Below are 63,778 nucleotides of genomic sequence, written 5' to 3'. Positions count from 1 at the left end.
CGGCCCCCCCGGCCCCCCCCGCCGCCCGCCACCCCTGCCGCCCGGCTTCCTTCCTCCTACCCCAGACCCAGCACCCCGGAGCCGTCGCCGTCCCCGCCCCCGGGCCGCGGTGGCCCACACCTGGCGCCCGCGCGCCCGCCTACCTTGCTCCTTCAGACTAGTGATGAGCTGCAGCTGCTTCTCCTCGTCCGAGCTGTTCATTTTGGCGGGTGGGGCCGGGAATAAAAGGAAAGGAGGGAGAGGCGAGGGGTCCACGGGGGGAGGGGAAGAAGCAGCAAGATGCCGGTGGCGTGCGGCTCCACTACCCGGAAGTTGGATCTGCTCCCGCTCCTCCTCCTCCTGGCGCTGATCGCGCGAGTGAGATCATCCCCACGCACCTTCCCGCCCGCTGCGGCCGCTGCACCTGCAGGCTGCTGCACCTTTTCTCTGCCTCCGCCCCCCGGACTCAAGGACGCGCATTCACAGAAAATCCGCCTTGGGTCCGCAGCGTCTGTGGGAACCCCACTTTGGACGCTGCCCGAGGGCCAGTCCCCACGAACCGCCCATATGGAGCTGGACAGAATAGGCAATAAACCCACCCAATCGTCCCCAGTTCTCACGCAGAATCCTCTGCGGGCGGCAGTGGAAAGCTGGCTCCGGGTTGTACACTTTGCACCTGGAAAGGCAGACAAGCACGGAAACAGACCCGCCCAGCAAGAGCATTTCGCGGGCCGCCAGCGGGTTAAGTGACCACGCCAGGGAAGGAGGGCGTGGTAGTCCGTGGCGGTTCCCCGGAGGCTTCCTCCCTGTGCTGCAGGTTTGAGAGACGCCCACGTGGATTGCGCGCCTGGAAGGGCCTTTGGATCATGTAGTTCGCGGTAGGAGAACCTTCCTGCTAGGAAGGTTGCCCCTGCAGTCTGAACGCCCAAGGTCATACCCTGACCTCGTGAAGGCCACCATCTGTCCCACGTTAAGCGCCCTCCGCACTGATCAAGTGCAGCTCTGGCTTAGACCTCACCGGGAGGGAGGTGGCAGGCCTGCCGCTTTCAAAGATGGCTCTCCTCAACCCTATTTATTGGCTAATCTTTGGTCAAGTCTCCTGCCCTCTTGAACTTCATCGAAAGAATGAGAATAAATGGGTCAGCATGGTGTTAAGATGGCCGGATTCCCCATGGGCAGTTCAAGTCCTGGACCTCATGGCTTGAAAAACATGCCCGGAGCACGTGCTTTCTGCCTAAATTCCCCAAAGGAGGTAGAGACAGTGGAGAAGAGATTGCAGTGTGACCATTTCCCATGGGGGCGGGAGTGTTTTCTTTCTCTCAAGGGAGTACACGCACCCTCTGGCCAAAAAAAAAAAAAAAAAAAAAGTAATCATACCTGTTCTCCAGGAAGAGCTAGAAAGATCCAACCGGAAGCTTAACAAAGCACCAAATGTAATGTTTGTTTTTAAAGCTACAGGTATATGAGGAAGGGCTAGTGGTTGGTAATTATGAACTGAAACAGGCACGGTTCTTTTACACTTGTCATTAAGCATCCACAGTTAATCCAGACTGGACATACTGCACATCTTGTTCTCACTGCCTGCTCGGTGCCTGCAAGGTCGGTAAGACACCAGCTCAGTGGTTCCTCCCAGGTGACCGGATGCGGACGCCCGCCTCAAATTGCTGTCTCAGTCCCTGTGATAGAGAGCAAAGGAGGCTGCATACTGGTAAATCGTGAAACTGCTATCTCTCTGATACTTATTACTAAATACTAGCTCAACTTTGTTTAAGGTAGCAGTGTCATCTCTGTTCCTATATTCTCTTTCCCGCTGTTTCTAAGGCAATATTTTAGCAGGGGTAATTAGTGGTAGCGGCATCTAGAAGGGCACATCATATTCTTCAAAGACTTAAAATTTTGACACTTGACAACAAATTTGGGGGACCAGCAGTTGGTGTAATGGCTATGTCGCTGGACTCCCATGTAGTCTACCGTGGTTCGAGTCCCGGACCTGGTGGCTTAAACTCATGCTGGGCGCGTGTGCGTGCGTGCCCAAGATCCCAAGAGGAGAATGGAGGAGAAGGGATTGCAGAGTGGCCCCCCACCCCCCCATGATTTCTTGCTTTCTGTCTCTGTCTTTCTGGCTAGCGCATGCGCCCTGTATCAAAAACCTGTCCAAAAAAAAATTTTTTTTTTTTACTTCTGGGGACAAACAAGTGGCCTGGTGGTTAAGGCCACTGGACTCCCACATGGCTGACCACGGTTCCAGTCCCGGACTTGGCAGCTTGCTTTCTCTCTCTCTCTCTCTCTCATCTCGCTCTCTCTCTCTCTCTCTCTCTCTCTCTCTCTCTCTCTGTGTGTGTCCCTCTTTGGTCAAAATTAAAACAAGAAAATAAATAAAGTTAAATCAAATAAATAATTTTTTTTTCTACCGTGAGAGCCTCAGCCAGCCCAGTCACAGGCATGGACAAGGAGGCCTCGAGACTCAAAACCCATGACTTTCCTTGGGGTCCAGCATCACAGTTTTGTGTTCCTGCTGCACCACCACGCCACTGGCCCGTCCCTAGTTTTTCATAAGGTAGTTCAGGAGAGTTATAGTCAGCTGTGGTGAAGATCCTCTGGGGACAACCACATAGTTTGTGTCCTGAAATGATGTCTTAGTTCTCAGGGTTAAGAAAAGATCCAGGGGACCACTGTTAGTGTAATGGCTATGTCACTAAACTCCCATGTAGCCGACCACGGTTCGAGTCCCGGACCCGGTGGCTTAAACTTACACTGGGTGCATGTGTGCGTGCCCAGGATTCCAAGAGGAGAATGGAGGAGAAGGCATTGCGGCATGGCCATCCCCCCTGAGGGGTGATTTCTCGCTTTCTGCCTCTCTGTCTCTGTCTTCCTGGTGAGTGCACGCGCCCTATGGGAAAAACCTCTCCAAAAAGAAAAAAGAAAAGCCCCAGGAAATGTGAAACAATTCAGACTCAACTACATGAAAACATGAATAGGTTCTGCTACCGGTTATATGAGAAGAGAAATAACTTCTCTTTTCAGAAAGAGAGAAAAATCAATAAATAAAAAGGCCAGGAGAGGTGTGTGCCCAATTAAGACCAACTAGCTTTTTTTAGAGCAGCCGGGAAACCTGCAATGCAGAGGAACCCCCTCTGCACCTAAAATAACAAGAGCATTTTCTCACCCTCGACCTAAGCAGAGTACCATGCAATATTTGGATTAGTTCACGAAGTCCTTTCTTTTAAGTGGCTGATTTAATTATCTACTCCAATTAGACATACTTAGGTGATATTTTAGGAGTTTAAGAATGAGTTAGTTATAGAATCTATAATCCAACTAAGTTTTTTGGTCCCATACTGAGTCTACAACCCTTGAAATTAATCCCATTTGACCTCCTTGAGATTAAAATAGCCTCCTGATATTCGATATGGTTTTATCTTCAGGGCATGGTATGAATTATTAGGGTGGCTATTAGAGTCACTTATTGGGATTCAGATCTCCCATTACACTATGGTTTATTTATATGATATGAATATTGATGAGAAGGATAGAAGTGGTATAATTAGTTTTTGTTCTGTTTAATAAAACACAAAGGGATTTATGTTGCAGGCATCATGTTGCAATTATTGTTAAACTCCACAGGACGTAATTAAAACCTCCTAAAATGTGTGCATGTACATATGCATGTACACAAATGTACACACATGTATGTAGAGACAGAGGAACGGCTTTTGAAAAATGAACTGGAAGGCTGTGTACCAATCTCAAAATAATGGCTGCCTCCAGGCACAAAAGTAGAAAAATGTCCCAGGGGCAGTGGGGGTGGGGGGAAAGAGTACAGTCGTCAAAAGGATCTTTCTCTTTAATCTGTTTGATTTTCTTTGAACTAATTAAAGTCCAACCTCATTATACGTAATCTCTTGAGGTGTAGGAATTGTGATAGTATGATATATTGACATACTCGTTTTTCATTCACAGCTCTGGCTTGTAACTATTTGGCCTTTTGTTCTTGGGAAGCTCCTCAAGGCAGGCCAGAGAGCTGGTCATAAAGAAATGAAGACTCTCATTCCAGAGGGGTCCTACTCCTTCCCTGGGAGGAAAGAATGCTGCACAGGAAGCCCAAGATCTGAGAAGATGGGATTTGCCACATTTCTCCGCTCAGTCTGTTATCATTTTTGTCCAACCGCATTTCCATATGATTATCTGTGCTTCAATCATGTCTGTACAATGAAGTGTCCATAAAAAGCCCCACACCACAGGGCTCGGCAAGTTTTCAACAGCTGAAAATGTGGAGGCTTGCAGGAGGTTGAAGAACTTATCCACATAGCCTCTGTATCTCTTCATCAAACTGTAAGATAGAGAGAGAGAGAAAAGGTGTGAGACATACTTTTAACAGGGTCTTGGTGTTATGGTCCTCCTGCCCCAGTTTCCCAAATAGCAAGGGTTACAAGCTTGTGCAATAGCACTGTGTGTTCAGGTTGACCCAGGAACCAAACGTGGGTCTCTCATGTGGCTTCTAGCCTGCCAAGCCATATGTGTGTCACAGCAGCTGGGCCTATTTGTACTCCTTATCGTTCTTTATAATGAACGAGTAAATGTGTTTCCCTGATTTCTGTGAGACACTGTAGCAAATTAATTGAGTCTGAAGTGGAGGTCATAGGAACCCCAACTTAATAGCCAGTCTATAGAAAGCTGTGGAGGCCTGGAATGAAATGGAGGCAGTCTTGTGAGAGTGAGTCTTCAGCCTGGGGTATGTGATGCCATCTCCATGTAGATAGCATCAGAATGTAATTAGGTTAAGATATTCAGCTGGTGGCCACTACTGAAGGACTCCTTGCTTGGTGTTTGGGAAACACCCCTCATCTGAGGTCACTGAAATTTTCTGTGTTGATTGGTCAGTGAGAATATAGGAGAAACTGAGTTTATACCCCCCACACATACTCAGATAAATAAGATTGAAATACAATAGAAAATAGAAAAAAATAATAGTGTTAATGAGACCAAAGTTATTTCTTTGAAAATACCAAGAAAATTAAAAAAAAATATTTTACTAAATTAGCAAAGAAATTAAGAGAGATGATGCAAATAACTAAAATGAGAATGAAAGTAGGGGCATTACCAACAATAGAGAAATTTTAAAAATCAGAAAAAAACAATATGAACAATTGTATGCCAACAAATTGTATAACCTGTTATAGATGAAATGGACAAATTCCTACAAATACACAAGTGTCCCAGACTAAAGAAAAAATAGAACATTTTAACAGAACTATTAATATAACAACCAAAGAATAAGTCAGTAATCGTAAACCTTCCAATATAGAAAAGTTCAGGAACAGATGTCTTTACTAGTGAATCAACCAACTCAGATCTATTTTTAGTGATTGAAAAATATGTGAATGGGTAAATAAAAGGTAGTACATTCATATGATGAAATATTATTCACCCATCAAAAGGAATACAATTTTGGTATATGTTACCTTCAAAATGGGTCGACCTTGAAACCATTATGCTGAATGAAATAAGTCAGATGCAGAAGGACAAATAATTGCATGATTCTATTTTTACAAAGTACCTAGACGAGTCAAATTTATAGACAGTAGATTACCTGGGAGTGGGGGAGAATAGCCAAGTAATTCTGAAAAATATAGCCTCATAAAAAGGCTAAACTATAGGGATGAGAAACCTCAGTAGATGCCAGGAGTAGAGGGTGGAGGGAACAGCTGACTACGAAAAGTGCCTCAAGGGAATTTTTAGGGTGACAGAATTTTTCTGTTTGGTACCCAAGTTGTGGATACATAACTCTACATTTGTCAAAATCCAAAGTATATGCCACAAAAAAAAAAAAAAAAAAAAAGAGAGAGAGAAAATGAGAAAATAAAGTAATCATCTCACTAATGTATGAGACTACCTCCCTAAAGGGAAATGGGAAATAAGGACCCAGTTTAATGGTATTTTGACTGGATACTGCTAAGGCTAGAGACAAGAAAAACTATACATAAACACCCTGGCTGACCAGTTTGCCTCTCACAAGATATGGGTTAGTAATTCTAAAGTTACATGGATAGTGAATGAATAAATAAACTGTAGATGATGGAAGGCAGATTTCTCACCGTTAGAAGAAGTTACAGTTAGTTCTGCTACAACAGGCCCCGTGTCCTTAAAATCATCATGCTGGCGTTTTGGCTCTGAGTAGCACCATGGCGGTCGGCAAGAAGAAGCTCCTGACGAAAGGCTGCAAAAAGGGAGCCAAGAAGAAAGTGGTTGATCCATTTTCTAAAAAAGGTTGGTATGATGTGAAAGCACCTGCAATGTGCAACAGAAGAAATATTGGGAGAACACCAGTCACCAGGACTCGAGGAATCAGGATTGCATGGGCCGTGTGTTTGAAGTGAGCCTTGCAGATCAGCAGCATGACGAAGTCACTTTTAGGACATTCAAGCTAATTACTGAGGACGTTCAGGGTAAAAACTGCCTGACTAACTTCCATGGCATGGATCTCACCCGTGACAAAATGTGTTCCATGGTCAAAAAATGACAGTCCATAACTGAAGCTCATGTCGGTGTCAAGACTAAGGATGGTTATTTGCTTCGTCTCTTCTGTGTTGGGTTTACTAACAAACGCAGCAATCACACCGAAGACCTCTTATGCCCAGCACCAGCAGGTCTGCCAAATCCGGAAGATGATGGAAATCATGACCCGGGAGGTGCAGACGAATGACTTGAAACAAGTGGTCAATAACTGATTCCAGACAGCATCGGAAAAGACACAGAAAAGGCCTGCCAGCCCATCTACCCTCTCCACGGTGTCTTCGTCAGAAAAGTCACAACGCTGAAGAAGCCCAGGTTTGAACTGGGAAAACTCATGGAGCTTCATGGTGAAGGTAGTAGCTCTGGAAAAGCGACTGGGGGTGAGACGGGCGCCAAAGTTGAACGAGCTGATGGATATGAACCACCAGTCCAAGAATCTGTTTAAAGTTCAGACTTTTAATAGTGACAAATAAAAAGTCCTATTTGTGAAAAAAAAAATCATGCTGTGCAAAATTGCATAATAAAAAGCATAGGTCTCTTGGGAAAATAAAGTTGGGAGCACAGCACTCAAAAATGTTTTCAGTGATACATTTAAAACATTGTTTTTAAAGATAGAAACCTAATTTTAAAAAGCATAATCTTTTTTTCTTTTACATTTTGACCATAGGGTACATGTGCTCACCAGAAAGAGACAGAGAGAGGAAAAGTGAGAAATCACCCCTTGCCTGGGGAGGATGGCCATGCTTAATCCCTTCTTCTCCACTCTCCTCTTGGGATTCTGGGCAGGCACCAGCTTGCACGTGTACCCGACATGTCTCCCAGGCCACCACGTCCAGGACTCAAACCAAAGATTATCCCTATGGAATCCACCATGCCATCTACTGGCCCCAGCATCATAATTTTACATTCGTTAAATGATTAAGAAACACATAGTGCTATAATAATCTAATATGTTAGCTTTCAAAACACTTCAAATTTGCCTGTGAACACGGGCATCATGAAGGCTGCAGATTTTGAGTCACCGTGAAGCGTTGGAGGGGTGTGACTCCTTGCTCCTGGTTTGGTGTTGAACTCAAACATCATAATTCTTTCATAGCCTTATATCCTTCCCCCCCCCCGACTTCGATTTATAGGTTTTTCAATAAAAGCATTTATAACAAATACTGGTTTCATCAAAATTAGAATTTCAACAGAATATATACCCTGGTTCAATGAACTTTTATGTCGCCGTTGGAAATTCCTTTGCTACTTTCTAAGGCTATACTGAGCTTCCCTGACTAGACCGTCTTTGCAGACAGGTGAAGGCTTTGGAAATTGTAGTCATGTTTGAAACCACTAACCTAACCACTATCAGCACTAAAAGGAACTACTTCTGCCCTCTATAGCAATTTTGTTTAAGGTCTTCACATACAAGGCTTTCTGTCTGATTGTGAAAAAAAGATGTTCTTTGGTCTTCAATTTATCCACTCAGCAGTCTTTCGTTTCTTCTCATTCTTTAGGCCTTGGACTTATTGGCTTCAATACTTGAACTTATACTATCATAAATGCTTCTTTTCTTTTCATAGCATTGTCTCTGATTGTCCTCACTGTGGATTCTTTTATGCCTGTTGCTTGAGAGACATCACTTTTTTTGTTTCTTGTCAAAACACCTTATCAGTTCAATACTTTATTATTTATTTCAAGCTTGTCCTCCATCCCTAAAGCTTTCTTTTTGCATTCATTGCTTGGTGTTTTTCAACTGGGACACTTTGACATGTTCGGGATGTTATAAAAGTGACATAGTTCACTTCTTCACAAAATGCAAGAGAATAGCAAAGTATACTCTTGTTGAAATATATGTGATGAGCTAAGGTAGCTGTAGACGTTTGAGGTGTGTGTGTGTGTGTGTGTGTGTGTGCGTGTGCGCATGTGCACTCATACACGTTTCATGTATTCCATATAGCTTGATTCCTCATAGTACAATTTTCTCTGTTCATCCAGTATTCTTCAGGGATGAAAATACTACACAAAGGAAAATGTGAAATTTGCATCATGTTCAAATTATTTCTAAATATAGCAATTACATTAGAACAAATTCTGGTTTCCAAAGTGAGCACTGTATCACAATGAACTATGCCGATAAGGAAGAAAAGAAGATGAGCGTGAATCTTCTGGGGCTAGAATAGAGTCAGAAAAATCAGAAGTGATGGGCCAGCCCCATAGCACAGAGGTTAAGTGCTGTGCATAGGAAGCTGGATCCCACATGGCCACCACCATTGAGTCTTAGCCCTGGCAGTGCGAAAACATGCTGGGCGTGTGCACATGTGTGCCCCAAATCCTACCGAATGGAGAAATGGAGAAAAAAGATTGTGGCATGATCATGCCTCACTGAGGGGTTCTCTCTTTCTCTCTCTCTCTCTCTATTTCGTTTTCTGGCCAGCACACATGTCCTCTGTCAAAAAAGAGAGAAAAAAAAAGTATCACTAGGAACTCACATTTATTTTAATATATGTACAAATATATGATAAATACATAAAGGTATGTGTGTATACATGGGTTAATGTGCATCATTTATTCTTAGCTTTGCTCATTGAAAAGGCCTAGAAACAGAGATATCTCAGTAGTCTTGAACATGGTCAACACCCAGGAATTGATTTCTAAGTATCCTTCTTTAAGAAAGGGAATCAGGGCTCCTCGGAGAAATGGCTGATTCTAATGCAGGGACAGGAAGAATACAAGATGAAGCTGGCGTATCTTAGAGAGCTGGAAAAAGAAAAGAAAAGAGGGCACATCTGAAGGACTCTGGACCCAACCTGAAAGAGTCTCAGTGGCCACAGTTGGAACAATGTGCAACGAAACAAATGATTTTTGATCCTAACCCAGAGATTACATAAACATCCGTGAGGCCTTTCTGATATAAACAGATAACATAAATTAACAATGGAGAAGAAAAAGTAAATACATGAATGAGGGAGAAGAAAAAAAGAAAAGCTTTCTTTTAAAATTCCAGCTAATATATGTAAATATTATTTCCCACCCATGAGGTAGAGTTTAAATCTCCTTCCCTGGAGTGTAGGCTGGACTCACATGATTGCTTCCAAAGAAAGGAGATGGGGAAGTAAAAACTAGTGCCATGACAGTGGGGAAACTTAGTAGAAAGCACTTCACCCCAATGATCGAGGCTTAGTGACAAGCCATGTTGACATCTTGTACCCACTGACATGATACAAGGACAAAGGCATTTACCTCTGTGGAATTTTTTTCAGGGAAAAATATAACCACAGCCTAACAATGAGAAAAAGCATGAGACAAACACAGAGTGAGGGACTTTCTGCCACACACCTATTCTACTCTTCTGAACTGCTGAACGCATAGAAACGTGGGAAGACTAAGAAACTGCCACAGACCAGAGGGAATTAAGGAGACATGACGACTACAAGTGACATACAAGTGATGGGGTCCTAGAATAGATTACAAAGCAGTAGTAGAAAGACTGGTAAAATCTCAATAAAGTATATAGTTAAGAGTACTGCACCGATGCTAATTTCTTTATTTTGACAAGTGTACTTAAATACTGACTGGGCTGCTGAAGATGATACAGGAATTCTAGGTATACTCTATACTACCTTTGCAATATTTTGTAAATTGAAAATTATTCTAGAATAAGAGTTTAAAAATAGACATCCATCATATTAAACATAAAATTCAATAAACTAAATTTAAATACCTACATACTCATCTCAAATATTTAGCATCAATTTATGATTTTAAAAACATTCTGCAAGGAGGAGGAAAGAAGGAATATTCCTAACCTTCAGTTAGAGTGTGTGTGGGGGGTGAATTTCCTCAATCTATTAAAGGATATCAATAAAAAATTTAAAAAAACAACTCTATCTAGGGCCAGCCAAGTGACATATTGGTTAGGGCAGCTGGCTCCCACATGACTGACTGCACAGTTCAAGTCTCAGACCCAGAGACTTGAAAAACATGTTGGGTGCGTATGCATGCTTACCCAAAATCCTGGGAGGAGAATGGAGAAGGGACTTGACCTGGTCATCTCCCCTCCCCGGTGGGGGGCTGCTTTCACTTTCTCCTTGTTTATCCCTTTCTGTCTCTTTCCAACAAACTCAAGTACCCAATAGTAAACTAAGAAAAGAAGAAAAAGAAATGCAAACAAAAACCTGTATCTAAAAACACATTTAATGGTGAAAGGCAAAATGTTTCGCCCTTAAGACTGAGTATCTGCTCTCCTCACTTTTATCAGACATTTTACTAGACATCCTAGCCAGTGCACTAGGAAGAAAAATAAATAAAATGCATGCAAACTAAAGAGAAAATTAAATAGTTTTCATTCACTGATAGCATGATAATATATGTGAAAAAATTGAAGAAATTTTCTAGAAAGTTGCTAAATTAACAAGGACACCTACTGAAGTTACAAGATACAGAGCAATATAAAAAACGTCAATTGTATGTCTATATAATGGCAGCTAACAACTAGAAACTAAAACTTTAAATTCTATTTTCAATAATATTTTTTAAAAAGAAAATAATTTATAACAACAACAACAAAAAGAAATAGCTTTATCAAAAATTTGGGGGGGTTGGGACCAGCAGTTAGCATAATGGCTATGTCGCTGGACTCCCACATAGTCTACCGTGGTTCAAGTCCCAGACCTGGTGGCTTATAACTCACGCCGGGCGTGTGTGTGTGCGTGCCCAAGATCCCGAGAGGAGAATGGAGGAGAAGGGATTGCGGCGTGGCCATCCCCCCTGGGGGGTGATTTCTCGCTTTCTGTCTCTCTGTCTCTGTCTGTCTGGCGAGCACACACACCCTAAAAAAGCAAAAACCTCTCCCCCCCAAAAAATCCTGGGGGGCTGGCAGATGGCATGGTGATTAAGGTGCCAGATTCCCACATGGCTGACTTTGGTTTGAGTCAGGGACCTGGCAGCTTGCTTTCTCAATTTCCCTCTCTCTCCTTTTCTCTGTCTGTCTCTCTCTGGTGAATGTATGTGTCCTATAGCAAATTTTCAAAAAATAATAATAATTTTTTTTTTTTAATTTTGTATAAGGGGACCAGTGGATGACATGGTGGCTAAGGTGCTGGACACTCACACATGGCTGACCACGGTTCAAGTCCTGGACCTGGTAGCTTGCTTTCTCACTTTCTTTCTCTCTCTCTGTGGTCAAATTAAAATAAATCAATAAATAAACAAAAATAAAGAAATCAATCTTTTTAAAAAAAAATTTGTTTAAGATCTACATAATGGAAGTGAAGCATAGATTGCTGAGAAGTTAAAGATATAAAGAGACATAACATGCTCATGGATTGGAAGACTTAATATGATTAAAATGCCAAATTCATCCAAAGACTTAATGTGATTCTAACACAAAATTCCAGTAGGCTTTTTTGTCATTGCTTTGTAGAAAATCAAAAATTATTCTAAACTTTATGGTAAGAGAAAGGACCTAGAATAACCAAAGAAACCTTGAAACAAGAAAATGAACTTAGCTCACATATAGTAAAGGAATCCAATATTTAAACTGCAGTAATCAAAACAGTGGGAAACAGGCATAAGGATAGATATACAGAGCAATCCAATGAAACAGTCTAAAAACATACCCTCACTTAGAAGAGTACAGTGGTATTATTCTCCGCAAAGGTACTAAAATAATTGGATTGGTATATTGCAGCAAATAGATATCCATAAAGAAAAGAATGGGGGCTGGATGTTGGCATGATAGTAAAATGTTATGCTCTGTGAGGCTGATCCACATGTGACGGTCCAGGTCATATGTCCAGAGACCTCCCGGAGTACATGGACACATGTGTGCCCATGATCTGGAGATGGATGAGGCTGATTGTGGCATTAAAACCTGATTGGAGGGACCAGCAGATGGCATGATGGTTCTATTGCTGGACTCTCATATAGTTGACTGCAGTTTGAGTCCCAGACCTGGTGGCTTAAAACTCACATCAGGTGCATGTGTATGCATGCCCAAGATCCCAAGAGGAGAATGGAGGAGAAGGGATTGCAGCATGGCCATCCCCCCTGGAGGGGGATTTCTCACTTTCTGTCTCTCTCTGTCTCCGGCGAGTACACATACACTGTAGCAAAAATCTCTCTGAAAATTAAATTAAATTAAAAGACTCTACTAGGGGTGCTGTTCCTCTTTCTAAGGAGAAATCAGTTTAAAGCGAAAAGAATGAACTTCAACTCCTACCTCCACTATTAAAAAAAAACAAACACAATTCAAGAACAATTATAGATCCTAAATGTAAAGGCAAAAACTATACATCTTCCAGAAGAAAACATAGAACAGCACCTTTTCAGCTTGGTGGAAGGCAAAGATATCTTAAGATACAAAAGTAATAAAACAAAAGAATAAATATGATAAATTAGACCTCATAAAAATGTAAAACTTTTGCTTATCAAAAGGCATCATTAGTAAAATACACTATCCACAGATTGAGAAAATATTTTCCAGATATCTAAAAATGGAACCAGTGTCTATGATATATAAAGAGCTTTTACTCAATAATCATACAACAGTGGGAGCAGCGGATGGCATAATGATTACGTTGCTGGACTCCCACATGGCTGACTGCAGTTCGAGTCCTGGACCAGGAGGTTTGAAACTCACTCTAGGCACGTGTGCATGCATGCCTGCCCAAAATCCTCAGAAGAGACCGGAGAAGGGATTGTGGTGGGTCATCCCCCCGAGGGGTGATTTCTCACTTTCTATCTCTCTGTCTCTTCAGTGAGTGCACACACCCTACACCAAAAATCTCTCTTAAAAAAAATAATAATAGGGGCCAGCGGGTGGCATAGTGGTTAAAGGGTGCTGGACTCCCACATGGCTGACTATGGTTCAAGTCCTGGACCGAGCAGCTTGCTTTCTCACTTTCCTCCTCTCTCTCACTCACTCACTCTCTCTCTCTCTCTGGTCAAATTAAAATAAATAAATAAATAAATAAAGTTAAATAAAACAATAATAAAAAAATAATACAACAGCAATGAAAAGATAAACAACTTATAGCAAGCAGGTTTGTGTAATGGTTAAGGTGCTGGACTCCCGTATGTTTGACTGTAATTCAAGTCCCGGACCTGCTGACTTGAAACTAACACCAGGCGTGTGTGCATGTCAGCCCAAAATCCCAAGAGAAGACTGGAGGAGAAGGGATTGAAGCATGACCATCCTCCCCTTGGAGGGGAGGTGATTTCCCACTTTCTGCTGCTCTGTCCCTCAGTCTCTCTGGCAAGCACATGTGCTCTATAGCAAATGCTCACAAAAGGAGATATATAAATGGTCAATATATATGTTGGGATGATAAGCATCATCAGTCATCAAGGAAATACAAATTAAAATCACAATGACGTATCACAACATACAAGCAAAATAGATGAATTTAATACACTGATAAGGCCAAATGGGGACAAAGGTATGGAAAAAATCAGAACCCTGATACATTTTTCATGTAAATGTTAAATGGTACATACATGTGGAAAATGTGCATGCCATGAAATTCACTCATTGTAAGTGTACAATTAGTTTTAGCACATTCATAGAATTGGGCAGCTATCACAACAATCTAATTTTAGTTTCAGTTTGTTGTCAAATTTTACCATCTACCTACTTTATGACAGAACAGCTTCACTTCTGAGCATTTACCACAGAAAAATGAAAACATTTCATTTACACAAGAACTTATAGACAAATATTCACTGTAATTTTATTTTATTTTTATTTTTATTTTTTTTATTTTTATTTTTTGGAGAGGTTTTTCACTATAGGGCGCGTGCGCTCGCCAGACAGACAGAGAGAGAGACATAGAGACAGAAAGTGAGAAATCACCCCCCAGGGGGGATGGTCACGCCGCAATCCCTTCTCCTCCATTCTCCTCTCGGGATCTTGGGCACGCACGCACACACGCCCGGCGTGAGATTTAAGCCACCGGGTCCGAGACGCGAACCGCGGTCGACTACGTGGGAGTCCAGCGACATAGCCATTACGCTAACTGCTGGTTCCCTGTAATTTTATTTATAATAATCAGAAATTTTAAAAGCATGTGTTAACAAATAAATGAATAAAAAGATTATACAGTATCTGCATTTTTTAACTTTTAGGTCTCAATTAGGCCAGAGTATAGGGTCCTACACTAACCTATCGATAGGTGTTGCTGTAAAGGTATTTTGAAGGTATCTTGTGGATAACATCTACAATCAGTTGACTTTCAGTAAAGGAGACTACCCTCCTTAATGCGGGTAGGAGCTCACACAGCTTGCTGAAATCCTTACGAGCAAAAACTGAGATTTACATGAGAAGAATTTTATCTCACAAGACTACTTGAGTTCCAACCAGCTAGCCTGACTGCCAGACTTTAGGTGAAGTCTGTAATATCAACCTCCACTTGAATTTACAATCTGATATACTATCCAATGAAATCCTAATCAAAAATAAAGGGGACAGATTACTGACACATATAACACTTTGAAAGGATTTCAAAAGTATAATGCTGTATACTTTTACGCAAAAGATGTATAAGAGAGGCCTTACACAAAAGAGTAGAATTTGCATTATTTCATGCTATGAAGTTCAACTACAGGCAAATTGATCTATGATGAAAACATTGCAGAACAGTGGTGCCTTTCAGGAGCTGGGTCAAGGATAGACTAAGAAAAGGCAAAGGGTGTGAGGCAACTTTCTGGAGTGGTTCACGAGCAACACCTTAACAGAGGTTTAGGTTGCACAGATGTGTCCACTCGTCAAAACTTATCAAAGTACTTAAGATCTGTGCATTTCATTACATGTAAATCTTCCCTTAAAGAAGAGCAAAGGAGACCAGATGGTGGTGCAGCAATAAAACATAATGCTCTGTAAGGCAATCCCATGTGGGAAGGTTCTGGTTCAAGCCCAGAGACCTCCTAGAGTAGCCAGCACACACTTGCCCATGATCTGGCATTGGCAAAGGCTGGAAGTAGATTGCACATCGAGATCCTTTTGGGGTCTTCTCTCTCACTTATGAAAGAAGTAAATTTTAAAACAAACAAACAAAAAGAGAGAAACAAAGGCCCACCAGCAGATCTTGACCGTAGATGACCTATGCATACTGAAGTGTTTTGGTTTGGAATATACTGAAGTCTTCAACTTGCTTTAAATGCATCCAGGAAAATAGATCGTTTGATGGATAAATGCAGGGATAAATGAATGCATATGTAAAACAGGAGGCATAGAAAAATGTGAGTTTTTAAGCCTAACCACTGCAAGAGATCACTGCTCAATACTGGAGCCATATTCCAATGATCCCTGTGAGAATGGATTGAAAAAAGACACATTGGTTTGAGCTCATGTTTACTTTAATATAAATACAGACGGTTCCACTGACATAGTTATAGATGTGTGTACATGCACAGGTCAGTATAAACAAATGTTGAGTCATCAGAAAAGTCATGGTCATGATGTATTTTTGTGTTTTTTCTATGCACAAATGCATCATGACTGTTCTATGACCCAATATGTTCTGAGTCTATTGTTTGAGAGAGCCTAGAAGCTACTTTACCTCTGCAGTTGTTCTCCCAAAACCCCACTTCATAACCTCCTGTCTAATTATGAGGAGATCATCAGACAAATTCCAGTTAAGGGACAATCTACAAAACACCTGGTCAATAAAATTGTCAGAGTCATCCAGAAAAAGGAAAGTCTGAAAACTGTCATAATCTAAGAGCAGCCGTGACAGTTAAATGTCATGCAATACACTAGATAAAGTCCTGGAACAGAAAAGAGCTATTAGGTTAAAAACTAAAGAATTATGAATACAATACAGCTTTCCCTTCACAGCATGTGTTTGTATCAGTTCAGTAGTTGTAACAAATGTTCCATACTAATGTAAGATGTGAATAGGGGAAACTGACTGTGGGGTATATGAGAAGTCTTATGAATTTTAAACTGCTCTTAAACTCTTAAAAATTAAGTTTATTTTTAAAGTATTTAATACACTTAGAACACTAAGACTATGAGTAAGAAACTGTATTTTTTTAAAATAGATTACATACTCTTCAGGGCAAGGGCTGCCCAATGCTGCTTTATACTGCTCAGTTTCCTCTTCCTTGCTTTCTGGTGTTTACCATGGTCTGAAGGGTTTACTTCATCTGAAAACTACCTGTGACTGTGCTTTAAATGTTTTGTTATTTCTTTTTTCTATATGAAGGTCATAAGCCCCTTGAGGACAAGGACTGTTTTTCTAGGTGATTTCTTTCATGCTTTTCAGTATTCAGTGTAGCATTATACCTAAGTGTGTCATCATGGATATATTTTCTCAGCTTCAGTATTGTATTGAAGAACTAGGGGAAAGTCACCAGAAATTTGTTAATTTATGTGACTCAAGTTCAGCAGTACCCATTTTTACTAAAATAAATCTTCAGTATTGGAGAAAAACTAGAAGAGTTGGGAGCAGCAGGTGGCGTGGTGGTTAAGGTGCTGGATACTCCCACATGGCCGACCAGGGTTCAAGTCCTGAATCTGGTGGCTTGCTTTCTCACTTCCTCTCTCTCTCATTCTCATCCTCTGTCTCTCTATGCTCAAAATAAAAAATAAATGAATGAATAAATAAAATAAATAATTATTAAAAAAAGAAAGAAAAAAGTAATGAAAATTTAAAAAAAAACTAGAAGAGTAAATAAATGACACTTTTGAAGAATCAATATGTAACAACAGCAAGTCCAGTACTTTATTTTTGGAACTGTTTTCAATTCTTCAACATGTGTTTTCTGTATTCCAATTGTTTTGGTGGCAAACATTGCTTCAAATGATAGCATACATAGGCATGGGATTCAAGAGAGAAAAAGAGGCTTGCTGATTTAAAATTTTCACAGTTTGGCCAGCAGATGGCATGGTGCTTAAGGCGTTGGACTCCCACATGGCTGACCACAGTTCAAGTCCCAGACCTGGTGGCTTGTTTTCTCACTTTTCCATTCTCTCTCTCTCTCTGGTCTAATTTAAAAGAATAATAATAATAAATAAATAAAATGAAATTAAATAATTTTTAAAAAGTCTCTCACAATTGATCTTGAAAAAGTCAGGTTAGTTCACTCCATTTACGTGAACACTTAACTTCCCAAAGAACTTGTGATTTTTGTCACTTTCTAGAGAGACACTAGAGTGGCTCTGGCTGTCACAAAAATGTGTCACTAGCCCATCACATGAGCAGACATTTCTAATCAACAGGATTATTGTACAGACTGTACAGATGGATCACTACTTTAGTCTTTTCCAAGATTCATAAACATCAAGTTATTTCTTCTTTAGAATAAGCAATATGACAAATCATCCAATCTCCACATTCCCTTTCCTTATAGAAGCAACAAATTATAATACTGGGTGGGGGGAAGCCCTAAAATATCATTTGGCCCAATATTCTGATTTTACAGAAGAGGAAAATAAGATCCATAGAGATTAAATAACACTTTGCAACTTAAAAACAGAACCCAAACTAGTCCCCCAGTTTCCGGTCCTGTGCTATCTGGTGAACCTGAGATCTGAATGTACACTAAAGGGGGAAATGGAAGACATGAAGAAACAAGAAGTGAATCAGGATGGAGGGAAGGGAAATAAAATTACAGTTCAAGTTTTTGCAGCGTATTTTTGCCATTTTCCTTTGATATTTACAAGCCATTTCTCTCCATAAATAGTAGCACATTAGCTACAAAACCAGAGCCCTTTGTTTGTGAAGCTCACTTCTAAAGTAGCGACTCCAACGTGTGTGTCTTGGAAAGTATCCAGTCTAGTAAAAAAACATACCCATATAGAACTTCCATGGGGATGGATTCCTGTTATGTCCTTGATCTACAGCCCTATGGAACTCTTCTTTTGTATTCCATTCATCAATATGACATTAATAAACACAAACATTTCACTGTATGGAGTCTAAAACACTCCCAATAATAAGAACAGAAAGTATTTTTAAATGAAGGACTTCATAAGCCTATTCCTGTTTTTCCACATATTCTTTTTTTTTAAGAGGTTTTTGCTATAGGGCACATGCGCTCTCCAGAAAGACAGAGAGAGACAGAGAGATAGAAAGCAAGAAATCACCCCCTGGGGGGATGGCCACACCACAATCCCTTCTCCTCCATTCTCCTCTCGGGATGTTGGGCATGCACGCTCACGCGCCCAGCGTGAGTTCTAAGCCACCGGGTCCGGGACTCAAACCATGGGCGACTACATGGGAGTCCAGCGACATAGCCATTACGCCAACTGCTGGTCCCCCGCATATTATTTTCTGATATGTATTATATTATTTTCAAGTAAATTCCCATCTCCTAAAATGGACCCTTATTGTTTAATGAGTTTGGAGTTTCAGTTCAGGAAGATGGAAAGTTCTGGAGATCAATGGTTATTGTCATTGTGCTGTAATGTGAATATACTTAAAAACACTAACCCATATGTTGAAACATCATTCACTGGCCCAGCTGCTGTGGTGCTGTGGAAGCTCAGCGCTTTCACTGGAGGCCCCGTGAAAGACTAGGGTTTGGTTCTCAGGTCAAAATGTACATACCAGGCACAAGTACATGCCAATGGTCCTAGCTGGCTGGAAAAACTAGGGGAAGGGAGAGCAGCAGTTGGCATAATGGCTATGTCGCTGAACTCCCATGTGGTTGACCATGGTTCGAGTCCCGGACCCAGTGGTTTAAACTCACGCCCAGCGCATTCGCATACGTGCCCAAGATCCTGAGAGGAGAATGGTGGATGCAGTGAGGCATCCCCTGGGGGGTGATTTCTCGCTTTCTATCTCAGTGTTTCTCTGTCTTTCTGGTGAGCGCACACGCCCTACCGCAAGAAACTTCTCCAAAAAGGAAAAAAAAAAAAAAGCTGGGGGAAGGATGATGGCATGAGACCTTGTTGAGGGTACTTCTCCCTCTCTTCCCCCGTCATTAAATAAATAAATAAACAAACTTTTAAAAAATGGTTAAAATGGGAAACTGTGTTGTTAGATGTCACTATGATTTAAAAAAAAAATTAGTGGGTTATGACTTGATAAAAAAAGGAAGGAGTTTTTTTTTTTTTTTTTTTTGGGGGGGGGGGGCTTTTTTCTCTTAGGGGGAGTGCAAGAGACAGAGAGACAGAAAGTGAGAAATCACTCCCCACGGGGGAAGGCCGTGCCACAATCCCTTCTCCTCCAGTCTCCCCTTGGGAATTTGGGGGTGCACACACATGCACTCAGTGTGTTTTAAGTTGCTGGGACTCGAACCACAATCAACTATGTGGGATTCCAGCAATGTAACCATTATGCCAAATGCTGGTCCCTGCTTAATGACTTTTCATCACTTATTCTTGATCCTGTGTTGAGAAAGTTGTTTAACTCTTGTTTATACATATGGAGAAGAATGTGAAACGAAGGGGAAATCTGAATGTTTAAATGTTTTAAAAATTAAATGATTTTCCAAAGCACTGCTTAGATCTAGAATTATTTCATTAGTCTATTATTCACATGCCAGGTTAAAATAGATTTATAAAATTATTTTTTAATTATGAAAGCAATACTTGCTCTTTAAAATTTAAGTATAGTAAGAAAGTAAGACTTTCCCTGTCTCCTAACCTCCTCTTTCTACTCAAGGGCAACTCTTCTACCAGAATAGTTATATGTCACATATGAGTATCTATGTTTTATAGACATTCTTTTAAAATTGTTAATTCATGTTTCTATACATGTATTTGTATAAATATGTTTCTGTTATACTCTAATACAATCTACTTTTTCTTTTTTATTTAGAATTATTTTATTTAACTTTATTTATTTATTTGCTTATTTATTTATTTTAATTTAAACACAGAGGGACAGAGTGAGAGAAAGAAAGAGAAAGTGAGAAAGCAAGGTGCCAAGTCCAGGACTTGAACTGTGGTCAGCCACGTGGGAGTCCAGCACCCTCGACCACCACGCTACCTGCTGGCCCCCAATCTGCTTTTTCAATTAATGATCTATCCTGATGATCTTTCGATAGTACTACACTGATTTGCCTTATTTTTTAAAGTGACATGGTGTTCAACTACATGTAAAAATTGATATACTTATCTACTCGCACAAAAATCTTACAGATATTGGAGGAAAAGGACCTGACACTGAGTAATCTATGCCATAAATTACTTTGATTGCAATGATATAACTTGAGTTTGAATATGATATTCTCTGTCAGATTACTTTCTCGAAGGGGCAATAGAGTTGGCTCTGTGGAACAGAAGAAATGCGCTGCTCAAGGGAGGCTGTATCCCACATGGCGACCATGGTTGGAGTTCCCAGACCAGTCAACTGGTAACCTGCTGGGCACGCACATCAGTGCTCAAGATCTGAGGGGCTGGAGGACTAGAGGAAGGGGCCGTCAGTTTGATCAGACCCTGTGAAGGGTGCTCATCTCTCTGTTTCTCAGACACATTTTTTGTGCTTGGACTCTTTCATGAATAAAGGGGGGAAACTACAACAAATATATGATATAGAACATCTATTATTGGTATCTGTATTGAGTATTTTCTAGATCAATTTGAAGTCATAAAAGTAATTTAATGCAGTCTATAAGTACCCAAAACACAGGCCCCAAAGCTTTATAGCTTATAATATTTTTCCAACTTAGTAGAAATGTCAGAATTGAAAAATATGTACATCTAGAAACCTCCTTGAAGAGCTGGGGTCATGGTACCAAAACAGCCACACAGAAATAAAAACTATGGTCAAAATATTTTATAGTAATACTTGACAATGAAAAACAATGAGATTGCATTGTTACTTCATAACTTCTTAATGAAAGTCCCAATTTTGCCATATCAAAGTGCTAAGAAAGGATGTTTCTAAGCAACTAAAGTAATTTAAAAATTCTGCTATTATTATTATTATTTTTTAGATAGAGATTTTTGCTATAGGGTACATGTGCTCACCAGAGAGACAGAGACAGACAGACAGAAAGCAAGTTGAGAATCACACCACAATCCCTTCTCCTCCATTCTCCTCTTGGGGTCTTAGGCATACACGAATACACGTCCAGCGTAAGTTTGAAGCCACCGGGTCTGGGACTCAAACTGCAGTCAACTATGTTTGATTCCAGTGATGTAACCCTTGTACCATCTGCTGGTCCCAAACGATTATTTTTTTAAAGGTTAACACACGTATGTATATATACACGTATATGTATATGTATACTTATACAGAGTGAGTGTTTAGATCATCATCCAGCAATAAAGCTTTTAATTAAGATTAGCAGGAAAACTGACAACTTTCAAAACTTATTAAATGGAGAAGGGATTGCAGCATGACCATGCCCCATGAGGAGAGCTTGCTTTATCACTTTCTGTCTCACTCGCTCTCTTGTGAGCACATGCATCTTCTGACAAACTTTTAAAAAGTGGTGTAGCCATTTTGGAGAATAGGTTGGCAGCAACTCAAAAGTTAAACATAGAGTTGCCGTGTGACCCAGAAATCCCACGGCTACATGTATATTCACAAGAACTAAAAACATACATTCACCCCCCCCCAAATTTGTATTTGAATGCTTACAGTAGTAGTATTCAAAGTAATCAAAAAGAAAAAGCAACCTAACTGTTCATCCGTTGGTAAATGGACAAACAAAATTGTATATATACATGTCATGGAATGGTGTTTGGTCAGGAATGAAGTGCTCATACATACTACAACATGGAGAACTGAAAATACCACCCCAAGAGAAAGAAGTCACATATTTATGATTCTATTTACACTAAATGTCCAGATTAGAAAAATCCATAGAGACAGAAATTAGATGATTAGTTTCCAGGAGCTGGATGAAAGAGGGGTGAAGAATGGCTGCTACTGGCTCTGGGGTTTCTTTCGAGGATGATGGAAATATTCTGAAATTTGTGATGACATTTGCGCAACTTTGTGAATATGTTAGGAACCACTTCGTTGTACAAATTCCTTTGAAAAAGAGAATTTGTGGTATGTAAGTTACGTCAAAAATCATTTTTAAAAGAGTAATCCGTGTCATTGAACGTCAAGAAGTTATTTAGTGCTTATCATGTACCAGGCTCGGTTAGACTTGAGTGATAAGAGGAATGAATACAATACGGCCTTCACACTCCACCAAGTCTGTCTGTTCACGAGAGCAAACATATGAAAAGATCATTGCGATACAGTTTGCCGTGTCTGTGTGATGTTAGTGTTCAGATTCAGGAAGATAAAGAAGACATTCATTGAGGAATGAAATTTCAGGCCTCTTGAAGAATGAATAGTTGTTTGCAGAGGGTACGCAGGGAAAGGAAACTCCGGATGCTGGAAAAGCATCTGCAAATATACAGAGGCAACAACCACCAGCTATTAAAAGGCGGCTCTGCCTAGCCACTGTGGCGTAGCAGTAGCACGCGTGCCCTGCAAGGCTGGAAGCCACGTGGCCAAGTGCAGATTGGAGTCAGGGTCAGACCCGTGAGTGCCCAAAATCCTAAGGAGCTGAGGGATGAAGGGAGGGAATTGAGGTGTGTCAAGAACCTGTCAAATTTGCTTTCTCTCTCAATCTTTCTTTCTCTCTCTCTCTCTCTCTGCCTTGAGTGTGTACAATGTCCTCTATCGTAAGACTAAACTTTAAAAAAATAACAAATCAGCTCAATTATGTAGTCTTAACCAACTCTCTGAAACCAAACTGAGTTCCTTCCGTGACTTAGATGTGATCAGAATCATCGTGAAGAGACTGCTGACGCTCAGGTGGCTGTGAGTGAAGACATGGCCTGTAACTATAAAAAGGCGTGGTCCAGTGAGAGAAGGGGAGCCACACAATCACCACATGCGTAAACAAATCCTAATAGTAAACACCATAAATAAGAGCGTGGCAGTAACTCTCGGAGGATGTAATTAACATTATGAATAAGACTAAGTGGGTCTGTGTGCTGAGGTAATGTAAATATCCCCATCAACTCAATCAGACCCAATAATGGCTCCAGCATAACTTATCTGGGTAAATAAAAGCTCTCATTGTTTCCCTATTCTGAAAACTAACTAATCAACATTTATTCATAAAGAGAACATAACTATGATTAAATACAAATCCCAGATAGGAAAGATTCATTTTACAACTTTCCTGGCTGATTAGACACATAGGCACAATCTTGTGACCTACCCCCTTCTCTGAGGCCGACTTCATCAATCTGGAAAATGAAGGCAGACCACTGATTGGAGGGCAAACCTGAAAAGGATTAAACACTTAGCATGGCATTCTGAAATACTGTAATTACAGTGCAATTAGCCATACTGCATATTAAACGTGCAACTCTGAAATGTGTTCAGACTCCCCAATTATAACTAGTTATTCTTCAAAGAATTTTGCCGCCCACATTGAATTTCTCTAGTGCTTCTTTGTTATAATTCAGGTGTGACAGTCACTAATATATCTAAAAGGACAGTTAATAAAAAGTAGACATTCTTTACTGTAAACCTAACACATGCATGCCAGGTAATACCCAGCCATTACCGCTAATCATCATGTTTCAGACAGGCAGATCTATTATGCAATTGGACTTTGCCCTCTTTAAAATGTATTTAATGGTCAGCTACGGAGAGACAGTGAGATGAGACAAGGGTAAAGCCCTAGGTGGGAGTCTAGACACCTCTTGGTTTTTCCCAAGTAGGTAAATCATTTAGCCTCTCTTAATCTCAATCTCTCATCTGTCAATTGGGGTTGATATCTGTTCACGATTTTAATGATAATCTAAAGTTTTAACTGACAGACAAACTCTAGAAAAGTTGGTCATTCTACTTATATCTAAGGTGTTACTCAATTATGGGCTCAGATTGTATTCTAAGAGTGATCAATAGAGGGGCTGGCAGGTGGTGTGGTAGTTATAGGCGCTGGACTCCCACATGACTGACCACGGTTCGAGTCCCGGACCTGGTGACTTGCTTTCTCTCTCTCTCTGTGTCTCTCTATCCCTCTCTGGTCAGATTAAAATAAATAAATTGGATAAAATTAAATAAAATAATTATTTTAAAAAAGAGTGATCAATGGAAAGGGATATTTGAAGTTAAACAGAGACGTTTGAAGTTACAATTTAGGCAAGGATGATTTTTTAAATATCTAAAATTTCTAATCAGAAAACAAAGTAAATCATTAAAAAAAAAAAAAGCTTTGAAATGAAAAGCATTGATATGGCCTGTACAGTGCAGACTACTTGAAGATTATCCTAGGTTCAAGGCTACAGAGAGTTTTGAAAACATACTAGGAAATCACAGAACATGTTGGGGAAAACATTCTAAAATCTCCTGGCATTTTAACCTAACTTTGTGAAAATGACAATAGAGTTTCTACAATAGGCAGCTAGTGGTCATCTTTGGAATGATTTGCTTAATTATTTTTCTTCTCTGCCAGATAGAGCCATAAGAAGAGAAATATGGGGGTCTTCCAAAAGATCATTGAAAATGCAAATAATGAAAAAACTATGTATGGATTTCAAAAATTTCTTTCCACTAAAATATAACTATACTTTAATCACATTTCACCACAAAGTCTGCAGTACCATGATATGTCTCCCTTTTTGCCTTTTTTTTTTTTTTTTAAGAGATTTCTGCTATATGGGGTGAGCACTCGCCAGAGAAAAGAAAGAGAAAAATCACTCTCCAGTGGGATGGTCACACCACAATCCTTTCTCCTCCATTTTCCTCTCAGGATTTTGGGCACACATGCATACATGCCCGGCTTGAATTTTACGCCACCAGATCTGGAACTCGAACTGTGGTCGACTACATGGGAGTCCATTGATGTAACCATTACACCTTCTGGTGGTCCCTGTTTTGTTGTTTTAAAGTTGTAATGCTGGAGAAAGATAAGAGAAAAAGGGAAAATAAGAAAGCACCATGCAGGAAAGATGGCTATATAACATTCCTTCTCCTCCACTCTCCTCTCAGAATTTTGGGCACACATACACATGGATTTCAAGGCTCTGGGTCCAGGACAAACTGCGTAATCAGCTACGTGGGATCAAGTCACATTAACTCCCACACTACTGGCCGGCCCCGTATGTCTATCATCTTTCTATTCCTAACTATCACAATACCTGGTGTAGGAGCTCAGTAAATGTTAGAGAAGGGAATGAATTAACAAATGAACAAGAAAGGGAATGAACAGATGCCCAGTTCTATTAGCCAGAACAATCTATGTTCTAGGAACTATCATTTTAGAGAGGATTGGGTAAAAGAGAGTGGTCACAGTTAAAGAAACTAGGGGCCATTAGCATAGGTACTGAAGAGTTTATGATATAGTAGGTATCTTCATTTTTTTTTTTCCTGTATAGAATACAGCATATCAAAACATGTAGGACATGTTGAAGTAATACCAACAGGGAAAGTTAAACTGCTAAATGCTTACATTAGAAAATTGGAACATCTCACGTCAGTCATCTAAATAACCACCTCAAAAACTAGAGACAGAGAGAGCAAATTAAATCCAAAGTAAGCAAAAGGAAGAAAATAACTGAGAGAAGAAGTAGGGCCAGCAGGTGGTATGGTGGGTAAAGCAGTTGGATTCCCACATGGCTGACCATGGTTCAAGTTCTGGACCTGGAAGCTTGCTTTCTCGCACTCTCTCTTTCTGGTGAGCACATATGCCCTGTAGCTAAAATGATACATAAATAATTCTTTAAAGGAAAAAAAGAGAAGAAATTGAAACATGGAAACAATAGAGAATATCAATAAAACAAAAGTTGTGTAATTTAATTAAAAAGTTAATAAAATCCATAAACCTTTAGATAAAGAAGAAAAAGAGAAAATTAATGGTCAATATCAAGAATAATACAGAGGATACCACTATAGCCATTAAAAATATAATAAGGGGCTAGTAAGGGGTTAAATTTTATATCATAATAATATAACAAGGGGCAAAAAATAATCCCACAAGGATAATGGGGAATATTTTGAAAAAAAAAAAAAAAGGAAAAGAAAAACATAACAGCAAAATGTGTGAAAGCAGTGCTCAAAGGGAGATTTATTGTTGACAATGCCTTCATTAAAAAAAAGAAAGAAAGCTTTCAAATCAATCGCCATGCCTTAAGAAGTAGGAAAAAAGAAAAAGAGCAAACTAAACCCAAAGTTAGCACAAGAAAGGAAATACTAAAGAATAGGATGGGGATAAATGAAATAGACAATTAGAAAAAAAAGATACATATAATCGATAAAACCAAAAGTTACTTCTTTGAAAATGTCAATAAAACTAACACACTTTAGCTAGAAGGACCAGAGAAAAAGGAGAGAAAACTAAATTACTAACATCAGGAATAAACATGAACACTGTTATTGAATTTATAGAAATAAAATGGATTATGTGAATACAAAAAATAAAAATTCCTAGGAAAACATACCCTACCAGGACCAACAGATGACATAATGGTTACATCACTGGACTCCCACACAGTTGACCGTGGCTTGAGTCCCAGACCCAACAGTTTAAAGCTCACGCTGGGTGCGTGTATGTGTGTGCCCAGAATCCTGAGAGAAGATTGGAGAAGGAACTGCATGCAGCATGGCTGTCCCTCATGGGGGGAAGGAGTGATTTCTCGCTTTCTGTCTCTCTGTCTCTCCAGCAAGTGCATGTGCCCTATAGCAAAAACTCTCTTAATACAAAACATACATTACCAAAATGGACTCAAGAAGAAATAGGAAATCTGTGTAGACCTACCAAAGAGATCAAATCAGTAATAACAAATCATCCACAAATAAAAGCTGAGAATTAGATGAACTCCACCAAACACTTAAAAAGAATTAGCACTATCTTTCACAAACTCTTTTTAAAAATGGAAGAGGAAGGAATACATCTCGACTCATCCCATTAGGCCAGTACTACCTTGATATCAAGCCATATATCCTGAAATAGATATGAAGTCCCATGGGACCTTAAATAGTCAATACAATCTTTAAAATAAAAATGAAGTTGGAGAGCTCACTCAATTTCTTAACTTACTACAAAGCTATAATTATACATTTTTTTTAAAGTATAAAGTTGGCTTAAGGATAGACAAATCCAAAGAGTAGAAGAACTGGTGGGCTAGCAGATAGCATAGTGATTAAGGTGCTGGATATCACAGGACTGAGTCCATGGTTCAAGTCCTAGACCTGTAATCTTGAAAAACACTCTGGTTGCATGTGCATGCATGTCCAAAATCCCAAGAGGAGAAGGGAGGAGAGAGAAAGGATTGTAATGTGGCATCCCCCGGGGCGGGGGTGGGGTGGGCAGTGATTTCTCAATTTTCCTTTTTCTCTGTCTTTCTCTGGCCAGCACAAAAATATATTTTTAAATTTTTTTAAATAAAAAGAGTAGAAGGATTGAGAGCCCAGAAATAAAACTGTACCTCTACAGTCAACTGATTTTCAACAAGGGGTCTAAGACCATTTAAAAAGGAAAGAAAATTCTTGTCAACAAATGGTGTTGAGATAACTAGATATTCATATACAAAACAACAAAATTGGATTCTTATCTCATCCCTATCATATACAAAAATTAATTCAAAATGTATCAAATACCTAAATGTAAGAGCTAAATCTATAAAACTCATAAAAGAATAGTGAAAAAATTATTTAATGTTATTTATTATTTTAAAAATTTTGCTGAAATGCACATGTGATCACCAGAGAGAAACAGAGAAAGAGAAAGAGAGGGGGAACAACAAAAAAAAAGGATGCAAGTTGCCAGGTCTGGGACTTGAACTGTGGTTGACCATGTGAGAATCTAGCACTTTAACCACCACACCATCCACTGACCCCAATAAATTTATTTATTTATTTTTATTTTCTTCTTTTTAAAATTTTTTTTTATTTTTTGGTTTTAGTTCATTAATTTGCATTCATTCACTGAGCATTGTCACAGTACACAAAATGTGATTCCCTATCCAGAATATGCTACATAGTAGCTTAATCATACATGTTATCATCAATAATTTTCCATTTCTAGTTTCATATACATATATATGTATGTGTGTGTGTGTGTATATATATATATATATATTTCCCCCCCTATTTCTCACCTTCTGCCATTTCCCACCCTCCTCCCACACTATTCCAGTGTTCACAGTTGTTTTCCATTTCTTTTCCCCCCCACATTTTATTGACCCACAAAATTTCTTAAATAATCTAACTACTTTCAATAGCAAGCTCTGCTGATATATACATATCTATGAATACATGTCTGACTTTAGGCATGAAACTCTGAGTAGAATGAATATACTATAAGGTAGCACCTTGCTGATGCTATATAGCTTACTACAGTCACTAATTATGTATTTTTTACTATATTTTTTAATTTCAAGAAAAGATAATTTAGCTTTAATAAATCAAAGAAATGCCAAGGAAATATGCTTAAAACTGAAAGCCAGGTAACAGGTTGGGATTCTGTTCAGATAGTAGGTACATGAACCTATTGGCAGCTCAGGACAAGACAAAAATCCTTAAAAATGGAAAACAAAGCCTAGAAGAAAATCAGCAATGTTTTGGTCAAAAGTCATACAATTCTATTTCACCAGTTCAGTCTCATGTACTTAATCTATCTTCTGTTGTGGTTTGAGTTTCCTAATTAAATTCTGGGATATAATATTCAATTACAGACCTGTTTTCATGATTAAGTTGGCCAATTTCTTAATTTTTGAACTCTTATTTCTGTGTGAAAATTTTCCGGGTATAGCCTCCCTGCAGAACTTCTTGGAGATTTTGTCTGGTGTTAGTAAATTCTTTCAGATTTTGTTTATCTGAGAATGTTCTTGTCTTCTCTTCCCATTTGAAGGATAATCTTGCCAGGTATGGTATCCTTGGCTGCAATTGCTTTTCCCTTAGCACTTTGAATATATTTTCCCATTCTTTCCTTACTCGCATTGTTTCCCATGAGAGATCCACTCTCAGCCTGATGGGATATCCTTTGTAGGTAACAAGGTTTCTCTCTTGCCAATCTTAGTATCTTGCCTTAGTCTGTGGTTTTTTGCTCAATCTGGCTATAATGTGTCTTGAAGAAGATCTTCTTGGGTTGATCCTATTGGGGGTCCTTTGTATCTCTTAGGACTGTATCTTTGAATGTCTCTCTAGGTTTGGAAAGTTTTCTTTCAGGATTTCATGGAATAGATTGTCAATGCCCTTATGAGTCTTTTCCCCTTCTGGGATACCAATTAGCTGGATGTTTGGATGTTTGATGGTATCTAGTATTTCTCGTATAGTGTTCTCATTTTGGGGGAAAATTTTCTCAGTCTTCATGGTGGATTTTTCTAGGCCAGTGATTCTACCTTCTACATCTGAGATTCAATTTTCAGTATGATCTAGTCTGCTTTTAATACTTTCAAGGGAGGTTTTGACTTGTGTATTATAGTCTTCATCTCTAACAGGTCCACTTGATTCTTTTTTATAGTGTGTATTTCCTCTTTCAGATCTTTCAAGAATTTCCTCACCTCCTGAAGCTCATCAGCTCCTTTCCCTTGCCTCTTCGGCAGTTCATTGTCTCTCTTCTCTTTGATCTCTGTGAGCTTTGTCACCATGAAAATTCTAAATTCTTTATCTGACATTTCCATGAATTTCATCATAATGAGGATGTAGAGGAATTATTATTTTTCCTTGGAGGAGAGGTATTTTCTTTTTTTCTCGTATTTCTTGTGACCCTGCAGTGATTTCTAGTCATCTGATGGATGGTGCATTTCTTGTCGTTCTTGAAGTTCAGTCTGAGTGTTCAGAAAGCAAAAAGTCAGGGTCGGCAGGTGGTGTGGTGGGCACTGGACTCTCACATGGCTGACCACAGTTCAAGTCCTGGACATGGCAGCTTGCTTTCTCACTTTCCCTCTATTTCTCTCTCACTCTATCCCTCTCTGGTCAAAATGAAACAAACAAATAAGTTAATAAAGATAATTCTTTTTAAAAAAAAATCAAGAAGTCAAACTCATAGCCTAAAGCCCCTTCCCCTCTTTTTTTCCCCAGATTTTAAAAACAGGACAAATGTTCTTGCCAGAGAGATGGAAAGTGAGAAATCACCCCTTAGGGGGATAACCACACTGCAGTCCCTTCTTCTCCATTCTCCTCTCAGGATTTTGGGCATACACATACACATGTGTTGGGCGATTTTCAAGCTGCTGGGTCCAGAACTCAAACCATGGTTAGCCATGTGAGAGTCCAGCTCCTTAATCACCATGCCAGCTGCTGGCCCCACCTCAAGCCCTTAAATAATCAGCATCATTCCATTCATGAGGGTGGAATCCTCATAATCTAAACACCTCCCATTGGGCTGCACCTCCCAACACTGTTGCTATGGAGATTAAGTTGCCAACACATACTTTTGTATGTATGGGGGGGGGGATTCAAACCTTAGTTAGCATATTGGGTTTGGAAATAATTCCTTAAATATGACTACAAAAGAGCAAGCAATGAAAGAAAAAATAAATGAATTGGACTTGATTAAAATTAAAATATTTGTGTTTCAAGGACGGTATTAAGGGGGTAAAAACATGACTCACAGTTTAAAGGAAAATATTAATATTTATGAACTGTATATCCAACAAAGGTCTAGTAACTAATATCATTTATATATATATATGTATATATACATATATATATATATGAATATGTAATACTTTTATCATTAAACAACAAAAAGATAAGAAATTCAGTTTAAAATGGGGAAAGAAATACCATAGACATTTCTCCAATGAAGATATACAAATGACCAAAAAACATAAGATGCTCAATGTCATTAGTCATCAGGGTAATTCAAATCAAAATTACATTAAGGATCACTTCACATCCATTAGGATGACTAATATCCAAAAAATGGAAGTGTTGGCAAGAATGTAGAGAAACTGAAACGCACACACATTGGTTGTGGGAATGCAAAGTGGTTTAGATGCTGCAGAAAACAGTACGGTAGTTTCTTTAAAAGCTAAACACGGAAATATATACAACCCGGGAATTTCACTTCTACATATATACTCAAGAGAAGTGAAAACAAGTGTTCAAACAACAATGTAATATTCATACTGTTTAAAAGGTAGAAACAACCAAAATGTCTACAAATGGATGAACAGATAAAGAAAACACAGTATAAACCTGCCTAGAATATTGTTCATTCATAAAAAGAAATGCAGGATGACACATGCTACATACAACACGGATGAATTTTGAAAAAAAAATCTGCTCAGTGAAAGACACTAGATCCAAAAAGTCACATATTGTATGACTCGATTTATATAAAATATTTGGAGTAGGAAAATGCATGCAAATAGCACATCAGTGGTTGCCAGAGTCTAGGGGCAGGGAAAAATGAAGAGTGCTTCTTAATATTTATAAGGTTTCTTTTGGGAATGATGAAAATGTTCTGGGTCTAAATAATAGTGATGATTATACATCATTGTGAATATATCCAATGCTACCAAAACATACACTTAAAATTGGTTAAAATGGTAAATTATATGCCATGCGTATTTTAATGAAATTACAACAGATAAGCCAAAAAGATAATAAAGAAACACCAGAAACAATTTTATGTTTATAAATTCAACAATTTAGAGGAAATGGATCAATTCTTTAAGATCATAAGACTAAAAGACAATCAAAATGAATTAGACAAACTGAATAGTCATCTACATGCAAAAATTAAATTTGCAGTTGAACACTACTGAAAAGAAAATCTCCAGACCCAGATAGTTTCACTGAAGAATTCTACAAGACACATAAAGATTTTATACAAATTTTACGTAGTGTCTTCCAGAAAGTACAAGAAGAGGGAATATTTACCAACTCATTTTATCAGGTTAACACTACCTTGCCACCAAAATCAAAGACAATACAAAGAAAATTGTAGGCAAATATTCATCACAAATATAGACAAACAATCCTCAGCAAAATATTAGCAAATAGGGAGCCAGCGGGTGGCATGGTGGTTAAGATGCTACACTCCCACATGGCCCAACCATGATTTAAATCCCAGAGTTGATGGCTTTCATTCTCATTTTTCTTCTCTCTCTAGCTGTCTCTCTCTGGCAGGTACATGTGCCCTATAGCAAAAACTTTAAAAATAAATAAATAAAATAGATTTTTTTTTAAATTAGCAAATTGAATGAAATGATGTAGAAAAAGTATTATAATCATGGCCGAGTAGGATTTATTCTAGGTATGCAAGTCTGGTTCAACATTAAAAATCAATTATGTAATGGTCCATCCTATCCACAGGCTAAAGAAGAAAATGTATTTGATTAAATCAACTGATTCAAAAAAAAGTACTTGACTAAATCGAATACCCATGGTAAAAACTATCAGGAATAGAGTGGGAGCTTTCTCAAGTTGATGAAGAACATCTACAAAAGTCTTAAAGGTAAAAGACTAAATCCTTGGGTCTAAATTTGGGAACAAAACAAAAATGCTCACTCTCACCACTGCAAGTCAGAATAGCATTGGCAGTTCTAGACATTGTAATGAAGCAATAAAAATATTAAAAGACACACCAATTAGAATAGATGAAATAAAGTGTTCCTACTTGCAGGTAGGAAATATAAATCAAAACTACAGTGAGCTATCACCTCATACCCATTAAGATGGCTGCTATCAAAAAAATAAAATAAAATAACAAATGTTGGCCATGATATGGAAAAGCTGAAACCCTTGTGCACTGTCGGTGGGAATGTAAAATGGTGCAGATGTCCTTCAACAAGGGATAATTCGGTACACTGTGACACTGTGCACTGCTACTACTCAGAGAGGAAAAGGAACAAATTTTACATGCACAACAACCTGGACAAACCTCTAAGAAATTATGCTAAGTGAAAAAAACAACCTTAAAATGATATATTGCGCAATTCCATTTATATGGCTTTCTTGAAATGACAAAATTATAGAAACAGACAATTGATTAGTGGTTGCTAGAGACTGACAGTTGGTGCAGAAGGGATGTGGTTATAGAAGGGAATCTGGGGTCCTGTGATCATGGAAGTGTTATATATCTTGACCATATCAATGTGAAGATCGTAGTTATGATATCGTATTACAGTCTTGAAAAGTAGTACTATTGAGAGAAACTTAGTAAAGGATACATCAGGTGTCTGTGCATTATAATTATTATTACTATTATTATTTTAAAGGAAATATTTAGCTATTTAATTCTATTTGTTATCATTATTTTTTAATTTGACCAGAGAGAGAGAGAGAGAGACCCTGCCACAATCCCTTCTTCTCCATTTTCCTCTCGGAATTTTTGGGATGCACATCTACGTCTGGCGTGTTTTTCCTTTTCTTTTTAAAAATAATTATTTATTTAATTTTATTTATTATCGCTATTTTTTAATTTGACTAGAGGAAGAGAGAGAGAGAGAGCAAGAGAGAGGAAAAGTGAGAAGGAAGCCACCAGATCTGGGACTTGAACCATAGTCAGCCACATGGGAATCCAGCACCTTAACCACCATGCCACCTGCCAAACCCTTTATTTATTTATTTATTTATTTATTTATTTATTTATTTATTTAGATTTTTACCACAGGGGGCTTGTGCTCACTGGATAGACAGAGAGACAGAAAGCGAGAAATCAGCCCCGCTCTCCCCCAGTTGAGATGACCATGCTGCAATCCCTTCCCCTCCAGTCTCCTCTCGGGATTTCGGGCATGCACACACAAATGCCTGGTGTGAGTTTGAAGGCACCGGGTCTGGGACTTGAACTGCAGTCAACTACATGTGATTCCAGTCATGTAACCATTCCACCATTTGCTGATCTCATAATTATTGTTTTATGATAGAGAATGCACACATATGCACAAGAGAGAAAAACACCCTTGAAGGGTCTCATCACAGCACAATCTCCCTGACCCAGCCCTTCAGTTCCTCAGGATCTTGGGCACTCACGCACATGCTTGTGTTTTCATGCCAACCTTGAGATACAAACCTGCATTTGATGATGCAGCTTCCAGGACTGCAATCCGCTATGTCACTTAGGTTATGCCACTTAGGTTAGGCTCTGTATTATTATTTTTTTTTTGCAACTGTGTATTAATCTGCAATTATCTCAAAATTTTAAAAAATGAATTAAAAATATGTAATGTTTAAGAATTTTTAAATAATTTTATATTCATAGGTAGAGAGATTATTATTTTGAATGAAACAAAATAAACCTTTATAAATTTTTCCATTTAAATATCTAATAGAGTTGTTGTTGATAAATATAACCCAGTTTAAGAAAAGCTCCTTGAAAGTCCTCAACCTGCTTTTTGCTTTATGGTTTTCTTTCTTTTCTTTTTTTTTTTAGGTTTTTGCTATATGGCATATACACTCACCAAAGAGAGACAGAGAGAGAGAAGGGAAAAATGAGAAATTACCCCTCCCAAAGAGGATGGCACAGTCACAGTCCCTTCTCTCCTAGTCTTCTCTTGGGATGTAGGGCATGCACACACAGGTGCCCAGAATGATTTTCAAGTCACCAGGTCCACGGCTTGAACTGTGGCTAGCCATGTGGAAATCCATTGTCTTAACTACCATGCCACCTACTGGCCTTAGTCCTCAGTAATTTTTAAGAATTCTGTAGATCAGTTTGAGAACTTCCTCTTTATTATGACCAATAGGTTGAGAATTGTTTCTCCATTCATGGAAAAATATGAATCGTTGCTCTTTATTAAAGAGAGAGTAACTGAAATTTAATGTCTTTCCACCCTTGTTTGTAGAGATTGCCTTCAGTAGGTCTACCGAGGAAACATGTCAGCAGTTTGTACAATACACAAGGACTTCATCTTGATTAAATACCATGAAATGCAAAAGAAATCAAATTTTCATCAGATGATATTTTTACAATGACTATACAGTCTTTTAGGTTTTTTTCCATGGCCCAACAGATCTTTCAGAAATTAATATTCTTAAGGAACAGTGTCTATCATATAAGAAATAAGAGGAAAGGAATCTCAGGGGTGGTAGCAGCTCTGATAAAAATCTCATATGGAAACCAGCAGATGATGTAATGATTATGTCGCTGGACTCCCACGTAGTCAACCACGGTTTGAGTCCCGGACCCAGTGGCTTAAAACTCAGAGCGTGTGTGCATGCATGCCCAAAATCCTAAGAGAGGAAGAGAAGGGATTGTAGTATGGCCATCTCAACTCTCTCTCTGTCTCTTTCTGTCTCTCTGGTGAGCACACGTGCCCTATAGCAAAAATCTCTCTAAGAAAATTTTAAAATCTCATATGGTTCAGTGCCCAAAACAGAATACTTTGGCATATATGATCCCATTAAAGACCTTGGCTTATACTTTAAAACACAACAACAATGCTGAACTGGCGAAGGAATTCAATTTGGAAGAAACGACAACATATTCTTAAGCAAGATGGTCAAGGTCTGCTGGTATTGTTCATATTATGTTAATACACCATTATTATGCATGTTCAGGATGTATCCACTGATACTATATCGCCTGAAACTTTAGTGCATGTCTAGGTTACTGTGGCCTTTTCAATAGGTTTTCTACAGTGAGGGCAAGTCACTCCACTTAAGCATCTGAGAAACATAACCATCAGTACCAACCAATTGGCCTACTTCTACAAAACACATTCCATGCTGTATTAAAATAGCACTCTCTTACTAATGTGTGCATGATATTTCTCTTTCTGAATCAAACTGTAGGTAAAGTATAATGGTATTTCATAGGTTTGCTTCAGGTTGAAATGATTTCCAAATGCTGTTTAGCTTTTGCATTGCTATTAACCTCAAAAAAAGGGTCAGATAGCTACTAATAAGGAATTTCATCTCTCCCACCAGAAGAATTCTTTTTCTTTCCAGTCACTGTGGCCTCATCAAATTATCTGCATAACATTTTATTCTGTTCTATCTTTTAATAAACTCTCTGTTCTCAATAAAATAACCTGATTAAAAATGAAAGACTAACAGTAGAGTGAAGGGGTAAATAAATCTTAGAACTCTTTTTTATTAGGAAGAGAACAATGTTTTATAGGGAAGAATATGAACATTTACTCTATAGTTTTAAAAAAAACCCTTTCTTGACTATGGATTTTTAAGTTTCATTAGTTTAAAAAATATGAAGACACAAAAGATCCTAAGTATTGTATCTCCTGTTCAACTATCACAGAATTTCCACTGGGAATTTTCTCACAAGTAAGGAACTGGATATCAGTGCATTAATTTCTACTGGGAGGTTCACACTGAGGAGTTCCTCCCAGAATTCTAGGCTGGATAATGCACGATAATGGTAGGAGCACAGGCTTTGGGTCAGAAAGTCTTAGTTCAAAGGTTAGTACTTCTGGGCTGGCCGTGTGGCCTGATGGTAGAGCCAGCTGGATCCCACATGGTCAACCATGTGTTTGAGTCCCAGACTCAGCAGCTTGAGAAACAAGCTAGGCACATGTGCACGTGTGCCCAAAGACTTGACAGGGTGAAGAAATGGAGAATGAATTGCAGCTCAACAAGCCCCATGGAGGGTGCTTTTTCATCCCCCTGTCTTTCTCTGCTGAGCACTTGTACTCTCTGGCACACGCGCGTGCATGCGCACGCGCGCACACACACACACGCACAGAGTTGGCACTGCCATATATTAGGTTACTTCCCTCAGTCTCAGTTATCTCTACTTAAGCTTAAGCTAGATGGAGATATAGTATCCAGTTACAGGTTTGTTATGAGGATTAAATGAGACATTAACATGCTACAGCATAGTAGGTATTCAACAAATGGTTTCTCTTGGTATCAGATCCTCCTGTATACCGTAGGCACAGTTTTAGTTCCTTCTGTTACTAATAATAGAAATACCTGAGTCTGGGTAACTCATAAAGAATAAAGGTTTGTCTATTTAAATCATGGGATTGGAGGTTTGAGGTCAAGGAAACACATCTGGTGAAAGTCTGTTTGCTGACTGATAACATGGCAGAGGGCATCGTATGGCAAAACAAAGCCAGGCATCTGGGTCTGTGTCCATGCATCCTGTCTCTGCTCTGGTCTTTCTCCTGCTCTTTCTAAAGCTACTAGAAGTCAACCATGGGGACTGCCCCTTGGTCACATTTTCCATAATTATTTCCCCAAAGTCCCATGTCTTAATCCTATAGTTAAGTTTTCTCTTAATGCTCTCACAGTAGGAACCAAATCTCAACACATGAACTTATGGGGGACACACACTCAAGCCATAGAAGTCACCTATCTGGGGGCCAGCAGCTGGTGTGGTGGTTAACTGCGCTGGACTCTTACATGGTTGACTGTGGGTCTAGTCCCAGACCTGGTGACTTTCTTTCTCATTTTCCTGCTCTTGCTCTGTCTCTCTCGGATCAAATTTAAATGAATAAATGAATAAAGTTAAACAAAATAATTACTTTTTTAAAAAGTCACCTATTGGAAAAAGAACCTAAGATCAACAGGCTTTAGGTAAAACAACTGCAAAGTCAAAAGATAATATTACCCGTATGTAGAGATTTTTTGGGAGCTCCAGAAAGGAAGCCGTCACTAACGTGCTATCAATCTTTTTGCAATTCAGGAATTCTCATTCCTCCCTTCATGTAAGCCTTTTACCAACTCATCCTCTATTACTGTCTCTCAGTCTCACACCCACCCGCTTCTACTCCACTCTGTCATGTTGTAGCTAGGAGACCATAGACTAGGTTCCTCTGCTAATACAAAATCGCTGTCAGGAGAACAGACTCCAGGAGGAGGGGAAAGCTCAGGTGGCAACTTCAGAGGTGCAGTGAAACTGCCCTTTGGCGATTCCAGGTTCAACACCAGGCCCTACTCCAAGGTCCCACCACCTGCGAAAGTCTTTTTGGACAGTCCTGGGTTCTAATGGTACCACTAGTCCAATGGGATGGAGACCGTTTCTTGTGGCACTAATGTCAGGTCATCTCAGCAGGCGTCCATTGTGCCCTCATCCCTCTAGTACATGTTTAACAAGATCCCTGTATTAAATGTATGCTGTCAAAACGTGTAGCAAGCCTTCTGTTTTTCCTTATTTGTAGTGTACTCCAGAATGAAATAATCATAGAGGCCCCTGGCACAGATTAAACAGTTAAAGAGAAGAAAGGAGAGAGAGAAAGCACCCCTCAGTGGGGCATGGCCACGCTGTAGTCCTTTTTCCTTCATTCTTCTATGTTGTCATGAGGGGAGGCATGCATGCAAGAGAACTGTTTAGTGAACGTGGACAATCTAAAGTGAAGTGACAACACCTCCCTGCTTCTGCTGCCCTGTTCTTCCAGGGAACTAGGACTGCTTGCAGCTAGATATTGCACTTAGTGACCCTTAGACCATAGCTCTGTTGTTTCAGGCCCCTTCTAAGAAGAGCTAAAGAGGTGGGCCCAGGCCCTGAGGAACTGCTAGGCTAGGAGGCCAGTAATGGCAACTGTAGTAGTCCTGAGCTTAATCCCAGGCTTAGGCCTTTTGTAACAATAATACTCAGAGCTCCTCTCAAGTTTTCTAACTCCCAAAGTCCTTATATCAGACTTAGGGGCTTATGTTTTCTTGCTTTATTATCAAGATGTAGTGAGAACATCAGGAATCTAATTACTATAGGCTCAACAAATTCGTTTCATTTAAAGAAGAAAGTTTAACAACTCAAAATGCTTCTGGCTAAATAAAACCAAGTACAACAAAGTTATCTCTGATTCATTATGTATTTTAAACTGAAACATTAAAAATCTGATGGAATCTACAAAACACCTACTAGAAATAATGAGTGGATTTAGCAAGGGTGCAAGATAAAAGATTAACTTGTATATACCAGCAACAAATACAAAGAAATTGACATTTTTAATATGTTGTTTATAACAGCATCAAAAAGTATGAAATACTTAAGGATAATTCTGCAGAAGATGCTAAAAACCATAAAATACCACTAAAAGATAATAAAAAACCTAAATAAATAGAGAGGTATACCTTGTTCATGGATCAGAAGACATAATATTTTTAAGATATCAATTCTCAGGGACCAGCAGGTGGCACAGTGGTTAAGACTCCCACATGGCCAACTACAGTTTGAATCTCAAACTTAGAGGCTTGAAATTCATGCCAGGGACATGTGCATACATATCCAAAATCTCAAGAAGAGAATGGAGGAGAAGGAATTATTGTTTGGCCATCCCTCCTGGGAGGTGACTTCTCACTTTCTCCCTCTTTCTTTTCTGTCTCTCCAGCAAGAGTGTGCACCCTAAAAGCAAAAATCTCTCTTAAAAAAAAAAAAAGATATGGGCCCCTCAGTTAGCGTAATGGCTATGTTGCTGGACTCCCATGTAGTCGACCGTGGTTTGCGTCCCAAACCTGGTGCTTGGTGGCTTAAAACTCACGCTGGGCATGTGTGCGTGCATGCCCAAGATCCCCAGAGGAGAATGGAGGAGAAGGAATTGCGGCGTGGCCATTCCCCCCTGGGGGGTGATTTCTCGCTTTCTATCTCTCTGTCTCTCTCTGTCTGTCTGGCGAGCACATGTGCCCTACAGCAAAAAAAAAAAAACAAAAAAAAAAACCTCTCCAAAAAAAAAAAGATATCAATTCTCTCCAAATTGACTGGTAGGTTTAATGCAATCCCAGTCAAAATCTCCAAATGCTTTTTTGTAGAAATTGGCAAACTGATTTTGAAATACATATGGAAATGTACAAGATCCAGAATAGCCAAAAGAGGACCAACATTACATTTTTTTCAAGGTGTATAAAGCTATAGTAATCAAAACAGCATGATATTGACATAAACATAGGTAAATTTGAGAAAGAGAGATATTTTTTTGGCAGGTTCTCACCAGTTACCATCTTCCCACTCACCTTCCAGTTAGCTAGGACCATGGAGTGTAGGGCGTGGGGCACCTCACCCAGCCTATTTAGATTGGGCTGGAATCAAACCTGGGCCTCCCATGTGGCCTCAGTGCCTTAGCAGTCTGCACCATCCTGGATGAGCCCTATGGAGAATCGATTTTTGACAAAGCCACTGCAATGGAGAAAATACAGGCTTTTCAACAAATGGTGCCAAAACAATTGTTTATCTATACAGAAATACAACAATGACAACAACAATGGAAAAACCCAAAGCCTAGATTCATGCTTTGCACTATATACAAAAATATTAACTCAGAGTACATCACTGATCTAAATTTTAAACCCAAAACTATAAAACTCCCAGAGAAAATTTTTAGAATGACCTTGGGTTAAACAAAGATTTCTTAGATTTGACATCAAAAGCAGTCTATAAACCAAAATTGAGGGCCAGTAGGTAGTGCGGTATTTAAGGCACTGGATTCTCACATGACCTACTGAGGTTCAAGTTCTGGACCAAGCGGCTTTACAATTATGCTGGGCGTGTGTGACCCAAATCCCAAGAGGAGAAAGGAGGATAAGGGATTAAGGCGTGGTCATCCCCTTTGGGAGTTCTTTAACATTTTCCTTCTCTCTCTCTCTCTCTCTGGTGAGCACATGCAGTCTACAGCAAGTTAAAACAAAACAAAACAAAACAAAAACCTGTACAAAATGCAAAGCATATCGGTGGTTCCTTGGGGAAGGAGAGAGGGACAAGAGGAAAGGATTACAAGCAGGTATGAACAAACATTTGGAGGTGATGATTGTGTTCACTGTCTTGAATGTAGGCATGGTTTCACATCTGTCTAAACTTATCAGATTGTACACTTAAAATATATAGAGTTGATTGTAAGTCAATTATAACTCAGTAAAGTTGTTTTTTAGGTTAATTGTTAGGTAAATGAAATAAAATATAAACAAGTATAAAGTACAAGGTTCATTCTTCTTTTTTTTTTTTTTTTTTTTGAGAGGTTTTTGCTATAGGGTGTGTGCGCTTACCAGAAAGACAGAGACAGAGAGACAGAAAGCGAGAAATCACCCCCCAGGGGGATGGCCACACCACAATCCCTTCTCCTCCATTCTCCTCTCAGGATCTGGGCACACACGCACATGCGCCTGGCGTGAGTATAAGCTACCAGGTCTGAGACTCGAACTGCGGTCGGCTACATGAGAGTCCAGCGACATAGCCATTACACTAATTGCTGATCCCCAAGCTTCATTCTTTTATTATTAGATTCAACTGGCATAAAATTATACCATCCAATTCTTACAAAAGTTCCAAAATCCTTCATCTCAATTTCTGAATTTATCTCACCACCCAGCGCTGGCCCATGGACCCCACTCCAAGCCTCACTGTTACAGAAATTGCACACATGTGGGTGCATATTTGCTTTCTTTTTTCTCTAACTCTTCAAGATGAGATCTACAAACCAAATATGAAATTGCCTTTTTTTGCAGATGAAAGTGGACAAAGACAAAATACTATGTTAGGCAATGCCAAATAAGTAGAGCAGTGAAAAACAGAAATGACTTGTCCTCCCCAGGACTGAGGATCAATACCCTACCTTTTATTTTGTCTCCTCTCTGTTATGGGTCTCCTCTGACTGAACAGAAAGTGTTGACAGATGTATCCGTCTCCTTTATTGTAGCTGACCTGACACTTTCTCTGCAAAACACTGACTGACCTATGATTTACCAAAATGATTAATAGCTAACTAAATGCCTACTATACGCACTCACTTTTTCCACCTTTTTGAGCTCTTCGTTGGTGGGAGACAATAGGCTAGGACTCATGGGGACTCTGAAAATGAGGAAGACACAGGCTCCGGCGAGGAGCTCATGTCTAGGGAGAATTCCAAGACATTTGCTCCCACAACTACAATGCAAGATACTAGAGAGATATAGAACAAGTGCTCTAGAAGCCCAAAGGATGAAGACATGGTGGCTTTCAAGTGGAGAATCTAAGAAAGCTTTCTACACACATCTCATTTAAGCTGATTTTTGTTTAGGGCTCTATGAAAGGCACCAGGGCTTACAAACCCATTGAGAAGATAAGACATGACTGCCCCCACCAAATACATAGTAATGCAAATGCCAGAGCTGTGCTGTCCAATACAGTAGTCCCTAGTCACAGGCAGCTATTGGAAACTTCAGCTAGGATCCAGTAGGTGGCCTGCTGGTTAAGGTGCTGGACTCCTCCATGGTTGACCATGGTTCAAGACCTGGACCTGAAAGCTTGCTTTCTCACTTTCCCTCTCTCTCTTCATCTCTCTCTAGTCAAATTAAAAAACAATAATGATGAATAAAATTAATGAAGTAATTCTTTTAAAAACTATTTAAAAACAAAAATAAATGTAAAAACTTTAAAAAAGAAAAATTAAGCTGTAGCTAGGCTGAATTGAGATGGGTTGATTGTAATATAAAATAAACATTGGAGGGGCCAATAGGTGGCATGGTGGTTAAGATGGTGGACTCCCACGTGGGTGACCATGGTTCAAGTCACAGATCTGGCAGCTTTGCTTTCTCACTTTCTCTCTCTCTCTCTCTGATGAGTGCATGTGCTTCATAGAAAAGTTTTTAAAATAATAATAATAAAGAAAAATTAAAAAATTCTTTTTTAAAATACACATTGGGAGCTTGGCAGGTGGTGTGTTGGTCGGGGGTATTGGACTCCCACACGGCTGACCACTGTTTGAGTTCCGGACCTGGCAGCTTGCTTTCTCACTTTCCTTCTTTCTCACTCTTTCTCTTTCTCTTGTACTGTCCCTCTCTGGGCAAATAAAAATAAATAAAGTTAAATAAAATAATTCTTTAAAATATACATATACATTGGATTTTGAAGGGTTGGCACAAGAGAAAAAGAACATATAAGAGCTCATCAATAATTTTTATTTTGATTACATATTGAAATGGTAATTTTTTTCATTTATTAGGTTAAATGAAACACATTTTTTTGAAATTATGTTCATTTGAGTTTTAAACTCTTAAAATGTGACTAGCAGAACATCTTACATTATATGCGTGGCTCACATTTGTGGCTCTCATTATATTCCTATTGTGCAGTTCACTGCTAGAGGTTTAGAAACTTAAGAATGATACAGATAGGAAGTGCCATAAAAATTTTAAAAAGGGACCCAGCAGATGGTGTGATAGTTAAGGTGGTGGATTCCTACATGGCTGACTGTGTGGTTTGAGTCCCAAACCCAGTGGCTTGAAACTTACACCAGGCGTATATACCCAAAATCTGATAGAGAATAGAAGAGAAGGGATTATGACACAGCCAACCCCTGGGATGATTTCTCACTTTCTCTCTCTCTGTCACTTTGTCTCTCTTCAGCAAGTGTACACTCCCAATGGCAAAACAAACTAACACACAAAAACAAACAAACAAACAAAAACAGACTAAAAAAAGAAAAAGAAAAGAATTTGGAAAACAACAATCAATGGAATGTGCTTCTCAGGCGATGGTAAGCTCCTTAAAGATATTAGGTCCTGGGGCCAGCAGGTGACCTGGAAGTGAAAGTGCTGGATCCCACATAGCTGACTACATGGTTCAAATCCTGGACCCTGTGCTTGAAAATCACGCCAGGAACGTGTGCCCAAAATCCTGAGAGGAGACTGGAGGAGAAGGGATTCTGGTGTGGCCATACCCCAGGAGATGACATCTCTCTCCCTTTCTCTCTCTCTCTCTCTCTCTCTCTCTGGTGAATGGATGTGCCTAACAAATAAATAAATAAATGAGAGAGAGATGTTAGATCCTTCTCAAAAAGTTCAGTACTATCCTTTCACCCTTTCAATGCTGGTATTCCCCTAGGATCTGTCCTTTTAGAAAATTCTCTTTTCTCTCTCCCAGATCCCTGAGTTCTGTATCAATATTGCTGATGCCTCAATCTGAACATGCCACAACTAAACTCCTTGTCTTTCTCCCAGACCTCCTCCTCCTATCAAATTTCTTACGCTGGTTCATGACATCAAGTTGTCCAAGCCAAAAAAATCTAAGTCTTGTTCAATTTCTCTGTGTCCTTCACATCCACTAAGTTACTGTCTAAATATCAGTCAATTTTAGCTCTCTCCCAGGATTATTCTTTTTTTTTTTTTTTGGAGAGGTTTTTGCTATAGGGCATGTGCATGCCAGACAGAGAGAGACAGAGAGACAAAAAGCGAGAAATCACCCCACCGGGGGGATGGTCACACCGCAATCCCTTCTCCTCCATTCTGCTCTTGGGATCTTGGGCATGCATGCACTTGCGCCCGGCATGAGTTTTAAGCCACCAGGTCCGGGTCGTGAACCGTGGTTGACTACATGGGAGTCCAATGACACAGCCATTACACTAACTGCTGGTCCTTCTCCCAGAATTATTCTAAGAGGCTTTCCTGGGTCTCTTTATCTTCAGTCTCACTCCTCCACTCCATCTTCCATGTGGCTTACCACAGTACTTTCTGAAACACAAAACAGCGTATGTCACTCCTTGGTTTTAAAAACTATCATGACCCCCGCCCCCGCCATTGTCTTCAGGATAAAATGTGAAATTCACAAGAGCATTCATGATATGATCCAGGTCTGCCTTTCAGACCTCATCTACCCCAAATCCTGAAACTCTAGAGCCAATGAATTGCTGCTGCTGCTGCTGCTGATTGTGCCCAAAATCCTGAGAGGAGACTGGAGGAGAAGGGATTCTGGTGTGGCCATACCCCAGGAGATGACATCTCTCTCCCTTTCTCTCTCTCTCTCTCTCTCTCTCTCTGGTGAATGGATGTGCCTAACAAATAAATAAATAAATGAGAGAGAGATGTTAGATCCTTCTCAAAAAGTTCAGTACTATCCTTTCACCCTTTCAATGCTGGTATTCCCCTAGGATCTGTCCTTTTAGAAAATTCTCTTTTCTCTCTCCCAGATCCCTGAGTTCTGTATCAATATTGCTGATGCCTCAATCTGAACATGCCACAACTAAACTCCTTGTCTTTCTCCCAGACCTCCTCCTCCTATCAAATTTCTTACGCTGGTTCATGACATCAAGTTGTCCAAGCCAAAAAAATCTAAGTCTTGTTCAATTTCTCTGTGTCCTTCACATCCACTAAGTTACTGTCTAAATATCAGTCAATTTTAGCTCTCTCCCAGGATTATTCTTTTTTTTTTTTTTTGGAGAGGTTTTTGCTATAGGGCATGTGCATGCCAGACAGAGAGAGACAGAGAGACAAAAAGCGAGAAATCACCCCACCGGGGGGATGGTCACACCGCAATCCCTTCTCCTCCATTCTGCTCTTGGGATCTTGGGCATGCATGCACTTGCGCCCGGCATGAGTTTTAAGCCACCAGGTCCGGGTCGTGAACCGTGGTTGACTACATGGGAGTCCAATGACACAGCCATTACACTAACTGCTGGTCCTTCTCCCAGAATTATTCTAAGAGGCTTTCCTGGGTCTCTTTATCTTCAGTCTCACTCCTCCACTCCATCTTCCATGTGGCTTACCACAGTACTTTCTGAAACACAAAACAGCGTATGTCACTCCTTGGTTTTAAAAACTATCATGACCCCCGCCCCCGCCATTGTCTTCAGGATAAAATGTGAAATTCACAAGAGCATTCATGATATGATCCAGGTCTGCCTTTCAGACCTCATCTACCCCAAATCCTGAAACTCTAGAGCCAATGAATTGCTGCTGCTGCTGCTGCTGCTGCTGCTTCTTCTTATTATTATTACCTAATTCCAGAAGGCATTTGCACTTGCCAGAGAGAAGGAGAAAGAGAGAAACACTCCTCAATGAGGCATTGTCACCCCACACTCCCTTTTCCTCCGTTTCTCCAACCCCAGGGTCCATCAGTAGGCCAAGTGGAATCTGACTCCCAGTGCACAGGGTCAGATATGGGGGCATCTGCATGGGGGAGCCCATGCCACATTTCTGTGCATACTTTATCCCTATAGCAATGCCCTTCACCCCTGGTTCACTAAAGAATGCTTTGGGTCGGCGAGTGGTGCAGTGGTTAAGGGCACTGGGCTCCCATACGGCCAACCTTGGTTCAAGTCCTGGACCTGGTGGCTTTCTCTCTTTGTCACTCTGTCTCTCTCTGGTCAAATTGAAAGGAAGGAAGGAAGGAAAGAAGGAAGGAAGAGAGGGAGGGAGGGAGAAAGAAAGAAAGAAGTTAAAATGATTCTTTTAAAAAACAGGTCCCCAGGAAGTACCTAAGCAGAACAGGGTAGATTTCTAGACGGAACAAAGGATGGAGACTGTGATATGTGTTTTCTGTACACTGAACACACCAGCAGAGTAGGAGACATGACGGAACTAGTGTCTTGTCACCTTTCCCCTTTATAAGTCTTCCTGAAACTCTGACACCAAACGTATTCAAGTGGTGTTAAGAAACAAAGAAGCTGGGATCAGCAAATGGCATAATGGTTATGTTGCTGAACTCCCATGTAGTTGACCATGGTTTGAGTCTTGGACCCGGAAGCTTAAGATTCACACCAGGCACATGAGCGTGTGTGCCCAAGATCCCAAGAGGAGAATGGAGGAGAAGGAATTGTGGCATGGCCATCCCTCTCGGGGTGGTGGTGGTGGTGGTGATTTCTCGCTTTCTGCCTCTCCGGCTTTCTGCCTCTCTGGCTTTCTCTGTCTCTCCAGTGAGCATACATGCCCTATAGCAAAAATCTCTATTAAAAAAAAAAAAGCAGCAAGCAATATGAACATGATAGGATAATGGATTAAACTAATGGTTGCTACTCTTGGGTTTCATTGACCAGAAAAAAAAATTTTCTCTTTTCAAAATTTTTTTCTAAACAAGAACCAAATGAGAATAAAAACCATTATATACATACTCCATAAAAGAACCAAAAATGAATCACAAAGGGTCACTTTAGAATAAAGTCTTATAAGTCAAATAAATTTAACTTTATAAAAAAAATTGTCTCCAATGTGTTAATTTTTCCCTTTTCGAGTAAATCTTAACGAGCATTGGCATTAAGGAGTCACAAAACTGGAAGGTAGAAAGTCATCTGTTCTCATTCAGTTTTCAGTGAATGTGCCCTGAAATCCAATCTACCTGGGAAGCCAAAGCAGGAGGATTGACACCCTTCATGAGGAATGGTAATGCTGCAATCCCTTTTCCTCCAGGCTCTCTTTTTGTGATTATGGGCACGCACACACATGCATTTGGCATGTTATTCAAGCTGCTGGAACTAGAACTCGAATTGTGTGGTCGGCCATGTGGGACCCAGCTGCCTTAACCACCACGCCACCCACTGACCCCCAGACACCATTCCTGATGCTAAGACAACAACCATAGAGAAGACCAGAGACAGCGAATAAATAAGCAATATCTAACTTACTAAAGGAGTCAGAACTGGGTTCCTCCAGGCACCCTAGTTATCCAGAGAACAGGTGCTTTAAAAATGCATGACATAGTTCTTGTTTTGCTTTTGAGTCATTTACCTATAGAGGAAACAGTGAAAAATGGGTAAGATTGCTCTGGGATGAGAAGAAAAGGAAAGAAAACAAAAAGGAATGTAAGCGGAGGCTGGTGTCCTGAGGAATTTAACAGCAGAAAGCACAGGAATAAGAATAAGACTTGCTAAAGGGATGGTGCAGACTCTCCTGGAGATGCAGGAGCAACCCAGAAGAGGGTACTATCCCAGAAGCCAAGAGCAGAGTTCTAAGAAGTTGGGAATAAGGACCATGGTAGTTAGGACAGCTGATCCCTCATGGCTAACGATATGGTTCGAGTCCCAGACCTAAGGGCTTGAGAAACACACCTGGTCTGCATGCCTGTGTGCCCAGAATCTGAAAGGAGGGAGAGATGAAGAAGGGACTGTGGTAATAGCATTCCCTGTGTGGAATGCTTTCTCACTTTCCCTCTCTCTATCTCTTTGGACAGTGGAAACACCCTTTGGCAAATTTGGAAAAAAATAAAGTCAGGAATGGTCAACAGTGTCAAATAGTATAGAGAAATCAAGTAAAAGAAGGATTGAAAAATTGTCATGACACTTAACAAGCAAAAGATGCAGTGGTCCTGGGACCAGCAGTTAGCGTAATGGCTGTGTCGCTGGACTCCCACGTATTTGACCGCAGTTTGCGTCTCAGACCCGGTGGCTTAAACTCACACTAGGCGCGTGTGCGTGCGTGCCCAAGATCCCGAGAGGAGAATGGAGGAGAGGGGATTGCGGTGTGGCCATCCCCCAGCAGAGGGGGGTGATTTCTCCCTTTCTATATCTCTCTCTCTGTCTGGCAAGAGCACGCGCCCTATAGCAAAAACTTCTAAAAAAAAAAAAAGAAAGATGCAGTGGTCTTTATTGGGCCAGTCTAACGCAGTCGAGGACAACAACTTTGGATTTCGGTAAGCTGAAGAACCAATGGGAAGGATGACGTGGGAAAAGGATACTGACCGCTCTCAAGTGGCTTAGAAGAGGGAATATGGCATTGGGAATGGGATTTTGGTTCTTCAGATGGAAAAGATGGGAGCCTGATGGAAGAAAGAAGGTGTGGCTTTAGTCATTTATTAATCTTGAACTTGTGTAGGTCACATCTGTAAAACAGAATGATAATCAGGAGAGCCCTTTAGTATCCCGACAAGATAAGTGAAAGTCCTCCATAAACGGGCAAGTGCTAGCTTACTGTTATTAAGTAGAGAAATTATTATCAAATTTATAGGGTCTAATCAACCTTACCATTCTGTTTGCTTCCTTTCTATAGCCAAAGAGCGTTGCATCTTCACTAGTGGAGGGGAAAAGAGAGAGAGACCAGAGCAAAGCAGTTAGTAAATACAATCAGGAGAGAACACAGGCCAGTTTTCTGCTGGGCATGCACAAGGCAGTGATTTATTCTGCAAAGCAAATGGATCAGCAACCAGTTTTTATTAATGGTAAACAGGAAAATATTTAAAGCCCCATTATAGGTAGCCAACAGATTGTACATATTACAAAGGCAAATGTAATAATAAAAGAAGTAGAGTTCTATAAAAATTAAATAATGAAAATGGTATTCAGAAACCCATTAGCAAGGAACTATGGTGTTAGAAAAAGTAGCACTTTCAATGTAAGCAAAGACCTCTGCTTTTAAAATCCTTAATGAAGATGAAAAAAAAAAAAAAAGTACTAAAAGCTATGGGAAAGTCTTGAAAATCAAACTGTAAAAAAAATAAAAATAAAAATCCAGGCTGCTGCCTTGACGCCCGTAATGGACCCTGAAGTCAATGCCGAGTGTGTTAGTTAAACATCCGCAAACCACCACTAAGTGGATTGGGTGGTACATTGTGTGTGTGTATTCTGGGTGTTTTTTTTTTTTTTTTTTTGCCCCTCGTTTAAATCTCAGTGCATTGCTAGAGCTAAGAAACTTCAAAATTCCAGTTTCTAGTTTAAAATCATGCGTGTCCTTTTGAACTCCCTAATGACTGTTGTTTTGCCCTTTTCTCCCGTCTCTTTGTCTTCATGTTTCCCCCACCTTCTCTACACTCAGCCAAGTTTCTGCCAAGCATTTGATTCATTTCCATCATTTAATGTTTTTTATCATGAGTTTCAGTCATTGTGATGCCTTTCCCAAGAGGCATTTGCATTTTTAAAAGCTATCTCTAACAACGCAAAAGAAGTCTCTGGGGCCAGTCTGTGGGTTGCTGATTAAAGCAAGTGGATCCAATGGAACCAGCAGATGGCATCAGTGTTACATCGCTGGACTCCCATGTGGCCGTCTGAGGTTCAACTCCTGGACCTGGCAGCTTGAAACTCACAGCGGGCACATGTGTGTGCATGCCCAAACTCCCGAGGAGACTGGAGGAGAAGGGGCTGCAGCATAGCCATCCCCTCTAGAGGGGGTCATTTCTCACTTCCTGACTGTCTCTCTGGAGAGCACATACACCCAAAAGCAAAAATCTTCCTTAATAAAAAGAAAGGCAAGTTGGGGCCAGCAGGTGGCATGGTGGTTAAGGACATTGGACTCCCACATGGCCAACCATGGTTCAAGTCCTGGACCTGGAGTCTTGCTCTCTGGCTCTCTCTCTAGCTCTCTCTCTCTCTCTCTGTCCTGCTCTGGTCAAATTAAAATAAATAAAGTTAAATAAAATAATCATTAAAAAAAAAATAAGGCAAATGGATCCCACATAGCCAACTGCATGTTTTAGTGGCTTGAATAATGCACCAGGCATGTGCATGAATGCCCAAAACCTGAGAGTAGAATGGAGGAGAAGGGGTTGGGTAGCATCCTCCCTAGTGGGTGGTTTTCTCACTTCCCTTTTCTCCCTCTTTCTGTCCCTCTCTGGTGAGCACAGCAGGAGCTAAAAAAGAGAAAGCAAAGTCTGTGTTTCAGTAAGCAAGTGAGACAGGCTCTCCTTTGCGGAAGGAGCAGGAAGGGCCGCTGAGGTTTTTTAAGTCACACGCAGCTGACTTCAGCATCCCAAGTGGGTGCAGGAGCTCAGGTTGAAAGGGAAGCTTTTTCTTGGCGCTCAGTTCACTGTCCCAGATTTACTAGAATTGAGTGTCAGCTTCTTTCTTCTTTCCTGAGAGCAGGCTTTAGAGAGGATGAAGTGGAGGAGAATGCCACTGAGAGGGCTAAGCCCAGGAGAGGGGTGTGCCCTCATCTCCAGCCCACAGGAACGGGGCCCGGTAGCAGTTCCATAGATAGCGCTTAAATAGAAATCTAAAACAGGCTTGGAGACATGTTTTTCAAACCTCTTTTGGAGAACTATAATATAATTTTGCTTTTAAAATGTTTTGTTTATAGTTTCCTTCCTTCTTTAATGATAAAATAGCAATTACGCGATTGAAAATGCAATTTAATAAAATGGCATTTTACAAATGAATGTTCGAATTATCTTTTAAAAGTAATTTGCTGTGCTCTCTCGCTATCAATTATTATGACATTCTCTGATGTTTGACACTCTACATTGATGAAATCTTTTATTTTTTTAAATCAGATTTGAAAGTGTACATCCAGTATCTCCTGTATAACTACGCTCTCAAGACAAGATCAAAGCAGGACATTCTCTTTGTTTTATGGTCCTGTAAATGGTGATTAGCTAGTGAAGGAAATGAAATCTACTGCATGCCAGAAACTACGCAAGGAGATCTAACAGCATTACTGAATAATCTAGTTCAGTGGGTATCATTATCTCATCATATAGATGAGGAAATGGGGCAAAGCGAAATTAAGAAATTAGCCTATGATCACACTGCTGTGATAAGTGGTAAGATTTATCTCTGTTCAGCCTCTAAGTCTGTGACCCTTCCACATTTGTTGATGAAGTTATGAAGTGATTCAAGAGACCCGTGCCTTATCCGTTAGGCAACAGGGCCTGCTACATGGAGGGGTTTAAGTTGTTTGAGATTCTTAGCTCCTGGTTAGCCATCAGGCCTGAGCTTTATGGCCCTCAAATAGCACAATATAGGCAAACATTTACTTTGCTGATGGTAACGGTCCTCTCTAATGGCAGAAAACTTTTATTATTATTTAGAATTTTTCAATTCAACTTCATTCATTCCCTCACTCAGTTATTCATTCACCCATCTATTTATTCATTCAAAAAATACTTCCAAAAGCAAATTGTGTGTAAATTCTACAATCAAGACAAGGCTGGATCAGGACAAATCTTGACTCAGAAGTTATAATCAACCTGGTTAGAAAGACTAGATGCCCAAATACTTACCGAAACAGCAAATGTTTATTAACTGTTTACTGGGCAGCAGGCACTAGACTCAATTCTCTAAATGTGTTATTCCGTTTACTTCTCATAATAACCCTGAGAAGTGCATGGTATTAGTTCTCCATTTTATGCATGAAGGCTAAGCAGCCAGATGGCGTGCAATGGTCACATTGCTGGGAAATGACTGAACCACTTAACTCCCCCATTATCATGCATTTCCAATGGTACTCAGATTAGATAGCAAAAGAAAGTCTGCAGGCAGGAGCTGCAAGAGCAGCTCTACTTTTGCATTTCATTGATTAACCTAGCAGCCAGGACCTACCAACACCAAGATAAGCGTGATGTTAAGCTCCCAGTAGTCCCTCAGCTTCAGGACTTGCTTTGAATTTCAGCCCCTTTCCTTGGGAACCTGAGCGTTTCTGGCTAGATGATAAGTAGTAATTCCTCTTGGACCCTGACTTAGTCTGTTTTCTTTTGCTATAACCACAAATTGGGTAATTTTTAAAGAAAAGAAACAGTTCTGAGACCAGCAGATGGCTTATGCTGTGGACTCCCACGTAACAGACTGCAGTTCAAGTCCCAAACACGGCAGCTTAAAATCTCATGCCAGGCATATGTGTGTGCGTGCCCAAAATCCCAAGAGGAGAATAAAAGAGAAAGGATCACAGTATGATCATCCCCCTGGGGGTGATTTCTCGCTTTCTCTCTCTGTCTCTTTCCAGTGAGCACACTTGCCTTATAGCAAAAATCTCTCTTAAAAAAGAGAAAAGAAACAGTTCTGAAAGCTGGAAGTCCAAGAGCATTTGGTGAGGGTCACACCATGGTGGAAAGGAGGAGGCAGAAATGAGCACTTGAGAGGAGGGAAATCTGGCTGAACCCATCATTTTATCAAGAGTCTGCTCCTGCCATAACTGACCCACGTTCTCAAAAATGACAGAGACCTTGTGACCCAATCATCTCTTACAGACCTACCTCTTAATACTGTTATGGCAGCAATTAAATTTCAGCATGAGTTTTGATGGGAACATTCAAACCATAATAGACCCCAATAGCCCCTTAATTCTGTCTCCTGCAGGTGAGCATCCTCAGATCCGGGATACCCCCTTGCCAGCTTAAGGGGTGGCTGTTACACTTTGTCATGGCCCTTGGGGTAGCCATCAGCATTAGTACCCCCTGGCATTGTCCCTCTCCTGAGCTTCCTGAGATCCTCCAGCTGCCCAACAGCACAGAATCCCTCCAGTCATTGCAGAAAATATCAGAATTTTTGAGTAGGGGGAGGAGTAGAGGCAGCATTAGGTAGAAAAGGGTGATGTTATATCAGAAAAAGAGAAAGAAACTCCCAACATTTTGGAAATATTAGTTTAAAGCACATCGTTTCCCTCCATTTAGCTAAATTTAGCTAATGCTCACTTTTCTAGTTGGACATCCATATATTTCCATTAGAAAGCTAATGGATCAAACCACCCTAAGTGAAGACCAAATGACCCTGTCGTGCACTCCCTCACAGCCTTTGTGTTGCCAGTGTCATAAATTAATAAGGCACATGTCAAAGCGGATAATCAAGCTCAGTGATGGGGTAAACTCTTTGGAAATGTATTTTATTTTTAGTAAACAGTTTCATAGGCATAAGCATCTCTTATACTACTCATCTCTCAGTACCCAACTCTCTGATTTTGAAGTGTCCTCCAGTAAACATTCCCACAGAGATCCTTAATCTGTAGTTCATAAACCTTCTTGAGTTGTATGCAACACTGAGTGTATGTGTATCTTTCTGAGGATGATACCCATACTTTAGAGTCTCAAAACCCCACAATTTCCTAAAAGTTAAGAATTACTATAGGGACTGGCAGATTTCATGGTAGTTAAGGGTATTAGACTCCCACATGGTTGACAGCAGTTTGAGTCCTGAACCTGGTGGCTTACTTTCTTACTTTCTCTCTCTCTCAGTTTCTCTCTCTTTGGTGAAATTAAAACATAAATAAAGAAATAAAGTTAAATAAAATAATTCTTTAAAAAAAAAAAACAATGACTGCATTCAGTGATACCAAATCTAAGTCTCTTATTTGTAAAATTTTCATATGTGTAAATAGATTGCTGTTTGTTTTGGGGAACAGTAAAGATTTCAGTTTCAGTAATTTGTGCTTTTTCTACAGGGTATAATTAGAAGAACAGGGAAATAAGACTAGGAACAGGAAATGCAGCAGATGGCTAGGCAGAAGTAGAAGTTTTTTAATGACACCTTGGAAGAGAAAAAAGAAACCCAGGAAAAATAAACCTGCCTTTGCACTGCCCTCCTGTGTCTGCAAGGAGGATGGGCAGACAGCACTAACTAGCCATGGCTTGGAGTCATTCTGGTCAGAGCCAAGTCTATGCTCAGAGAATAAAGAAATGCAGTGGGCTTGGCAACAGTGGCATATGCATTGCTAAGATGTGGTGCTCTGCAGACTGGGACCACATGGAAAGCCTGGATTTGATTCCCATTTCAACCTAAAGGCCAGGCGACGTGCTGTGTGCTTGTAATCCCAGAGACTCAGGAGGTTGAGGCAGGAGGACTGTGACATGGAAAGACCTTCTCTTAAAAAGAAAATACTGGGGATTCTCTGGATTCCAGCAATGGTGTAAGGTAAGCCTCAGTGGGACAGAGTGAGTTGAGCTGCAGAGAGACCATGGTTTGCATCCTCCCATTCACCTTTGAATTTCTAAGTGTGTGAGGTGGGATCTGTAGGATCTCATTCTTCCCCCACCACTCCCTCTATGCCATTGGATTCTCTGGGTTCCAATGATGGTGAAGGGTGAGCCTCAGTGAGACAGAGTGACAGAGCTGCAGAGAGAGCATGGCTCACCTCCCCCCACTATCAATTTTTGGAATACCTGGTATCCTTTGAGACTTTATATTTTACTGGCCTACATGATATGCTGTGAGAATTATACCTCTTCCTTTAGTTACATCCTCTAGTTTAGCCCCAAGTACACCTAGTCCCTAGACCCTGGGGAGGAACCAAATGCCACAAGCTAGTTACATTCACCATTCTCCAATCAGAAGACAAGGCCCTCTCTGAAGAACACACCAGAGAAGTAGAGTGCACCTTTTACCCCTGACCCTACAAAATAACCCCAAGAAATTAGGAAGAAATGTATAATCCATCAAATGACCAGAAACCAGCACAGAGGCAAAAGAAATATGAGAAACCAAGAAACTACCTCTCCTTCAAGGGAAAAGAACAACTCATCATCACCCACAGACAATATAATAGAACTCTGGAAATGTCAGATAAACAATTCAGAATAGTCATAGTGACAAAACTAAATGAGATGCAAGCAAAAAGAACTCTAGGAGATGAGGAAGACTTTCCATTATTTAAAAGAAGAAATAGACACCATAAAAAAGAATCAAATGGAACTGTTAGAGATGAGGCTGTGATATAGGAAATCAAAACCTTCCTCAAAAGTATTAATAGCAAATTAGATCATGCAGAAGAAGATTGAATCTTGAATCTAGAAGACAAAACCTTTGATCTAGAAAAAAAAATTACCAGAAAGAATGAAAAATTAAACCCCCCCCCAAAAAAAACTTATGATAACATATGGGAAATACTAGATACTATTAAATGCTCAAACATCCAGATTGGTATTCCAGAAGGTAAAGAATCTAATAAGGGCATTGATAATCTATTCCATGAAATACTTGAAGTGAACTTTCCAAACCTAGAGAAACATTCAAACATCCAGACCCAAGAAATACAAAGGACCCCAAATAGAATCAATCTAAGAAGTGTGCCTCTATGACACATCATAGCCAGATTGGCCAAAATTACAGATGAATACAAGATTCTAAAAGTGATAAGAGAGAAACATCAAGTTACTTATAAAGGTTATCCCATTAGGCTAACATAGGACCTCTCCGCGGAAACAATGCAAGCAAGAATGGGAATATATATTCAAACTGTTAAAGAAAAAGAACTTCAACCAAGAATGCTATACCTGGCAATATTTTCCTTCAAATGGGAAGAAGAGATAGAAATATTCTCAGATAGGAGCTGGTAGGTGGCGTAGTGGGTAAGGTGCTGGGCTCTCACATGGCCAATCATGGTTTGAGTCTTGGACCTGGCGACTTTCCCTTTCTCTATCTCTCTGTATCTCTCGGTCCAATTAAAAATTAATAACAACAAACGGAATGAAATAAATAAATAATTCTTAAAAAAAAATTCTTGGCCTGGCACTGCCTGGCAGAGAGGATTAGAGAAGATATATAAAATAATTTATAATATAAAATAACCTAGACTTTTCCAACCCAGCATTGTAATCAGTAGAGATTGCAAAAGAGCAACCACACCAGAAGATTATCTTGAAAAAGACTTTGAGGGAAGAAAAAGAGACTGATCTTTGCTAGCAGATGGTATATCACAGATTACTTGGTAGGCAGGCCTGAATTGAGAAGGTTTATGTGTGACGAGTGTGCTGGGCATTTGCTTTTCAACAATTTGAGTAGTTGACATGTAAATATTGTCTCAAAAATATTTAAAACCATACTGTTTCTGTTTTTATAGAGTCACAAACATAATTATACAAAATTATATGAAATATTTTGAACATTATCTTTAAAATTCATTATTTTGAAAGTTGTTTATTAACTGACAAGAACTATGGAGTAGGAGTGAAAATTTGTTGATATGTAAAGTAAATGTTTTTGTAAAAATGTAAAAATAAATAAATAAAAAGGAAGATATTGAGGAGATGAGGTTACAGATTGGTAATGAAACTCCTTAGGTCTTTCATGTTATTATAAAAGATGTAGCAAAGATTTGGTGGTATGGGCAATCTATTGTATGAAGAGAGTGAGGCTCTTGGCATTTTATTTGAACATCCACAGACTTGTTGTCCTCTCTCTAATGGCTACTTTATGTTCTCCAGATAGTTTGCTGATGTTAGTTAGTTTTATACTATGAAATTTTCTTATGATTTGGCTACATTCCAGCAGAAAGCAGGCATTCTTTTTAAGAGTCAACTTTTCACTTTTCATTGGTGATTTTTTTCCACAGGACAAGGTGCTTGACTTAGCTATTATTTAAGATGATTTTCTCTGTGACACTTAGAGTTCTCATGTTGATCTATAGTTGCTTGTAAGGTTTGTTTTCTTGCGTTTGTAGTTGAGGTTTGTTACCATCAATTAGAAAACAGCACTTTTAGTTTTTTAAACTCTAAAACAAAGATAATAGTCCCAATGGTACTAGATTATTGCCAACATTTAATAAAACAATGCCCATGATAAAATTTAGCTCTATGTATGAGAAACAACAATGACTGCCCAACAAATCCTTGTCACATTTGACTTAGTTTTAAAGACATTAAAAGATACAAAGATAGGGGAAAAAATTCTCATATAAACAAAATCTGAAAGAATTTACCAACACCAGACCAGTGCTTCAAGAAGTGCTGAAGGGAGTGCTATACCAGGAAAACTAAAGAGAGACAGATAAAAATAAGAAAACAACAACAACAAAAAAATCAAGAAATTGGCTAACAAAATGTCAGGGACAAGACCAGAAATATAGATAATGATGTCGAGTGTTAATGGATTAAATTGTCTAATCAAGACACACAGGTTGGCTGAATGGAAACAAATAAACAAACAAAGAAAAAATGGAAACCCTCTATCTGGTGCCTATAAGAAACACACCTCATGGATAAAGACATTCATAGACTAAAAGTAAAAGACTGGAAAAAGGTATTCCATGTAAATGGAAGTCAAAAAAGAGTTGGAGTCTCGATACTGATTTCAGACAAAATAGGCTTTAAGACAAAAACTGTAAGAAGAGACAAAGAAGGGCATTAAACCAGTACTAAAAGGGCTAATTCATCAAGAAGATATAATACTTATAAATTTCTATGCATCCAACTCAGGAGTGCACAAATAGATGAAGGGAAAACTGCTAGATCTATAGATAGCAACACACTAATGATTGGGAATCCCAACACCCCACTATCTCCTTTGGACAGATTATCTAGATAAAAATAAGCAGAGATACAGGGTCTAAACAATACCATAAATCAAATGGAATTGAAAGACATCTATAGAATCTTCCATTTGACAACCACAAAATACACATTTTTCTCACCCCTGCATAGAACCTTTTCAACCACATGATAGGGCACAGAACAAGCCATTATGGATTCAAAGTCATAAAAACTATATCCAGAATCTTCTCCAACCATGATGGAATTAAACTTCAAAGGATCCTCAAAATTATACGAACATATGGAAACCAAACAACCTATTCCTGAATGACTTCACAACCACTGAAGAAATTAAGATGGAAACCAAAGTTTCATTGAAACTAATGATAATGAGCACACGAGTTTCTATGACTTATGGGACACACCAAAAGTAGTCATAAGAGGGAAGTTCATTGCAATTAGTATTCATAATAAAATGGAAAGGTGGCAAATACAACCTAACAACACACCTCAGGAAATTGGAAAGACAACAACAAATGCCAGGATAAAAGAAATAATAAAGAGCCAAGCAGAAATAAATGAAATAGAGAATAAATGAACTATGCAAAAAATAAATGGAACTAATAGCTGGTTCTTTGCAAAGATAAACAAAATCAACACATCATTAGCTAGACTAATTAAGAAGAGAGAAAGGAACCAGATAAATAAGATTCACAATGAAGCAGGCAATATTACAAGAGACATAACAAATACAAAACATCATTACAGAATACTTTGAATGCTTATACACCAACAAAGTAAACCTGAATGAGACAGACAAATTCCTGGACACATATACCAAGATTGAATCAGGAAGACATATAAAACCTGAATAGACCCATAGCAAGCAATGACATTGTATCAATAATAAATAACCTCCCAACAAAGAAAAGTCCAGATCCTAATGGTTTCACCTCTGAATTTTACAAAACTTTTAAAGAGCTAAACCCCATTCTACTCAAATTATTTCTAGAGATCCAAAAGGAAGGAACTCTCCCAATTTACTTTATGAAGCCTCCATCACCCTTATCCCCCCCCACAAAAAAAACACTACAGACCAATATCTCTGATAAATATAGATGCAAAAATTTTCAATAGGATACTAGCAAATCACATCCAAAACACATTTAAAAAATAGTATACACCATAAACATCCCTGGCTTTATTTCAGGGATGCAAGGATGGTTCAACATATGCAAAACCATAATCATAACCATATTAACAGAAAGAAAGATAAAAACCATATGATCATATCAATTGATGAAGAAAATCATTTGATAAAATATAACATTCCTTCATGATTAGGGCTCTCAGCAAAATCAGCATAGAAGGGACATTTCTCAACATTATAAAAGCCATTTGTGAAAAACCCATAGCTAACATCATACTGAATGGGGAAAAGCTGAAAATTTTTCCACTAAAAACTGGTACAAGACAAGGCTGCCCACTTTCTCCACTCTTTCACTCTTTTGCTGGAAGTTCTAGCCAATGCAATCAGAAAAGAGAATAAAAATAACAGGCATTCAAATAGAGAAAGAAGCGAAATTATCTCTATTTACAGATGACATGATTATATACATAGAAAACCCAAAAGGGAACCAGCAGTTAGCGTAATGGCTATGTCGCTGGACTCCCACGTAGTCGACCGCGGGTCGTGTCCCCAACCTAAAAAAAAAGAAAACCCAAAAGAAACCATGAAAAAATTTCTGGCAGTGATAAATGTATACATTAATACAACAGGATACAAAATCAACATATGAAAATCTACAGCATATCTATACACCAACAATAAGTAGACCAAAGTAGAATTGAAGAAAGCTACCCCATTTATACAATAACCAGAAAAAATATAAGTTACCTAGGAATAAACCTAAGCAAAGAAATCCAAGACCTCTACAAGGCAAATTATGAAGGTCTAAAAAAGGAAATTGAAAATGACACGAAAAGGTAGAAGAACATCCCATGTTACTGGATTGGAAGAATTAAAATAATCAAAATGTCAATTCTACCTAAATTAGTCTACGTGTTTAATGAGATTTTAATCAAATTACCAGAGACATTCTTCAGAAATTTATAAAAAAGAGGGAACAGCAGATGACTTATGGTTGCATCGTTGGACTCCCACATGGCTGACCATAGTTCAAATCCCAGATCCAGCAACTTAAAACTCTTGCTGGGCACATGTGCATATGTGTCCAAAATCCTAAAAGGAGACTAAAAGAGAAGGGATTGTGGCATGGCCATCTTTTCTGGAGGGGATGATTTCTTTCTTTCTGTCTCTGTCTTTCTAGCGAGCACATACACCCTATAACAACAATTTTTCTCAAAATAATAATAAATAAATAAAAGAAAGAGAAAAGGAAAGAAAAAAAAAAAAACAATTATAGAATTTGTCTGGAATCATAAAAGACCTCACAGTGCCAAAACAATTCTTCGTGAGAAGAGTGGGGTAGGAGGCATGTCATTCCTTGACCCCAAAATATGTGACAAAGCTGTGATTAATCCAAACAGTATGGTACTGGCACAGAAACAGGCATGTAGACCAATGGAACAAATAGAGACCCCAGAAATAAACCTTAAAATATACAGCCAACTGATTTTTTAACAAAGGGTACCAGTCAATTCAGTGGGGTAAAGAAAACCTCTTTAGAAAATGGTGCTAGAAAAACTGGGTATCCATCTGCAGAAAGATGAAATTGGACCCCTATCTCTCACCATTAATAAAAATTAACTCAAAATGTACCAAAGATCTAAACATAAAACCTCAAACTACAAAACGACAGGTGGGAAACACAAGGAAAACTCTTAGAAACCTAGGAGTAGGTAAAGCCTTCTTGAACAAGACCCCCAAATCACAGACAAATCCCAAAAATAGGCAAGTGGGATTAAAAACTTCTGCACAGCGAAAGAAACAATAAAGTGAATCAACCCCCTTCAGAATGGGAAAATATATTTGCAAACTATGCCTCAGATAAGAGACTGATAACTAAGATATACAGGGAATTCAAATAGCTTACCCTCCCCTGCAACAACAACAAAAATCAACTCAATTAAAAGATGCACAAATGAGCTGAACAGACAACTCTCTAAGGATGACATATAAATGGTCAAAAAGCATATAAAAAATGCTCAATATCCCTTATCATAAGGGAGATGCAAATCAAAACTACAATGAGATACTATCTAACCCCAGTTAGAATGACTAAGATTAAAAAAATAAAGAATGATAAGTGCTGGTGAGGCTATGGTGAAATGGGAGCTCTCCTACACTATTGGTGGGAATGTACAGCCACTGTGGAGAACGATATGGAGATTTCTCAAAGACCTACAAATACAACTACCAGGGCCAGCAGGTGGTATGGTGGTTAGGGCACTGGATTCCCACATGGCTGAGTGGTTCGAATCCCAGACCTGGCAACTTGCCTTGCTTTCTTCCCTTTCTCTCTCACTATCATTAAATTTTAAAAATTAATAATAATAACAAATAAAATTAAATTAAAAAGTGAACTACCATGTGATTCAGGAATTCCACTCTTTGGTATCTACTCAAAGAATAGGAAAACACTCAATTGGAAAAACACTTATACATCCATGTTTATTACAGCATTATTCACAATTGCTAAAACATAGAATCAGCCCAAATGTCCATGAACAGATGAATGGATTGAAAATCTGTGGAACTTATACACAACAGGATGCTACTCAACCATAAAAAACAAGAGCCTGGCATTTGACAGAAAGTGGACAAATATGGAAGATTCACTGCTAAGCAAAGCAAGTCAGATTATGAAAGAGAGGCATTGGGGAACCAGCAGTTAGCGTAATGACTATGTCGCTGGACTCCCACGTAGTCGACCGCAGTTTGCGTCCCGGACCCGGTGGCTGAAAACTCACGCTGGGCGCGTGTGCGTGCGTGTCCAGGATCCCGAGAGGAGAATAGAGGAGAAGGGATTGTGGCGTGACCATCCCCCCCGGGGGGTGATTTCTCGCTTTCTGTCTCTATGTCTCTTTCTGTCTGTCTGGCGAGCGCACGCGCCCTATAGCGAAAACCTCTCAAAAAAAAAAAAAAAAAAAGAAAAGAAAGAGAGGCATTGCATGTCCCTACTCGATATATACCGAATGTCAGGACTCCATGGCAGAAACTGAATGATTGGAAGGTATAAAAGTAAGGAGAGCAATGATGATACTGGAGACAGTCAGGGAGGAGCTTGGGAAATGGGGGAGGGTGAAAAAAAGAAATCAAGGAGAAGAAAGAAACAAAGCATTTAAGGGACCCAAAATGGAAAGAAATCTGTTGATTATAATATATATGGTAATGCCTTTGACTGGACTGATATGCAATGTATTCATTATGGGAAAATTCATTTCGTATGCTGCAATGATACACAGTGATCGAATGTAAAAAAATAAGTTAAAAAATAAAAAAATAAAATAACACACTGAAAAAATTAAATTAAAAAAAAAACACTTAAAAAAAAAGAAAAGAAGATACTAGTGGCCTGCAGGTGGCATGGTGGTTAAGGTGTTGGACTCCCACATGGCTGACAGTGGTTTGAGTCCTGGACCTGTCAGCTTGCTTTCTCATTTTCTCTCTTTCTCTGGTGAGTGCATGTGTCCTATAGAAAATTTTAAAATATTAATTAATTAATTAAATCATCCTTTTCTAAAAAGTTAGGGGGCAGCATATGGCGTGATGGTTTTTGTCTCTGGACTCCCACATGGCCAACTGTGATTCCTGGACTCGGCAGCTTGAAACTCATGCCAGGTGCATACGTGTGCATGCCCAAAATCCTGAGAGATGAATGGAAGAGAGGAGATGGTGTCATGGCCATTCAACCTGAGGAGTGATTTCTCACTTTTTTTCTGTCTAGTGAGTACACATGCCCTATAGCAGAACCTCTTTAAAAAAAAAAAAAAAAGAAAGAAAGAAGAAAGAAAGAAAGAAAGAAAGAAAGAAAGAAAGAAAGAAAAAAGAAAAGAATAAAGGAGAAAGAAAAGACAGGAAGGAAGGAGAGAGAGAAAAAGGAAGAAAAAAAGAAAAGGAAGTGCATGGTCATTGAGGCAACTGATCCCACATGCCCTGACTCCATGGTTCGAGTCCCAGACCTGGCGGCTTGAAAGCATGCCAGGTGTATGCGCTAGCATGCCCCAAATTCCAACAGGTGAATGGAGAAGGGACTGCAGCATAATCATCTTTCCCACTGGGCACTTTCCCACCCTCTCTTTCTCTGTCTCTTTCTCCCTCTGTGTCTCTCTGGCAAATGCAAATTAAAGGAAAAAAGATATTGTAAAGAAAAAGTTTCTTTTGAATTTTTTTTCAAATAAAACAATATAGTAATAAGTAGCTATTTTCCATTTATCTTTGCCCTGCTTGTAGGGCTATTTAAAGATCCTCTTTCCCCAGAGTTTGAACTAAGTACTCAGAAATGTGCCTTGTTTTCTGGTCCTCTGCGTCTTCAGAATCACTCTTTCTTAGATCTAGATCTTCACACAGGGGATCCCTGGCCTTCAGGTTAGGTGTGTCACAGTTGTCCATCTCTAGATTGAGTTCTGTCCCTTGGGTCTGACAGTGATCGCAGTACAATTCACAGCACTCGCAATGTGTATCTGAGACTGTAAAGCCTTTGGGTCAGCCGGCCACAGAAGTCACCAGCTCCTCTGTTGGTTCAGTTATTTACCAGATAAACACGGGGCCCTTTCTTAGGCCCGGACATTCTGCTAGGCATGGAGGTTGCAACAGTGAGCAAGGCAAGAGTGGCATGAGACTTCATGAACGTCCAGCCTAGTAGAGGGAACACACTGATAATTAGAGGCGATACACAGTGCAGTGTGCATCGTGCTGAGAGCGTTTGGGGTGGGGGGAGGCCATTAAAAGGGAATCCAAACTCCACTTGGTGGGAGATGATCAGGAAGACACGAGAAGTAGTAATAGCTCAACCGG

The 63,778-nt window shown here is 39.6% G+C and overlaps 1 protein-coding gene and 1 long non-coding RNA gene across 3 annotated transcripts in view; both read right to left on the bottom strand.

The window, feature by feature from the left end:
* Positions 1 to 389, bottom strand: part of SHTN1 (shootin 1) — a 122,976-nt gene extending 122,587 nt beyond the window's left edge. For both annotated transcript variants that reach the window (XM_006142206.3, XM_006142207.3), the window contains exon 1: positions 144 to 389. In XM_006142206.3, coding sequence (XP_006142268.1) covers positions 144 to 201 — 58 coding nt within the window. In that variant the 5' untranslated portion in view covers positions 202 to 389. The remainder of the gene's footprint in view (positions 1 to 143) is intronic.
* Positions 390 to 3,538: 3,149 nt separating this feature from the next.
* On the bottom strand, positions 3,539 to 29,106 carry LOC102486514 (uncharacterized). Its single transcript, XR_333595.1, has 4 exons — positions 29,068 to 29,106; positions 23,602 to 23,667; positions 6,075 to 6,196; positions 3,539 to 4,309 (listed from the first exon to the last, which is right to left on the bottom strand). It is a non-coding gene; the product is annotated as an uncharacterized LOC102486514 (long non-coding RNA).
* Between the last annotated feature and the right edge of the window lie 34,672 nt (positions 29,107 to 63,778).

Source organism: Tupaia chinensis, unplaced genomic scaffold, assembly GCF_000334495.1.
Source record: "Tupaia chinensis unplaced genomic scaffold, TupChi_1.0 Scaffold000069_1, whole genome shotgun sequence".
Lineage (NCBI taxonomy): Eukaryota > Metazoa > Chordata > Mammalia > Scandentia > Tupaiidae > Tupaia > Tupaia belangeri.
This window is presented reverse-complemented; position numbering and strand designations above follow the sequence as displayed.